The sequence below is a fragment of the Talpa europaea genome (genome assembly GCF_964194135.1).
Source record: "Talpa europaea genome assembly, chromosome: 6".
Taxonomy (NCBI): Eukaryota; Metazoa; Chordata; class Mammalia; order Eulipotyphla; family Talpidae; genus Talpa; species Talpa europaea.
The window spans coordinates 94,260,294-94,332,382 of record NC_140072.1 but is presented as its reverse complement, the minus strand read 5'-3'; the positions used below and the strand labels follow the sequence as shown (position 1 = coordinate 94,332,382).

The 72,089-nt window shown below is 39.9% G+C and overlaps 1 protein-coding gene across 1 annotated transcript; it reads right to left on the bottom strand.

The window, feature by feature from the left end:
* Positions 1-53,180: 53,180 nt before the first annotated feature.
* SHISA2 (shisa family member 2) lies at positions 53,181-58,264 on the bottom strand. Its single transcript, XM_084235585.1, has 2 exons — positions 57,723-58,264; positions 53,181-54,529 (listed from the first exon to the last, which is right to left on the bottom strand). The coding sequence occupies exons 1-2, from the start codon at positions 58,054-58,056 to the stop codon at positions 53,976-53,978; spliced, it is 888 nt and encodes a 295-aa protein (XP_084091711.1). The 5' UTR covers positions 58,057-58,264; the 3' UTR covers positions 53,181-53,975.
* Between the last annotated feature and the right edge of the window lie 13,825 nt (positions 58,265-72,089).

Here is a 72,089-nt window from a genome sequence, read left to right as displayed (position 1 = left end):
GCACATGTCTGCCCAGGTACCAGGCCTGGTCTTTATTCTGCGATGCAGTAGCTCTGTCTCCATAGATGGCATTTGGAAAGCTAGTTTAGTCCCACTTAGTCACAGGTGAATAAGACATCAACAACGTTGTGATTGAGAGAACTCAGAGAATGTGCGAAAGTTGCCATGCAAAGATGGTCATTATAACAGGAATCTACATTTAGCAATAGATTTATTGAATTTTGGAGAGATTTCTCTATTGATAAAAATGGGGATGGGGTGGAAAAAAAGATGTATCCCATGCTGGTCCACCTAAGTGTGCATGTTTCTGCAGACCAGGACACAGAAATGACTGCTTATTGTAGAACTTCGGGTGTTAGCTGGTCAGTGAGCCCAGTTCATCTTCCTTTCCAACAAAGCAGTGATAATATGGTTATTAATGTTTATGCTTCTCCAGCAATTAAGATTGACTTAAAGTACCTAAGGTGGTACAGAATCAATGTCAGGCCTAATGTGAGACAGGTCATTTATTCATCTATGCAACATACATTTATTGAAAACTGAGGCCATGCCAGGCCAGAGTGAGGCATAGAAGGAGAGAGGCCGGTTCCTACTGTATTAGAGCTTATATTCCAGTGAGAGTAACAGACAATGAGTAAACAAGTGGATAAACAAATGGATAAACACAATCTGTGAGAACTGTTATGAGGGAAATGAAACAGAGGTGTGTAATGGAGAGTGAATGGTTGGGTTTGAATAGTTAGGAAATCCTCTCAGGGTGACACTTAAACTGCGATCTACGTAAAACACTCAGACAACCAAACCAGGATCTAAAAAGGAGTTTAGTCAGCTTGTTGGCATGAAGACCAGAGGGGGAAACATGCTTGGTGTGGCTGGTGCCTACAAAGTCTGTGGCAAAGTCATCTAAGGGAACCCAGGCCAAAATGACTCCAGGGTTTGTGGGCAAGATAGGGGATCAGAGTCATAGGAGTCATGGAGTGTTTAAGCAAGAGCAATGAATTGCTCAGTTTTCTAGAATATGTGATTACCATGCCATTTTAAAGTCATAGAATCCCATTCTCAAAATTAAAAGTAAAATCCCAGTATATAAAATACAAAGTACTTATTATATGAATGTATTGTAAAAGTCCAGGTTAATACATGTATTTGTTTTAAAGGCAGTTGATGGTGAGATGACTTTCAAATGACAAAATTTTGAAATCATTGTTGTGGAGGACAGATGTCTTATATCACCTCTATATCCATTTTTTTTCCTCTCTTTTCTTTTGGCTGTACTGAGAAAAGCCCTAATGTACAAAGATTAGTTGCCAATTTTAGCCGTGTTTCACAGTTCCCCTTATCACCTCAGACTGTAACTCTTTTGTGATCTTGATTATGTTTAATATATATAGATTTGCTTAAATTATCAAATGTTTATGTGTACTACACATTAGTTATGTAATGATTTTATGTGTCATTAAATAATATATAAACATTACTATAAATCATTTCTATCAATAAATATGCTTAAATTTCTTCATTCATATATGTTATATAAAGAAATGATCAATTATGCAAGTCAGCACTAAAACTCTAAAATAGCAGCATGTGATAAATTGATTATTCTCTTATTACTCACTGCCTTATGCAGACAGGAGTATGGGTCAAGCAATGCACTTGAGCAGAAAAGGCTAGTTGCCAGTATTACTTTATGTGAATGGCTACCTAAGAATGCTTTTTAAAAATAGCAACATATAACTTTTCTAATAATTGAACTATTTGTAAGGTCAAATACACGAACCTATTATCTGAGATCTGTACAGAAGCAGGTTAACTTGAAAATGTCTATGGTTTTTACTATATTAAGATTATATATGTTTTATATGGAATATTTATTTCAGCTAAATATTTTTAAAATATTTAATGTAGATCGAATGAAATATAGTTACTAGAGATTGATAGAATAGTAAACAGTGCTATAAATTTAAAAGCATATATTACCCTCATATTACCATTTAGTCAAAAATTCAGATGCATGTATTCTTCAAAAATTTGAAGCCTTTGATAAGATTGTACACTTTAGAGAGAGCAAAACACAATTACGTTAATATTGTTTTATAGATCTAATTTGGAAATATAAAATGAATAACTTAAAACTTTGGTACTTAAACAGTATAATTTAAGCAAGCGTTTTACATGTATTCATTGAATTTACTCATAAATACAACTTTCATTACTAATAGAATAAAAAAAATTTAATTCTCCCATATATTTCTTTTTGCCAGTTCGTCAGAAATAGACAACATTTCAGATGGAAGAAGTTATAAATATGCAAGGTATTTCTAGAATGATAGCTGGTCTGTTTTCTAAAGTGTTGGTATGTTACCCAGACCTTTTATCCTCCTGGCTAAGTCCTACTATTCAGAAAGCGTTTGTTTTTTTAGACAACTGAGGACAGGAACTTGTTGAATACACTTTTGTCATGAGCACTTTGGGTTCATTGTCCAAGCTATCATCTTTTTGCCATCCCCACAAATCTATTGAAAACTGAAGAACTGTCCAAGATGCCACAGGCTGGAGACAAAGCCCTTTGCATGCTCCCAATTCCTGCAGTGCCTTTCACACAGTGCAGAAGATGAAAGAACACCTCTCAAAAGCAGAGAGGCTGCGGGCTGGGCTGTGCAAACCATGTTGTGCTTAGTGGCTGGACAAATTGGTTGTATTCTTTGAGCACACATCTACAGAGGTTCTGTATTTTAGAGTATTTGAGATACAAGTACTTTTCAAGGTAAAATGCAAGTGATCTTTTTATTTGATAATCTAGGGAAATGCAGCAGCTACACACTTCTGCTTCATTTTGGCCTCTGCTTCTTGCATCCATAAGTCATGCAATCCCAATATGACTGGCTGAAGACCACATTTCTGCTATTCCTTAAAGTTTTCCACTGTAGTTCCTTTAACATTTAGAAATGAAGATACACATATATTCTCAAAAACAATTGATTTGTATCTGTGCTGTTTTATAAGAATGTCTTTGGGCAAAGTGCACTGTCTGATTCCAGATAAAAAATTTTCGTGAGGATCTTGAGGGGATTGTTCTATTAGGCCCAGCAGACAGATCATTTATGTGCCTTAGATCCTCAACTCTTATTGTTCCTTGTAGAATTTTTTTTCCCATTTGTATGTAATATTCTCAAAGGATATAACCAGATCATTCCATCAAGTTGACTTCATAGTTGTGTCATCACTGTATCCCTTGCCTTATATTGCTCTCGAGCACAGAAGCTTATACCAAGCATAGGTTTCATGTTCTCTGACTGTTGTTCTTTTATAACTCGACTGGAGTATGTCCAAGTTATGAAATCATTAGGAATGTCACGTAGTTTCTGAGATGCACCTTCTGCTTATCCATTGATTTTCTATGGTACCTTCATGTTAGTATCAGCAGCAAATATTTTCACACTTCTAACAATTGATTAACATTTACATAATGCACATTTACATAATGAATACCCTTTCTTATCTATTTCCACCATCTATGGGCATAAAAGAATATGAAATGACAACAAATGAAAAACCGAACCATGGAATTTTGGTGGAGTTAATAATTTGTGTCCACCCATCTGTGAGCATTGTAGGACATAATGCTTCCTTCATTTTTTTCTATAAGTCATTAACTGTTTAACATCCAAACTTTTACAAACCTTTGCATAAAACAGCTCTACAGATGTGGCGTTATGCAGGCACAAATGAAAAGTTCAGTGTGATGAGCCACGAGTGTGGAGTAGCAGTGAGAAGTTAGGTTGGTAAGAAGGTATGGGTCAAATCATATGACCTGTGATGATATTGAGGGTTTATTATAAAAGCCACAGGGAGCCATCGAAAGCCTCACTTATAAGAAATAATTCTAGAATGAGATCTTATGAGTGTAGAATATTAAAAAGAGACACTTGGCCTTCCTAATCAAGGTCTTGGCAGGTTTTCCATGAAAAATAAAGCATATATGTTCCCAGGATTCCTCTCCCACGCAGGGTTGTATTTGGATGTGGGTATTTCATCTGAGAATCTTTGAAAGTCACCCCCCTTACCCCCACGCCAGGACAATTTACATTGTGGAAAGGTTTTCTTACAGTGACTTCATATGCTCTTTGAGGAAAAAAAGAAAAACATAGGTTAGTAACTGTCTTTCAAGTAAGCCCTAAACAATCAAATGTGCAGATGTAGAATGATTCCCTCTTGGACTGACAAAAAGTACCCTTTACCCCTGGAGAATTCATGGCTCTACTAATGTGGGGAATGTTATTTCCAATACAAGACCTAACAAGTAGCTATTCATTTACTAGTGATAATGTCTGCTGGTTATAAGAATGAATAAGGTAAGAACTAGATTACTATTATGAACTACATCTAAAAATTGTACTTTCAAAAATAATTGCTAAGTGTACCTCAAGGTCACAAGGCCAGGAATAAATAGCCAAGTTCTCTGTCTTCTCTATATACCTTCATTCACTCTCCCTGCTCACCCTCCCCATCACATACTCTTTGTTCCTTGAGTCTATCATTGAGCCAATGGTTCTTATTTTGGAAAAGGATTATATCAGTAGAGGATGCTTACAGTGCAAATTACAGAGGCCCCAATTTAAACTGCCCTCAGGATGCCTGAAGCCGCCAGCTTGTGTAATTTAAAAGCCCTGCTGCAGCACAGTCATGGATGATGGACTAGACAGGAATGTCATCAAGGACCCAGTTTCCTGCCATCTTTTCAGTTTGCTCCCAATACTCAAAACTAAGTCTGCTCCCCACCTGTCATGATCACAAGGAAATCATCCCACATGCACCCTTGATCCCAGCCCATGCAAGAGGGATACTTTGCCTCTGATGACCAATTAACAGATGCATTTTTGCTTCATGGGGACATCCCAAGGCAATCCCTACTGTCAGGGGAATGCCACAGTGGATTGGTTTAGGCTTGGATTACCAGGACCCATCCGTGAAGGAAGGCTGGGGTATCCTTCTGAGGGACCCTCAGCAGGGGAGAGAAAGAAAAGAATGTTGCTAGGAGCATTAACATACCTGCTTCCAGTGTCTCATGAAAGCCATGCCTCACCTCCCTCCCTACATGTTAATTTTACTTAAGGTTTTTAGGGCATATACTAATGTCCTGAAAACTTTCGTTCTTTATCTTAGAAATATTGCTCCCAGAGACAGAACTTCATGATTTGGTGTTCTGTACTTTTAGATTTGGTGTTCTGAAAGGAAGTACAGTGGTCAGATTGTGCTGGAGATAAGTTGAGGTTTTGAGGATCCTATTTCATAATTTTTGTGGATGACCAGAGAAAAGTCAAGCAATAATATAGGAACAACTAATTTCAGCCATTCAATTCATTCTTTAAAATCCTTATAATCCATAGTGTTTTTTCCCCCACTGGGCAAGGAAAGGGAAATGTGTTTTCCTCTCTCATGCCCTGTGAATTTTCTTTTTTTACCATGTCTTTCACAACACTATCCCAACATCAGTTGCAATGAATCTTTCCACAGACAGCTAAGTACTAAGAGTACTGGACTAGACCTGTCAGAACAGCCTCACATTGTGGGATCCAGGTGAGTCTTCAATGTGAGCTCTTCTCCAAACTGGAAAATATGAGCAAGCAGTGATATGGACAATCATCTTATTTTGATATTTTCAAAGTAGTGATTTGCCAGAAATACTGGGTATGTTTAGCAGCTGTTTTACCTGGAAGAAGACAAGGACCTAACCTCCAAAGAGCCCTTCCTATCCATGTGCTTATCAGTTTTCAGTAAACCCTGCTTTAAAAGTATTGAAAGAAGACCCTGGCAAAGTCTATGTGGTGTTGCTTCCCTCCCCATCTCCACCCTGAAGACACTTCTTTGAAGACAGAGAATTTGATACACTGCCAAGACCACCCATGGCCACCAGCCAAATAGATGGGGTGATATTTCTTAGCCCATTGCAACCTGGACTGCAGATCTAGTTCTTCAATTGGGCAGTCTTCAAATAGCACCAGGTAGCCAATTATTCCCTTTCCATACACCGTAACTCTCAACAGTCAACACAAAAATTAAAAAGGCATCTGTGATGTGCTTATTTCACATAGAACATTTCTACTGGTGTGACCTCACTTGAAAAATTACTGCACACTTATTCTCATCACATTGCTAATTTGAAAACCCACTGGTTAGTCATCTTCTAAAGAGCATGTGTTAGTTTTTTGGATGATGCAGACATACTTCAAGAGACTTTTCAGAGAGTTAACCTAATTACTTGGCCACTGCTGATCAGTGGACATCTCACAGGTTAGTGACTGAGGACGACCCAGCTGCACATCTAGCTCTGGATAAGATCAGGTGTCAGCCTCAGCTGGAGGCCTGTTCTGGCAGTATCACATGACTTGGTTGTCATATCTGCTCTGAGAGTAAAGACACCCAGCTCCAACACCTGTGTGCAAAGGGGAATACCTTAACTCTGAAGTGATAAGGTTGGCAACCACATACTTTCTAATCATTCAGCTCAGTCTCCCGTTTGCAGTTACTATATTTATGACATGGAAGAATGTGTAGGCCCTATACTACATCCTGGTTAGCACACATTCATTGGAATAGGGAGGCACTTCAAGTGCACACAAATTACAGTAAGTTCTCACTGAATATCTGTGATAGCTCCTTGGAAACTGTGACTTTAGGTTAAATGATGTATAAGGAAACCAGGTCCTCAAATAATGTCATTTAGTTCAATGTGAGCTAAGATTTTTTTTTCTCATCAATGTTATAAGGAAACAATGGTGAATGAAGGATGTTATTCAAGGACCTAGAACTTAATTGCTAATATTACGTTCTTCCACGTGGGATGAAGTGGAAGAAGAATATGGGGAAAATACTTCCACACTTGATCTTAGCCAAAAATGATGGAAAATACTTCCAAATGTAGTGATGGCACAGTTACACTCCTGAGTCCTCAGGATCACCAGTTCGTTCTCCTGCTATGATTTTTTAACACATAACCTGACTTGTTCCAGAAAGGATTCTAAACAACTCAAGAACATGAAGAGAGCATTGCAGTTTGAAAAACAATTTATTGAAGTCTTCTGGCTCTCTCCATGACTGGGCTGAACTTTGTGTAGCTTACCCATAGTCTAAAGTCTTGCAAACAAATCAGCACCCTAGGTTTTCTGCAAAATTTCCTCCATATAATTCAGGAGAGTTTATTGTATTCCCCACCAACTGGGTGGTGCATTTCCCAGAGAGAGACACGAATAAGGCACCTGCATCCACTTTATCCTTTTCCTCTCCGTGAGTCCTGTCCCAGCCCTCAGCCAGCTGGTGAATCCAGGAAAACACAGAGGTCAGTCTGTGCCAAGAACCTTGATCCCTCATTATCTTTAATTAGTGTTTAGGAGATTAATTGGTAGTGAGGCTCATCTTTCTTTAATTACTTCAACAATTGAGTCAGGGGCACCTTGTGGCTGCCTTTGAATTATTCTGTTTGTTTGGATGCTTATTTGAATTTGTGAAGTCAGATGTTTATTACCCAGTCCTCACCATGTATTGGAGGGGATACTAGGGAAAGAAGAGAGATGGTACAAGGAAAGTTATTTTATTGTAATAAATTTGGGCCCATTTAGTGGGTCTACTAGAAAGTTTGCTATTTTCAAAGAAAATAATTATCATGAAAGCTATACTCCACAGATAAATTTGTTTTATTGTGTAAGGGCAAGTTCACATTCAAAGAATGTAATTGATTAAAAATTACTCTCAAGTCATTACTCCATGTCTTTACCATCCCATATTAGATGCTTTGTCAAGTCACATTTAATTTTCAATTTTTTACCCAACGAAGCTACTAACTGTACTTTTGGGAAATTATATTTTAGCCCAATAGGCTTCATTGTTTAAAAACTGTCCTTAGCACTTTACTTAAACTTTCCTTTACTTCTTTCTGTTGCTAGCACCCTGTGCTGTTTCTCTGTTCCAGTTATTTGTGAAGGTCACTTTTAAAATCACCTTTGCCTTCCTACCCTCTGAGTTATTTTCTTCCCATCTTTATCACATTTACATGTGTCCCTTGTTAAAAGATAACTCAGGCATATTGATTAGAATCTGAGAGTGCCAAACCAGAAGTGGGTAGGGACACTCCAATGACAGGAGCTTGGGGAGAGACTTTTATAGAGAAAAGGATGCAAACTAAGAAAATGATTGATTGGCTGTAGTTTAAAGCTAGTTGGTTGGTTGTGACTGGTTGTTTTAGGTTTCAGTTTTGTAACCCTGACATATTTACAGGTTTGTTAGATTTCAGTTTGCTCTCATTGTCTATCACAGCATTAGAGTCACCTTAAGACTAACAGCATCCTCATTTAATTAATGCCATTAAAGAAGGCCATGTTTTCAAGCTTCACATGTAAGTGAACTTTGGACCTGGGCTGAAACCTGCAAGGTTTCCATTGTATAAGAAAGTATCTCTTAAAGGCTAGAATATGTGTCTGTCCAAGAAGTAAACACTCTTCTTTGGCAAGATTAAAATGTTGACTTGGTAGTTCTGTAGCCTGGAAATTTGCTTGTTCTTTTTGTTCCTTCAATCCTTTGACAAAGTTCTTGAGTATTTATTATGCACTAGGCGCTGGGTTTTTTTTTTTTGTTTTGTTTTGTTTTTTGTTTTTTGCTGAGCACATAACTATAAATGAAGAAAGCTCAATTTTCATAGAACTTACATTCCAGTGCAGAGCACAGATAATAAACACAAACTATGTGGTGAAAGAGTGATAATGAAAAGTAAAGCAAACCACATGTGTAGAGTGAGGTGGAGAGGGGGGTGTACATAGTAAGCTGGTCTAAAGAGGTAGCTCTGAGTGAACTGAGGAGAGGCCCAGAATGGCAAGAACCTGGAGGTAAAGAGAAAGCAAGTGCAAAGGCCCAGCAGTGGGAAACTATTTCAGTGTCTCAGTAATGGCTTGAAAGGTCATGCTGCTGAAGCAGAGGGAGGATGGGAAGCTTAGGAAACTGGGTTTGAGAGGGTCTTTGAATGTAGTATCTGATCTTGAGCAAGTAAATGGCATAGTCCAATGGGTGGAAACAGAACTTGAGAGATCTTTGTGCTTGTAAAGCTGCATCTTCCTGACTGGCTAGGTATTATTTTGTCATGCCCTTTCCCCTGTGAGGAAATGCAGAGCCCAGACCATTCCTCACTTGCTCCATTACACCTGAGGCTTTTCAACCCACCACACAGCATTTCACGGAGGCCTTTCTGGGTCAGCCGGGTGCCCTGCTAATTTATCTGTTCCTATCAGCCCCGTGACTGCAACCTGACCTTTTCATAGGCCCACTGACTGGCCCATGGGGCTCAGCCTTGTTTAAGAAGAGCCTCACTACCTCATTGCAAGGCCTGGAATGAGGTAATGGTTTCCATGTGTGCCGGTGCTGTCATTCAAATTTGGCTGTGCCTGCTGCACTAATGAGGTCAGATGGCTCTGCCTGTGGTGGACAGAGCTCCCTGGAGTAGTGTGCCTGCAGGAGATGGATGAGGGTCTCCCCCTCCCCCCTTAAATGCAGCTTGACTTAGAAGGGGATAATTGCGGATAAATGAAAAATAAAAGGAAATACATCAAACCAAGAGGGATTTTTTAATTTAAACTTTTACTTTGAGATCATTGTAGCTTCTTTGCAATTGTGATGAGTATGGAGAGATTCTATGTACTTTTTACTCAGTTTCCCCCATAACATCTTGCAAAACTGTATGTAGTACAGTATCACAAGCAGGAAATTGGCATGGATGCAGTCAAGATACAGAACATTTCCATCCCCACAGGATTCCTAATGTTATCTTTGTAGCTACTTCTACCCTCTCCTTCACTCCTGGCAACCATTAATCTGTTCTCTATTTCTATAATTGTGTCATTTCAAGAATGGTATATAAATGAATCATACAGTGTGTAACCTTATGGTGGTGACCTTTTTGCCTCAGTTTAATTCTCTGGAGATTAGTCCTAGAGACTCGTCCAGGTTGTTTCGTGTATCAATGGTTTCTTTTTCTTTGTTGCCAAGTGGTCACTTATGGTATGAATGTACCACACACTTGTTACGCTACACAACCTGTTGAAGGATACCTGGGTTTCCAATTTAGGGCTGTTGTGAATGAAGCTCTTATAAGTATTTGTGTACAGGTTTTGTGTGAACATGAGTCTTCATTGCTATGGGATAAATGTCCAGGAACATAAATGTGTTAGTTGCATATTTACTTAGATGAGTTTTTTCCTTAAAATAATACCTAATAATTAAAGTCATGATTTTGTAAGTTGGCAATTTGCATTTCACATTAGCTCAGGTTTATCTGATTTTGGGATGGGGGAAATATAGTACAACTACATAAACTTCACTATTTTAACGAGTGTAAGGGAATGGTTTTTTGTATATTCACAAAGTTGTACTATGGTTGGTTTTATAAGAAACTATCAAACTGTCAGACACACCATTTTCCATTACCTCCAGCAAACTGAGTTGTGAGTGACCCATTTTTTCTACATCCCAGCCAGGATTTGGTGTTCTCACTTTTTTTTGTTGTTGTTAGCCCATTGTGGTTTCAATCTGCATGTCTCTACTGGCTAATGATATTTTACATCTTTACATGTGCTCATTTTCCATTTCCTCTCTCATGAAAGTTCTCTTCATGCTTTTTGTCCGTTTTCTAATTGGATTCCTTATGGGGTTTTATGTTGGGTTTCAAGAATTCTTCATGTATTCCAGACATTACTCTTGTCAAATATGTGGTTTACAATATTTTCTCCCACATAGTTTATCCTATCAGTCTCAAAAGTCTCAGAAAAAAATTTTCATTTTGATGAAATCCAAATTAAACAATTTTTCTTTATAGAGTATGCTTTTGGTATCAAGTCTAAGCACTCTGCTTATTCCTACATCCCACAGATATTGTTCTTCCTCCCTAAAAAAGTTGTATAATTTTGTTTTACATTTTTTAATGAAAGTTTATTGATTTAGCATACTGTATTTTTTCAGGAATACAACATTATGTGTATATGCTTCACCAGCCCCTCAACCAAAGCTCCAGGGCCACCACACTATCAAACTGACACTTTCTACCCAGTCCACCCCCTCTTCCCATGCCCTTCTAGTAGCTACTGTATTTTTCACAAAAAAGTCTAAGAATTATTTTTATTGTATTTTACCAGTTTATTTTATTTATTTTGGTTATTTATATTCCACATATGAGTAAAACCATTTGGTACCTAGCTTTCATTTCCTGACTTATTTTACTTACCATAATCAACTCAGATTCTATGCATGCTATCAAAAAAGGCAAGATTTCATCTTTTTCAAGAGCTCAGTAGTCTATTGATGGTGCACGACAACTTCTTTATCCAGGCATCTGTTGCTGGGCATTTAGGTTGAATCCATGTTTTGGCTATTATGAAAAATGCTGCTAAGAAAATAGCAGCATTGAATTAATACCTAGGAGTCGTATTGCTGGATCATATGGTATTTCTTTCTTTATTTTTTTTAATTGAGGTAGTACTGATTTACAATACTGTATATGATTTCAGGTATCAGTTCATACTTCTTCAGATGTATGTTATCACATCATGCCCAGCACCAAAACACCAGTTTATTTTCTTTACTTATATTCCACAAATGAATAAAAAATCCAGTAAATTTCTTTTACTTTCTGATATTTTACTCACCATGTTATTGCAAAGGCACAACTTCATCTTTTGGAATAGCTGAGTAGTATTCCATTGAGTATATATACCACATTTCTTTATCCAGTCATCTGTTAATAATCATTTAGGTTGATTCCATGTCTTGGCCATTTTGAATAATGCACCTAAACATTGGGGTGCATAAATCTTTTCATAATAGTGTATTCATATTCTTAGGATAATTACATTGGAGTGGTATTGCTGGATTATGCTATACTTCTATTTTTCATTTTTTAAGTAAGCTTTATATCATTTTATACAAATTTACATTCCTACCAACAGTGTAGTGTACATGGTTCCTTTTTTTTTTTTTTAAGATTTATTTATGTATGCAAGAGCTGGGATACAGGCCAGAGGCGTGGGGGGTGAGAGGATTCACCAGAGACAGAGTGGGGAACAGAACAGGCAGATTGACTGAAGTTCTCTGCTGAGGGGAGCAGCGGGCGAGTCAGGAGAGGTCTGCTGCGCCATGTGGATTGCTCCCTGGCCAGCTGAGAATCAAACCTGTGCTGCAGTGGCTGCGGATTGCCCCATAGGTTGAGTCCTAATCCTTGCACCACCAGGGAGACCCCATGGTTCCTTTTTTGCCATACCCTGGAAACACTTGTTTCCTGTCCTTCTGATATAGGCCAGTCTCACTGGTGTGAACTAATATCTCATCATGTTTGCATTTCCCCAATATTAAGTGATGTTGAACATTTCTTTCATTTGTCTGTGGTTCATCTTATATCTTCTTGGAGAAATGTATATTCAGATCTTCTTCCCATTATTGAGTTTATTTTGTTGTTGTTGAGTTCTATGAATTCTTTGTATATTTTAGATATTAAACCCTTGTTGAATGTATGATGTCCAAATACCTTCTCCTAATTAGTAGCTTGCCTTTTTGTTTACATGCTTTCATTTTCTTAATGTACAAAAGCATTTTAGTTCCATTTCTTTATTTTTATTTCCCTTGCCGCTGGAGTTGAGCTCCTAAATACATCTCTGAGGTCAATGTCCATGTATTTTACAATTTCACGTGTTACATTAAAGTATTTAATCTGTTTTAAATTAATTTTTGTATGTGGTGATAAACAATTACCTAGTTTCTTGTTTTTCTTTCTTCTTCTTCTTCTTTTTTTTTTTTTTTTTTTTTTTTTGTGTAAGCCTGTCTATGTTTCCCAACACCACTTGTTGAAGAGGCTTTCCTTTCTCCATTGCAAGGGGTTGGCTCCTTTGTCATCAGTTGTCCAGATAATTAGGTAGGTAGGTACGTGGGTAGGTAGGTAGGTAGATAGGTAGATCACAGATAGGTTTACTTCTGAACTCTATTTGCTTGATCTGTATGTCTATTTTGGTTACTATTGTTTTGTAGTATAGTTTGAAGTTAGGGATTATGACACCTCAATTTTAAAAGAATAAAACAAACACAAAAATGAAAAGATAGTCCATGTTGAAGGGTTGGAAGAATATGCTTTGTTAAAATGGCCATATTACATAAAGCAATTTATAGATTCAATGAATACCTATCAAAACCTCAATGGCATTTTTCAAAGAAATACAATAAATCTAAAATTGGTATAGAAACACAAAAGACCCCAAATAGCCACAATAGAAACACAAAAGACCCCATATAACCATAATAATCCTGAGAGAAAAGTAGAAAAACCAAGGTATTTTATTTTACTATTAAGTCTGTAATCCACATTGATTTAATCTTTGTATAAGGTGTGAGACTTAGGGCTATGTTTCCCTTTTTTTGCATATGTATACATAGTTGCTTCAGTGCTGTTTGTTGAAAGTCTCTTTCTCCCATTGAATTCCTTTCCACCTTTGACAAAAATTGGTTGGGCATGTTTATGTGGGTTTATTTCTGGATTCTCAATTCTAGCCTATTCCTTTAGTTTATATGTGTCTCCCTCAACCAATGTACATTGTCTTTATTACTTTATTATAGGTATTGAAATCAGGTAGGCTAATTTCCTCTTGACTTTCTGGGAGAGATAATGTAGACTTGGTGTTGTCTTTAATAAAATATATTTGGTAGGGCTCTCCAATGAAGCCATCTGGGACATCACATTTATTTGGGGGACATTTTCTAATTTTGCTTAATAGTTTGGGGGATATTAAAATTATTTCAAATTGTGAGTTTAGATAGTTGTGTCAAGGAGTTGGTACATTTCTACTTTGTTGTCAAATTTATGTCCATAGAGTTGTTTGTTATATCTCTTTTTATTGCCTGTGGGGCATGTAGTGCTATGCTATATCATTCCTAATGTTGGTAATTTATGTCTTCCCTTTTCTCTTTGTTAATCTTGCTGGAGATTAATTTTATTCTTTTCAAAGAACAACCTCCTTGTTTCATTGGTTTTCTCTATTTTTTTTGTTTTCAATTCACTGATTTCTACTCTTATCTTTTTAATTTCCTTCTGTTTGCTTTGGGTTTTTCTTCCCCCTTTCTCTTTTCTAATTTCTTCAGGTGATAACTTTAAATTAGAGACTTGAGACTTTCATTTTTTCTAATATATGCATTTAGTGGAATAAATTTCCCTCTTGGCACTGCTTTTACTGGGTGCCACAAATACTGAAGTTTCCTTTTCATTTTGTTAAATTTTTAAAAAATTTCTCTTGAGAACTTCTCTTCGACCCATGGATTATTAGAGGTGTTTTGTTTAATTCCCAAATGTTCGAAGATTTCCTTATTACTTTTCTTTTATTGATTCCTGCTTGGATTTGGTCGTGTTGGAGAATGTGTCTACATGGCAAGATCATCTCAGAAGCCATGAGCTTGGCAAGGACAGACTGTCTTAAGGCAACTTTGTTTCTAGCACTGGGTCTCTCTCAATGGCAGTAGATGCAGCATAAATGTTGAGGGAGTGAGAAGCCAACTTTTAAAAATGGGATGTATGTGGATTGCAGAAGAAAAAAGAATAATTTATTATAATCGAATAGAATAGAGTTTATTATGCAGGACTCCTACCTCATAGTATAATTCCTATCTCATTGAAATCTGAGGATAGAAGCCCTTTTTTGTTGTTTCTTTTATTCTTGTTATTTTACCTCATTACATAGTGTATTTAACTAAGGTAAGGATTTTGATCCCTCAAAGGTAGGTCTGGAATACACTTGAGTCCAAGAGATTCTCATTTCCTATTGTTCAGATTATAACAAGTGAAATAAGTTACCACCTGAGGCTTTGAATTCTGGTACAGAGTGGTAGATTTTGGGCCTTAACTGAAGCAAAGGGAACTTTGGCCTACCTTTTTTTCTTTAGGAACCTGTCAGATTTACATATTGAAGATGGTCCAGAGTAATTTAAAAATAATTTTATAAAAATACTTGTTTTTGACTTTGTTGTGGTGTCAGCTACAGTTCCTACCCAGCCGGAACTGACAAGACCTAAAAATCAGATTTATAATTATTTGCTATATTCTCCAAGTTCCTGCTGTTTGGTAGTTACACATGTATCAGTTTTGCAGGAATAGCTTCTTAACAGAAATATGGATATTTATATTTTCCAACATAAGAGTCCTCAGATCTCAGCTTCTTCCTGACACTGCTCATTTTTTGAGACAGGAGCACACCACCTTCTCAAGGACACGTCCACCTCTAAACAAAGCCTACTGAGGACTTGTATGAAAGCAGGTTTCATCACCATTACTGGGGAAGCACCAGGAGTGCATGTATCTCTGATGAATTTGTGTTCACATAACGCCTTCCATATTGGTAGATCCTAATCAGCATATTCCACTTAAGCTAGGATAGAAATAAATCAAAGGAAGCACTTAACTTCAACCCCTCATTGAAGTACTAAACTGTGAAAGTGGCATCATTACCTCGAGTTCAGGTGATGGGAGGAAATTTACCTCAATTCCGGATTCATTCCCATTCCTTTAGGTTTTCTAATTGAATTTTCAAATTTTTTGAATGTGGTGAAATTCACATATTGCAAAATTTACCATTTCAAAGTATACTTTCACAGTGTTGTGCACCCATCACCACTGTCTACTTCCAGAACATTTTTGTTCCCCCAAAGGAAACCACTTGTGCTTTAAGCAATAGCTTCACAGTCCCCTCCCTAAGCTTCCCACCCTACTACCACTACTGCTCTTTCTGTCTCCATATATTTGCCTATTCTAGATGCTTCATATAAATGGAATCATTCCATATATGGTCTTTGATGTCTTTCTCTTACCATGTTTTCAAGTTTAACCATATTTTACCATAAGTACTGATAAATCAGTACTTTATCCCTTTTTATACACAGATAATATTCATTTGTATGGACAGACCACATTTTGTTTATTCATCAGTTGATAGACATTTGGATTGTTCTATCATTTGGCTATTGTGATGCCATTGTAGATATTGTTGTAGAAGTATCTGTTTTAGACTATTTTCAGTTCTTTTGTATATATATTTAGAAGCAGAATTTCTGGGTGAGTAATCATTCTATGTTTAACTGAAGAACTGTGACTGTAGCATCTTACAGTTCTCCCAGTGACATATTAGGATTCCAATTTCTCTATATCTTCCCCAACATTTATTTTATGGTTTTTGTTTATTATAGCCACCCCAGTAAGTGTTAAGTGCAATTCTTTGTGGTTTTGATTTACATTTCCCTAATAACTCATGAGGCTGAGCATCTTAACATGTGCTAATTGGCTATTGATTTTCTTCTTTGGATAAATGTCTCTTTAAGTTCTTTACCTACTATTAAATTGCTATTTGACAACTTTTGCTGTTGAGTTGTTTGGATTATTGATATATTCTGAATACTAGACCCTAATGATTTGTTTGCTCCTTGAGTATTGAGTTTTTATTATTTTGTTTTATATTTAAAGACATATTTCAATTTGTATAGTCTATAATTCAGAAAGTACATAATTTTATTTTTATATGTGGAAATGTACATGTGCACATAAAATTTACATCTTCATTATTTTTAAAATCTTTATTGGGGAAGCATTGGCATACAACACTGTATATGAATGTTACCACACCACACCACCACCAGGGAACCAATAGTCTTCCCATCATAGCCCATTGGGACCCCTCCCTACCTTACTCTCTGCCTTCCCCATCCCACTCTGGTATTCCCAATTTTTACGGGTTTCTAGGGTTTCTTTTTGGTTAGGTTTTGTCTGACCCTTTGTTTCTCTACATTCCACATATAAGTGAAACAATCCAGTACTTGTCTTTCTCCTTCTGACTTATTTCACTTATCAAAATCCACTCCAGCTCCATCCATATTGCCACAAATAGCAAGGGTCCATCTTTTTATATGTATGCATAATATTCCATTGTGTATATATACCACATCTTCTTAATCCATCCATCTGTTGTTGGGTACTTAGGTTGGTTCCTTAACTTGTCTATTGCAAATAGTGCTGATGAACATAGGAATGCATGTATCCCTTTGAAATAGTGTTTTGGCATTCTTTGGGTAGACACCTAGGAGTAGATATCTCCTAGTAGTGGAAGTCCTGGATGGTATGGTAGATTTGGGTCTGGGTCAGTCTACATTCCCACCAACAGTATAAGAGGTTTCCTTTTTCTCTATGCCCTTGCCTACACTCATTGTTTCTGGTCTTTTTGATATGGACCATTCATTCTCATATGTATGAGATTATTAGATATGTGATTTGTAAATGCTTTCTCTCATTTTGTGGTTTGTTTTTAACTTTTTTGATTATGTCCTCTGATGCAGAAATTCTTTTTAATTTTGATGGAGTTCAATTTATCAATGGTTTATTTTATTGTATGCCTGTGCTTTGGTTGATATACCCAAGAAACATTGCCAAAACCAAGGTCATAAAGATATACTCCTGTTTTCTTCTAAGATATGTATGACTTTAATGCTTATATTTAGGTCTTTGATTCATTTTGAGTTAAATTTTTTTATATTGTAAGGGCCCATCTTCATTTTTTTGGAATTGGAAATCCAGTTGTTCCTGCACTTGCTGAACAGACTATTCTTCCCTCATGTAATGGTCTTGGTACCATAGCCAAGGATTAATTGGCCATAGACATATGGTTGTATTACTGGGCTATCAATTATTTTCCATGTACTTATATATATTTTTTCTTATGCCAATAGCACACTGTTTCTATTTATATCATTTTACATTAAGCTTTAAAGCTAGAAAATGTGAATTCCATAACTTTCTTCTTTTTTTGCCAAAATTGTTTTAGCTGTTTGGGGTCACTTGCAATTTCTATAAATCTCAGGATAAGTTTTTCCATTTCTGCAGAATAGTCTGTTGTGATTTTTCCTAATTGATTTGGTCAGAACTTTCAGTAAGTTTATTAAATTGAAGTGGTGAAAGCAGGTATCTTTGTTTTGTTCCTGATTATAGAGAGATACCTTTCAATCTTTCACTATTGTGCATGATAGTAGCTGTGGGTATTGTATAAATGCCTTTATTGTGTTATGTAATTTTCCTCCTGTTCTTAGTTTGCTGAGTAATTTTCATGAAAAGGTGTTGAATTTTGTCAATGCTTTTTCTGAGAAAAATGAGAGGACTGTGTGATATTTTTCCTTCATTTGACTATTGTGGTTTTATATTGATTGACTTTTGTGTGTTGATCCATACCATACATACCATACATACCCAAAATAAATTCTAGTTGGTCAGAGTGTATAATCCTTTTATAATACTGTTGAATTTGGTTTGCTCCTGTTTTGTTGAGGATTCTCTCTTTTAAAGAAAAAACAAAATTTAATGTATCTACTCTCCTCTCTTCTTTATTCCTTTCTTTTCTTCTCACTATTGAGAGCCAAAGCAAATATTTGTGTTTTCTTCACCATTTTCCCAATGTCTTTGTAAATAAATAGTGTCCAAACCACCTATAGATGTCAGAAAACTGTAAATGGTATATGGTATTCTTATCAAACTATTTCTGTGTTGGGCTTGCCAACAATTTTGTCCATGAGAAAATTTAATAATGTTCATTCACAATAGTCTTTTCTTCCCCAAAGAATAAAAGAAATTGGGAAAATAATGTTCATTGGTATTTCAGTGTTCAACATGGGCAAATCAGAGCCTCAGACACCCCAGTAGAGTGTTTTTATAGACACTAGTACCCTTTTCATCACCTGAAACCTTTTAAAACTCATTCCTATTTTAAAAATTTCCAGAGAAGGTTTTTTTCTATGGATAGCAAGACTTGGGAAATAATAGTTCTGTGGTCTTATTCTGTAGCCATAATGTCTTCCAGTAATTGGGTCAGGGGAATATAAATTATTCATGGAAACCAGATAGAGTCAGTATGGCAGACTCAGAGAGAAACTGACGACTCAGATAGAACTTTTCCAAATGCATAGAAATGCTAGGTGAAATATGAACAAAGAAAGCCTTTCAATACAAATTACCTTCAAAAGAAAGACAAGGAAACCTAGGTACCAGAAATGCAGAGACATCAAAGCCAGCAGGATAAGAAAGAGCTGAAGCCAAGAAGGCTGCATAGGGGTATCAGACACCATGAAAGGTTCATGGGTTGAAGGCTCAAGGATTAATGTAGGGAGAGGAGGTAAAACCGAAATCCCTTGTGAGAAAGAACAGAACCCTATACATAAAGCTGCAAATTTTGTAGGACTGTAATTTTAATGAAACAGAAACTAGAAAAATTGTACTCACTAGATTGACAAAGCAGAAATAAGTCATACTATGCACCCAGGGAAATGGTTAGAATTATCCGCTAGAAACTGAAAACCCATATTTACAGGTAAGGTCCAATTTAAGAGTATTCCCAGTGCTACGGAAACTAAGCTAACATAATAATATAAAAGTGAGCCCTAACTCAGGACCCTGGGGAAAAAAAATCGAAGAATGATGCTATAACTGAAGCGCACAGAGTAAATGAATCACAATGAGAGAGAGTCATTGAATATTACAGATTCTTTTTTAGCCCCCAAGAATTGAAGGTGCAAAGAGTGTCTGAAAGGGTCTGGTAGAGTGACAAAAGAGGAAAAGAACAAAGTAGGGTTGTATATAAGAAGAGGTAGATCTGGAAGAAAAATAAAATTTATAGACATAAGGGGTAGTAATTTAAACTTTAAAATGTTGATCAGTTTAAAAAGAATTTAGATAAAGCCAAGGGGTGAGAGGAAATAGAAAATGTGGAGGAGATTTAAAGATATGGAAGATAGAATCATATATGTATGTATAGAGATGCATACATATAAATGAACTCTTGGACAGAATGGGGGAAAGGCAATATTCAAACTGTTTACCATAAGTAAAAATAAACAAACCCTCAGGTTATTGTAAGTTTCCAGATCTGAGCAGCAAAACAAGATAGAAAAACAAAATCACACTTAGTCATACTAAGCATTATAATGAAACTGCAGAGCATCAAAGACAAAGGGAGTCATTGTGAAAACAGCCAGAAAAATAAGACAGATTACCCACAAAGAACTAGCCTTCTAAATGGGTAGACAGTACAGAAGACAGGAAGAAAAGAAGCTACAAAGAAAACATGATAAACTGGAGGCATAAAATAAATGATATCATTTAGACATATTTTAAAACATGCTTATATAGTAATTGTGAATGCATACAATGTAAAGAACACAAGTCCAAAAATATGGACAGATTATTTCTGTTGGTATAGTAGAAAATAGAGGAGTGGGATTAAAGAAGAATATAAAAGAACTTTATATTTGTGATTTTATTATTTTGTTAAAATCTGCAGTCATTCTCACAAGCAGGCCCACTCCTGACATTTGTAGGACTTGGTGCAGGAATGCAAATGGAGACATGTGCAATGTCTAAGTATGTGAAAGCTATAAGCCTCAGTAACATATAGCTATATACCTTGATTAACATACCTTCATAAAGTCTGAATGTGTTGTGGTTCCCAGATTCTTTGGAGGTCTGAACCAGAAAGCAGTAACATGGGGAAATTAACCTGTGCACCCTTCCTCCTATCCCGTCCCCTACTCTGCTGCATTGGAAGGGTATTTGCATTCATGTGAGTGGACATCCCAGTCCACAAACTCCATGGAAAAAAACATGCCTTTATCATACCCACAGATCTAAAAGTGAGGACGTTGGCTATATGGTCTATTTCTAGGAAGACAGATTTAGCCAGGAAGTCACGAGGACCTTGGATGCCAACTTGTAGGTCACTGAGTAGAAATTTCTAGGCTCCCAAATACCTGGGATGGTTGACAGAATTGTACTCTGGATGGACATATATCTTTGGCCCCATGGACCCCTCACCACATGTGGTGAGGGGAACAGACTGGGTCCCTTTGAAGCCTGGGATCAAAGGGTGGAACTTACCATTTGCTAAAGTCGAGCATGTTGATGGGCAGTCACTGTACTGGTTTCTGACTATCTCTATGTATTTGGAATATTTCATTTTTTTTTTAAAGGAGAACAGCATACACCATTCTAAAGGGTATTAGGGACATCTGCCCACAGGCAGGGGCAGGAGCTCTGTTAGCAAAACATCCTGTGACCATTTTGATTTGGCATGGCTGAGTCTCTGTTTCCTCACCTGCCCAGTGAAAGATTAAGATGTATGATTTTTGAAGGCCCCTCCCCCTGCTATGGTTCCATGAAGTTCTTACAAATTCCCATTCCCAGGAAGAGCTTCTAGACCTGAAATATTGGAGGAACCAAGACTGGCAAAGGAGGGAGGTTGTGGTGGCAGGAACCAGCCCTGTGTCTGCCCTAGGTTGCTACGGAAATAGTGCCCACATCACCCCACAACTCACTGTATAGGACCCACCTGGCAAAGCTGCCTGGGGGAACTCCCTGGGTCCACATGTCTTAAGCAGAGCCCAGCAGTGACCTCCATGGATGAATCACGGCTGGTGCTGGGTCAGACAAGGAAGACAGGCCCATAGTTACACCTCCATATCCTGAATCCAGCCAGCACAGAGGTCAGCAGGTGGCCAGATGACAGCCTCACGCACGGGATGGAGCGCTAATGGGCTCACTTGCCTGCTGTCCCCATGCTCTAGGCCAGGTGCTCCGCAGGGTCCAGTGAGACTCTGCCCATGGCAGAAAAATCTGTGAGAGGGAAAGGAAAGCTAGTGTGAAGGGATAGAAAAGGTGTTTTTCCTCATCAGCCATCAGCCATTTGCCAAGCTCAGCTAGCTGAGCCTCACCCTTAATTGGTGATGAATTAAACATTGCCCTTTCAACCAAGATAATCATAAAGTGCTCTCTTTGGGAAACCCAAGTATGAAATGAACTTCAGCTCTAGAACTATAGAATACTCAGATTCTCCTGCTCTTTTGGAGGTATTTGTGGGAGCTGTGACATGACTATGGTCAGGCAGGGATCCTCCTCAGTCCTAAGACTCATGGGCAGGGAGTGGGGGCAAGTAAGGGGTGCTTTAGACTGCAAGCAACTGCACCCTCTTAAGCAAGTTCTCTGCCCTCAAGTTTCTACAGTTAGCAGATGGTAGGGGTGTGGGGGAGATAGTCAGTGGTAGGGCTGCCACAGCAAAGTACCACAGACTAGGTTGTTTCAACAACACAAATTTATTTTCTCACATTTCCAGAGGCTAGAAGCCCAAATCAAGGTGTTCACAGGGCTGGTTACTTCAGAAACTTCTTTATGCTGGGTGAATTGGCACCATCTTCTTCCATCACGTGGATTTCCCTCCTGCATGTGCCAATGTCCTAATCCCTTCTTATAAGGACACCAGTCAAATTGGATTAGGTCGACATACTGATAGTAAGAAATCAGGGCATCTCTGGTGGCGCAAGGGGTTAAGCACCACACTAGGAAGCAATCCGCAGCCTCTGCAGCACGAGTTCGATCCCTGACCAGTCAAGGAGCAACCCACACCTCTTGACTTACCCTCTGCTCCCCTCAGCAGTGTGTTTCAGTCAGTCTGCCTGTTCTGTTCCCCACTTTGTCTCTGGTGAATCCTCTCATCCGCCACACCTCTGGCCTGTACCCCAGTTCTTGTATGCATAAATAAATAAATCTTTAAAAAAAAAAGAAATCAAAGCACTTTGGTCCAGTGGGCACTTTTTAAGCCCACCCCTCTGATTTACGGAAATACCAGCTGCCCTCCAGGATAGCTCTCTATTTCTTCAAAGCAATAGTTACCATGGAGGAAATCATTTCAGAAAAAGAATGGAATGGCTCCTAATCCTCATGTTTTAGAAGAAAACTCACCTTGGTTTTCATTGTGATTCAAAATACACATCAAGTTCTACAGAAAGCACCTGACTCTTGCCATGACAGTGCACCTACTGCAGCAAGGGCGCTGCAGGTGGGATCGAGGCTTTTAAGTCATTTACTGTAGAAACAGATGATTCTTTGCAAAAGCACCCTGGGAAGCCAAGGGTTAGCCTGGTATGAAAGGGCACTTGTAGTACACTTCAGTTAAGAGGAATGCAGGGTTCAGAGGCGTTATGTACAGACGGACTGAACACAGAGCCTTTTAGGAGAGAGGGCAATGCACTCAAAGTGTCAAGATAGCATCTACTGTAAATAATGGGGCAGCTTGTGAAACTGGACATTTTTCTGGATGGGGGGAAGCTTTTCTTCCTGTCTGTTTTATTTTACAACCTGAAGTCATTCAGCGAGTACCTTTGAGATGTGTGTGTGTGTGAACTAGAGACTGACTGTTTGATTTGCCCACAGGATGAACGAGCGTGACCGCCTGTTAAAGCGGCTCAGCAGGAAGACGCCCCCCACGCTCTTCCGGGGCAGCTCTTTCCAGCAGAGTGTCCCCCGTAAGTAATCACTGTGCCCAGTGCCCACTGTGGTCAGAGCACCCTGACTCACGCAGGGAGGGCGGGAAGCTTAATTAAAGCACGGGTAGTGCTAATAGGGAAAGAGACAGCTGCCAGGCCGGAGCCCCACATTTGGAAGTGGAATTCATGTATTTGGCCTGAGGCAAGCACAGCTTGAAGGTAGGTAATTCCCTAGGACCCAATCAAATGCCTGAATGACAAAATCCTTAAACTTAAAATCCTGATGTGGTTAAGATCCTCTGTCAGCCTCCCAATAGGTTTTCTAAAGTTGATATGATATTACTTTTAAATTGTTTCCCCCAAAGAAAGAAATACGCACTGTTTTATTTAATGTTAGCATATTAATTAAAACAATGACAATCACTGGGGGGGAAAAAATCCTCTGCTTTTCCAAAGAAGCCCCCACCCCAAATCTAACTTTGGTGTCCCTCCCCTTTGAACACTAGATACCTGGTCTGATTCCTGACAAAGGGACCTGACCCAAGCAGGGGTCTGTGGGGGTGCACAGAACCCAGAGGTACAGAGGTCAAGAGACTATGAAAGGCAGACGGGGTGATGGAGCTCACGGGGAGTTTGTGGGCTTATGTTTTAGCAGTCTAGCCACTTGGATCCCAGCTGAGGAGTGTCGTTAGAATCTAGATTTCCTTTGTTCAGGTCACCTGCCTTCCCCAGAGGTGAGGACTCTTGGCATGAGATCTGCAGGCCCCTAGTTCTGCCTCTCTGAACCCCAGTTCTCTCCAGCATGTACTCCTTCTTTATGCATATACATGCAGTCTCCTCAGCCTTCACTTCTTGCTTTCTTTTCCTGTTTTGAGGGGTTAAGAGGAAACAATTGATAGACCTAAAACAGTCTAGGAAAAGTAAAGAATTATTGTACTGAGGCATCTGTCAGGTGTTAAGAGAGCTATGTTATGTTCACTTGAGCTCTACTTGTAATGGATCTTCACAGGCTTTTCCAATGGAGAGAGGAGGAAAGGGGTGGAGCATTATTGCCTTTCAGTCAGCAGCCCCTCCCTCACTTTTCCGGTGTGGAATGTCAGTGTGCATAGTGGGGCTGGGGCCAACACCAGTTTGGTGTCTTCTGTGCCTCATATCCTTTAAGGCTCCAGCCCCCATGTGGCAAGTGGCGTAGGGGTACTGGTCAGTGCAGTACCCGGCCCAGTGGAGTCTGGATGGCATCTGAGGTCTTTTTGACAGAAAGGTTGAGGCAAGAGGCTTGATGGGGAAGTCCAAGGAGCTAGGTCTGTAGGGCCCTGCCTTTAGAGTTGGGCTGCCTGGAGTCCTTTTTGGTGGCTTTGGTCAAGTTTCTTAAGCCCTCTTTTCTACATCTGTCAAGTGGCAATGATATGAAACTCTGCCTGGGGTTATTGCAAGGATTTAACAAGATCATGTATGCAAGGCGCCAGAATCGTGCTTACCTGTGTGAAATCCAGTAAATGTTAGGTATCAACATTTTATCATCACCTATTTTCTCCTTTAGAAAAATGATAATCTACATCTTTTGCAGTCTTTGTGAGGCTTCATGATATATGCAAACTCCTTCTCTGTGCTGGGCACAGAGAACACTTGCCCATTCCCTAAACTGCAGTGTTCATGTGCGGAGCTACATTGCTGCCCCAGTAAATGTTCCAAATAGTCATAGAAGTAAAATATGTTAAACACACACATACACACAAACACACACACACACACAAAATGAGATAACAGATCAAATGAGAACTTCTCTGGGAGAGTTATAAATGTTTTGAGACAGCTACTAAATGTTTTTTTTTTAACTCAATATTTTGAAGGACAAAAAAAAAATCTATTGAACATGTACAAGAAATCAAAAGCTTCTAAAAATCACAGCATGTTTTAAAAACTCAGTAACTCATAGTAAGAACTTGTAAGCTTGAATGTTCCTGATGTTAACAAATAGAGACATCTGTAAGCAGACATTCTGCAATGCTTATCCCAGCCTCTGCATATTCCTCCTTAAGCCTCCCTTCAACTATCTTGGGCCTCAGTCTTCTGAAAAAGCTAGAAAGAAAAACCTGAATCTAATCTTGGTACTACTTTTGGTTCCTTCTGGGCCACCAACATACAGCATTTGTAACTGAGATCAGTGTTTCCTACAGAGTGTAATCCCCTTTGTCCCTATGGTCTTTCCCATTTCTCTTCCTATTTAGGGATCTTTTTCCAGACAAGAAACTGCTACTTTCATTAGATGTTATCAGAGCTCAGATTTGAAGAAATGCTACTTAAGGGGAGTTTTATTCCCAAATAATGAAAAAAGGGTATAATTTTATGGATTTCGCCAAATGTTCTCCCAGAAAAAGGCAGCGTAACAGAAATTGATCTGCCCTTCCATCTCCTTCTGTATGCCCCATTCTGCCCCCCAGATTCTGGCTGGAATTGAGCATTTAGGAAGCAGCTATATGAGAAAGCCAGCCAGGGAAAGTTTTAAGTTTGGTCCATTGAAATATGCTTTCTTCAGGCCCTATCATTACATTCTGACTGTCAGGACTTCCTAAAAGATTAATGAACGTGGGCATGCAAAGAGCTGGAAGCTTCCTCTGAGCTCCCCATTTGGGTACAAATGGCGGTTAAATGTTCATTAGGAAAAGCTGGTAAGCTGATCATGCGTCTTTGTCAGGCTGAAGGGTACAAGCAGGTGTTTAATGGGAGTGATTATGGTCCTTCATGTTCCACTAAAACTTTTTCCGTCATGGCTGTAACTCCCATCAGACATAGATTCTGAAAGGAAGATATTTTATCTGAACCAGGGAGACACCCTTGCCCCCAAGAGAGAACCCAACCAGACCATCTCCTTTTGATTTTCAACTGTGAAGTCCTCTTCAAGTCTCAGCTGAGGTTAAGAAAATATGAGTGCACAAAAGTTTGGAAACATGATGTTAGACGCCTCCAGTGGGGAATGCTGAAACACCCTTTGGTAGCGACCTCTGGGTGCCCTGCTTACCCTGGGAAAGAGATTTGCTTATTGGACTAGAAGTTCTCTCTGCCTTCTCTTCTTATGCACACCTTGAAATCCTTCCCAGACTGAGTCACTGAGTAGTCCCACAGTAAGGCCTTTATGCCAGCGAGGCAAATATAAGCTGAGGCAAATGCAGCTACAAGCTGAAGAAATAGTTGTAGTTGGCCTCCCAGTAGGCACAGGCAGGATATGAATAAAAAACAGTAAATAAAAGGTAAGGCTTTTGCTCCTTTCGTTTGAACAGGGAGTAGACAATTCCAAATGCTAAGGTATCTTTCCCAAAAGGACATACCCAAACAATGTTTATTTTCACTTCTCAGCAAGTCTCCTTCCCTCCACCAGTCCCTTCACCTCTCTCCTCAAAAAACAAAACATTGGTAGCAGTTGTTCTATTTGGACTGATTGTCGAGACAGACTTCCTTCTTTTCTGGCATCAAGGCAGACATCTCACCTGTTGGTGCCAAGGAGGAGATAGCTCTGAACAAGGACAGGGTCTGTGCCTGGGGTATGGTTAGCCAAGGAAAAGCCCCGGAGCCCATATGGAGGATTGGAGCTATGAGAACCTGGACCCCACCTGGCCCAGGCTGTTTAGTTTACACAAAAGTGAACTAAGAAGACCCAGAACTCATCGTCCCTTGGCCAAGCCATTCCTTCTTGCCCCTAGAGCCTCAGGCCCTTGGCCCAAGACCAAGAAGAAAGCAGAGAAAAAGAGAAAAAAGCCTGCAAAGCAGGCAGGGAAGGTTCTCTTCAGGATGGATGGCTCAGTAGTCATCTCCTGCCACCAGAATTCATGAGGAGCTCTTACAAGGTGGCCCTGTTATGGAGTCAGAGCCATTTCTGTCCATTGGGGTGGCACAGGCACAGCAGGACCCCAGAGTCAGGCAGGACTCCCATTCCAGTAGCAAATTGGATCCAAAATCAACTGCTGTGTGCACCCCCAGGAAAACATCAGATGGTCACAGGAAACAATCCTTTTAAGAGGTGGGAGAATGAAGATTGTCCAAGCTGACCACAGTACACAACCTCATTACTGAAGGAGACAGTGTTATTTTCTAGACTTTGCTTTGAAATATCTCAAGGAAAGGTGTCTGCTCTAGGAAGGCAATAAAAACAGCACAAAGAGCACCCTGTGCCCAGTGAGTGGTGGCTGTGAGGCAGGGAGCCAGGGCACCAACAACAGAGGATTCCTCCTCCCTGTTCATCTCCGATCAGGCATCACAGTGAAAAATCTAAAAGCTCTCCGGGGAGCAAAAGTGAGGGGAGGTGTTTACTCTTCAGATTCCAGGAAGCCTCTAAAGCCATGAGACTCAAAGCAAAGCCTCTGTGTGTGGAGTGAAGAAGTTCAAGTGCGCTGGATCCAACCCAAACTAGAACCAGCCAACAGCAAGCCCTTGGTACCCTTGGAGGCTCCCTCACCAGATGTATTCCTGTGATCCTGCTCAGGGTCACCATCCACGCTGTACCCAGCTGGATGGGCCCTATACTGGCCTGAGGGCTGCCACAGGGTATGGCTTTTTGGCTTGTGGGTTTGATTTTGTTAGAAATGGAGGTGAGTTAGTTGACAAAAGTCCCCAGGTATGATACCTTTCTGCTTTTCTCTTCAGGCCCACTCTTTTCTCCGGTGGCTTCACTGCCATGCTCTCCTATTGCTGCCCAGACCAGGTTCGCAGTGGGCTCTGCTGCAGACAGGCCTCATCTCGCAGGTGCCCTTCTCGCACCCCTGCTTCTCTCAGGCAGTGGTTGGAAGGCCTGCTCTCTGGAAGAGCTGGGAAGCCAACCCCAGAGATAGAGAAGTCACCCTTGAGCATCTTCTCTAGAAGTCTCTTCCTTTCTCCATCCTCATGAAGACTCTTTTCTGCATTGCATGCCTTTCTATTCCAGAAACTCTCCTTTTAACATCAAAGGTCTTAGTAAAATAACTAACCATCAAGAGTTGAACATGGCACATTTCTGCTTGCTTTTTCTTGTTGTAAAGCCTATGACAATGAATGAACAGCTCCTTTGAAAAGTCACCAATATGTATGGATGGGAGTCAAAATTGTTAGGCTTTTTACTGTGTTGTCTTTGGGTCAGAATGTCTAACCAAAGCTGTGGGACTTTTTTATATTCCCAGCCCAGAAGGTTAACTGACAGAGAAGGAGGCTCATGAATGTTCCTTCTGTGGGAAGGAAAGAAAGCCCCACTTTGGGCTCATGAATGCGAAAGCTCTCTCTGAACTTGAGATGCAGGAGAGCCTGGGCTGAGCAGCCACACTGCCTAGTTAGGCTGCCAGCTCTGCCTCTCACTAGGTCTGTGGCCCTGGGTAAATCATGAAATCACCCTGTGCCTCAGTTTCCCCATACATGAATTGCGAAGAATGCTATCATCTACATCATAGGGTTGTTGGGAAGAATAAATGTACCATTTTTGTAGAGTACATAGAACAGCGCCTGATATGCATAGCCTTTAACAAATGTCGGCTGCTATTATTACTGTCACGCCGTCATTTTTTATTATAACAGACTAAAACAATAAGCCTTCCTGTGGCCATAAGACCAATCACTAAATTCCTCTTGATTTTATCTTGTCGTTTTATTTACACAAAAGTAAACCCACTCAGTTTCTTACTAGCAGTCCAAATCAGTCTATTTGAGTAACAGGAGCCCTCCAAACATCACTTGCACCTTGCCAGCTTTCACTATTAGCATTGCGTGTGTGTGTTTCCTGGCATGTTTACTGCATCATAAATTACCCAGCCAGTCTGCAGCTTCAGGCAGATTGGGACACTTCTGGAGCAGAATAGCTCACCTTTCCTCTGATTGGTGGTGGAAATGGGTTGGTGTGGACCAGTGACCCAGTGTTTATGCTTGGTCGACCGAGCTCAGATGCAGCCCTCCAAAGTAGGAGCATCAGCTTCAGCAGCCAAAACCTCTGGAGGTTGTCCAGTCAGGCTGCATCCTGGCACTACACCCACACTTTGCCCACTTGCCTCTGAGGGGCCTGGAGTCAGGCCTCCACCACTCTAGGGCAGATGAGGCCACAGTGTCATCACTTGGCACTGTCGACCAAAAAAGCAGCTTCTTGTAAACCTACTATGCTCCTGGTTCTCCTCCTGACCAGTTCCTCCTGTTCTTTCTCTTTCAGATGGATATGCCTTCTCTCAAGAAGAACATGGAGCTGTTACTCAGGAAGAAATAGTTCGTGCTTATGACACTACCAAAAAGAAGTCGAGGAAGAAATAAGACATGAGTTACCCTGATTGATTCTAGGAAAGATGTGGTTTGTTGCACCCAGTGTTAACACAGCTTAGAAGAGACTGGTGTCAGCAGCCAAAACACTGGAAAACACATTTCTGTGGCCTTAGCCAACCAGTTTGTTAGTTATATATTCACTCCCAAACCTGGAGTATATACTGCAGGGGAAGCCATTTTTTTCCCCTTCCAATTTGTCTGCAGTGCTTGGCCTAATTTTTGTTTATGTTGTTACGAAGCATTCAACTGTGCTCTGTGAGGTGTGAAATTCAAAACATTATGTTCCACCAATATTTAAACATCAATACTAGTTGTTCTGGGAGAAAAGTAAAAGGGTTTTATGTTGCGTGAGAAACCCATCTTGTGGAATTGCAGTGGGGACGCACTGACTTCCTGTTTTGTTAACACAGATTAAGTCCACTGGGCAGCATGTAAACTTCACTTTAGGCAGGTTGCCGCCTTGCTTTGATTCCTATTTTGTTTGTATGAGGTTGGCATAAACTTCTTGATTGCAATGAAATCACAAAAAAATACGTATCTGATGGTAAACGTGAGGACGTTTATTTGGACCTGCTAGCCACATTACCAGCAGGGCAAACCAGTTGGTGTTCCAAGAGTCCGCTGCCCCTCCCCAGGAGCACTCCGGCCCCCTTCCTTAGACCTTCTGCATGGCTGGCCACTGTGCCCAGTGCATGGCGACTGGTGGGCAACCGACCCAAATCTGCACTCACCCCTGCTCCAGATATGGATGCGAGAAATCCCTTCTTCCACCACTCTTTTCCTTCTATAACTACAGAGAAGAAACATAACTCTTCTGCATATATTATAAATATTTATCTCCCTCTTTCTGATGACGGGGAAGTCTTCAGGTCAGAGTGGGAACAGAACCATCTGGGCACCCCTGCCCTGGTCTGCTCCGCAGTGCTTATTTCCCCATGTCCCAACCACTGGACCTTTGGCCTCCGCTTAAATTAGAACCCACGCTTGTGTTCTTGGCATTTCAGAACATATTTTGGATTTTCATTGTTGGAAATGTATGAATGTAAAGCCTGTCTTCTCAATGAAGAATCGCACCTGTCACTGGAGCTCTAGAATCAGGGAGGAGAAGTACACGCAGGTGGTGACTAAGGGACCTCAAGGGTCCAGGGGGCAGATGACCTTTGCGGTAGAAAGCAAGAAGCAGGGGCACAGAGACTGGGAGGGGGACACAGAGGACATTTTCCACCAGATCTCCTCAGTAGAAACTCTGAAAGCAAGCCCTAAAGTCCTGACCGTTGCCATGATCAGCCTAATGTATCCAGGAAGTTAAACATGATGTTGACATCCAGTTTTAGTTGAAAAGAATTCCAAACATTTCCCAAAAAATGTCCTCTTTTTGTATTGAAAAGGTTTCCTTTCTTTATCTAGTCAGTGTTAGATATAGGTACCTCTAAATCTGAAATGTCCTGAGTCTAAGAAAAAGAAGGGAAATGCTGAGTCACCGACTGGAAGATGGAGTCCCACATTCTAAATTTGGACAGAACCGGGATGCCTTGAGGCATGATGTGAGCACCTGGAGCCCTTAATAAACCACCAGCCCGGAGGCTCTTTCTCTCCTCTCTGCTTTGGTTGCCAAATCAGATTTTGGGAGGGCTTAACATAAATACTTCTGGGCAGCTGTTAGTGGTTAAAATGGCGCAGTCCCTCTAGGAATGGCTGTGCTAAATTAGGAACTAAAACAATAGTGCACTTGGCTTTCAAGGCCTTTGTTTTCAGAGTATCCCCATCTTATTGGGCATTGAAATAATTTAGAGTATGATGCATTAACTGCAAAAACTAATCCTTCACTTACGAGATGACTATGAAACAGAGGGCTTGAGGGGAAGCAAAGCAATGCAATTAACAGGTGAGACTCAGAAAATTGTCCTTCCTTCCTCCCCAAGGTGATAAAACATTTTAAATACCAGAGAACCCATCAAGATGAATCATTGAATGACTGTCATGGAAGAATTACAATCCCCACCCCCACCCCCACCCCGCAAAAAACTGACTATAATTAACAAAGCAAGGTATGTATCTTTATTGCACACCTAGAAAGATGGCCTAAATACAGAGAAAAAGTTAGAGCCGAATGTGTATTTGGCATCCTGACTATTTGATTTCATTTGGGAACTAAGCCTATTTGTAAAGAGGGAACTCAAACTCATTTTTGTCAAACTCATTTTGACTCATTTAGCTCTTTCTTGGGCTTGAAACCTTCTGAATTAGATTTGTTAATTACAATGTGTGTATTCTCTGGGCCCTTTAAATTTTTTTTTTTTTTACATTAAAATACAGTTCAAATTTTCTGGGATTTAATTATATTTTCAATTTTTTTTTTTTTGAGAAGTAGACTAAACAGTCTTTACAATAACATGCACAAAACAGAAGGCATTAGAAGGAATGCCTTTCTATTTATTCTCTCATGCAATTAAGCTATCTTGTAGCCCAATGACTAAATTGGGTTTCTAGGAGGAGCAGCTGTCACCACGTGTGATGAATAATATTTAGCCAGGTCCGACTCCAGGGCTGTGTCATTTGTCCTGTCTTTAAATTGAGGTCAGTGTCACACACACACCCTCCCCAGGGAGGAGGGTAGACTGGACTATGTTGCATGCTCTGGCTGTCATTTCAGTGAAAATGCCGCATGGGACTTGTCACTATGCCATACAGTAAGTGACACACAAGCTGGCAGGTCATACTCGGTCAGCACTACATGGCCTGACTCTGGACTAAAGAGGCAGAATCCACTTCGGCACAGTCCTGGTCTAGTATTGCACACTCAGTGCCAACTCTGGCTTGAGTTTCCCATTCCAGCTGACGCTGCAGAAGGAAAAGACCAGCTATTCCGTGTGTTTGGTCTGAATTCAGCTACTTGCTGGCCCGCGTCAGCAAGGGTGGCTGTGGAAAATGCACATTGAGAAGGAAGGGTGGGAGAGTAGAATAAACCATTTCTGCTTGGCTGTCTGGATTAGCACTTCACTGCTGATCAGAATGGACTTTGAAATAAATTTGGGGTGTAGCTGATGAATCTATTCTGTCTCTAGGCAAAATATTCCAGGCATCGTGACCTGTGTCAAAGTCTCCCATATCCCAACACAGATGCAAACGTGATGACCTTTTCCAGGTAGTATAGCATACAAAACCTGTGCTAGAGAAAGCAGATGCTGTTTCTTTAACACTCACAGAGTAATAGCCTAAGTCATGAACCCAGCTTCAGCAGAGCATGGCTAAGAACTCTGTTGACGTTTTCTTTCCCTTGACAAGGCTTCAGGTCTTGCTGTAGGGAACTGGCAGTGAAAATCAGTAATAACTTGTCAAGAAACAGTGAATAATGGGGGAAAAAAGTGAGTATAGGTAACTAATGCCTGAAAATGCATATGCACATATATATTACAGGATTTAAGGTTGAATTTTTAGAAAGGAAAGCTATAGTCTATAATCTCCATTTGTTATAACAATGACTCTTTATCTTATTTTTTTTTGAACCATGAGCAAGAGAAATTTCTATCATATTCCTGTTCCTAGGGATTTATGTCTTAAACCATAAGTTGAATAGAGTGTTTGCAAAACTGTGCTATAGGATAAGGTAGTCTTTGGTTTTGAACATGTGAAAGAGCTGCACACATTTCAGCCAGGGTTTGAATTACTGCCCAGGGTCATTGTCCCAAAGTAATTCAAGGAGTGATTTAGCTTCAGCATTTGAAATGTAGCCTTCATCTCCTGGGATCCATAAAAAATGTGAACAGGGAAACTGTGGTTAAGCAGAGCCTGAATAATAACTTGGCAGAGAAATGAGTTTTATCAGGTTAAGTCAGAAGATAGTATACCTCATCATAGCCCTTAAATGCTCTATCCATGCAAATGTTTAAATTAGCAAATATAATAATGATGGAGATTGTGAAAACAAAGCTTCTCACCCCAAAACCCCGTGAAAAAGGAAAGCAGGAATCAGTTGGCTTTGTGATTGGTTCCTCATTGGCTCAAGGCAGTTGTTTGACTCAGCATAGCCTTGGGGGAGATAATTTAGCCTCCTACTAGCCTGTTTTTCCTTCTTGAAGGGCATGGAGGATGGAAGGGTTTTCAGTGAATCATAGAGGTGAGATCCATAATGACATTAAAAGTAGTCCCACAAGGAATACACCTGGAATACTCAACTTGATGTACTGTATTCTTCATTTATTTCTTCTCAGCATCTCAGATTGCCCAACAGTACACACTTCCCTTCCCCTTCCCCTTAAAAGAGCTTGATTTGATGTCAAACCTCCAAGTAATATTCTGTTTAAAGTGCTTTCTTAGTTCTCTGGGTATGAGTGATCTGTGAATCAGGGATGCAGTCTTCGGAGGAAAGAAAAGGCTTCTGAACCAACATAAATCTAAGTGGTCAGAAGCTACAAAACAAATGGGAAGCAAGAAAGAGGGGGAGCTCACCCTTCACCCCACCCCGAGCACAATGCAGAGCTGTTAACTCTTGACAAACACCTCTGCTCCCTGACTGGGGGAAGACAAAAGAGTGATTCTTTCTATACCCAGGCTGGCTCATTTTCAAATGACAATCTCTTGCCCTAGCTGCCTTAGCGATATCTACTCTGCTCTTTCTCCCAGGCATTAGACCAAGAAAAACATGCTCACAAGATTAGCCCATAGGCATTTCTTCTGACCTGGCTAAAGAAAGAAAGGAGACCTGTTTGTTTTAAACATCAGGAACAAAGTGTCAGGTGGCTTTGATTTATGACAGAAATAGGAAGAAAGTTGAGGTAACAGCGCTATCCAAATAACCCCACCCAGGAAACTTGGGGGTCAAGAGAGCTTATCAAGAATCTTATACACAAGCTCTTCAGTGTGGAAGAAAAAGGTCAGAAAGAGAGAAAGCCTCTTTGAGCCCACTTTCCAATGGGGTTGGATTCAGATGCAGTCCTAAATACAGGTTGGTGTGCAGCTACAGGTGGACTAGTCAACACCAAAAAATTTTTTTTTTCATTTAAAAAGATAGTTTTTCCCTTTCCAACAAGTTCCCTGCCCAAGTAAATACTTTTCTGGTTTTTCAAACATGCCTGTTCTACCGCCCCTCTCCCATGTTGCCAGTGGTGACAGAATTCAGAAAGGCACTGTGCTGCTTGCTTCTAAGCTTCCCTCTGAAGGGCAATGTTAGTGGCCAAGTTGGGCCAGCCAGGGTGAGCAGAGGCCTTGGCCTCTGTGGCCAGCGTTCCTGCAGCTCCCGGGATTGCTGTTTGAATGTGCTATCTTTGTGGTGTCTTTCTCATGCAAGCAAAGCCATGTGCTCTCCTGTCCGCTGTCACATCTGTGCTCAGATTGCTTAAATATTGTTTGCGACGGGGAGGTTTTAATCTGGTTATGCAGAGAGAAGCAGGGCTGTGGGGGCACGTTTAATTGGCTCCCAGCAGAGCAGTGAGCGCTTCTATGGAGTGTGGGGTTTTTTTCTTCCCTCCCTCTAGAAGTGTTACCGTTTTCACGTCCTATTAATGTCCTCTGGTTGTTAAATTACAGAAGCACATTATAGTGGAGCTGGGTTCCCTCCTGGAGTGAATACAAATGAAGGGCATTTACTTGTATTTTTAGAGGTTTTGGGAAATGTAGTGATTTGTGGCTTTGATCAATCCTGTTGACTGGTGTATGTCTGCACAAACCTGTTTCAAATAAATCTTTTGTTGAAGTAAATGATTGCACTGTGTTTTATTTTGGAATTTTCTTTTCCACTAATAAGCAGTCATTGCCATAGGGACTTCGGACTATACCACAGAGGTTTTGTCAGCAGGTACAGACTACATATATGCTCTGCCCAGAGCGCTGATGTCCCCAAATGCTGTTAAATGATAGGAGTGCAGGGAAATCTGAATTGCAGATGAACTTGATCTCCATGTACACCAAGGCGAGGCCTCCTTTATGAGCAGAAGGTCCAGAGGCCATACTGAGTTTGGATTGATCACACAAGCAGAGGATTGTACATAGAAGACCATCTCTCCTTTATTACTTTACTGCCTTTGATTCTGTTCAGTTTCCCTACAAACTGAGATATGGAGGTGGGGCCGGGGGCTGGTTTCAAATTCTATTGTCAAGCATGAAATCATGGCATTGTTATTGAAGGGCCTCAGAACATGCCACCTCAAGTATGCAGCCTTGCCATATTGATTATACAGAGGTACAGACATTTGAGAAACAACAGACATAGGAATCATAGGAATGACTCTCTGCCCTCCCTCTTCTGCCCAAAAGCAAGTCATAAAATTTCCCACTAGAAAGGTGCCCTCCCTGGACCAGAAAGAGAAGAACATCATTATCACTAGACTGGGAACTGATGCCGGAATGGGCCTGGACAAACACCTACTAAAATAACCCTGATCTTCCATTCATTCCCTCATATATTTCATCATCCCACAATTTACTACCTTTAGCCCAAGCCGCTCTGCCTCAAAAACATTCTCAAAATTTACTTTTCTTTGTGTAAAAAGATATATAAGCTTCTGAACCTAACAGTTTTGGGGGTATCTTTCTTTTCCTTCTGAAGACTCCTTTGTACATGTAAAAATATTAAATAAATTGTATGTTTTTCTTCTGATAATTTGTCTTAGGTCTATTAAATTCTTAGGCCAGCCACAGAACCTTAGAGGGCAGAAAGTTTTCCCTCCCCTACATTATTTTAAAGCGTGTAAAGACATCTCTGCCCACTCTCTGTAGGCATAATGAGTCACATGCAGATGAGCATCCACACTGTCTTGGGGTTCCCAGAGGCACAGTTCACACTGCAGAGGCCACATTGAACCCACTGAGGTGGGAACTGAGGGTCCCAGACAACAGCATTAGAAGCTTGGAGGCGGGGCTTCCTCCCTGGAAACCAAGCTCAACTTTAGTTTACTGCCTGTTTAGGTGACTTTGTTTGAGTGACTCTGCACTTGACCAGCCTGCAGTGAGGATAAAAGATAGGGGAGGAGGACAGAAAGGGAAGAAATCCTGCGAGACACGATTCCCTGCCCAGGCTTGTGTCAAAAATCCAAAAACCCGCCTAATTGCCTGCTTCTAATTTACAGCAATGTCTCATGGCTGACTCTGATTCTTCCCAGATAATCTGAGCCCCACTAGAAATGAATTTGGCTAGTTCAGGGAGGTCATGCCTTGGTGTCCCTGTCCCTGTAAACATGGGCAGGGATAGGAGGCCAGGGCCCACTTCAGAGCAGAGTTTGGAACAGGGAAGGACTTCCCTGCTTTTCATAGGCTGGCATTTTAAAAAATCATGCAAAACTGAAAATGATTTAGTACAATCAACAGTGAAATGTTATATTCCAACCTTTGCCACATTTTTGGTTGCATCTACAAAATCTGCCTTTGCTGTTGCAGTGATTTTTTTTTTCTTTTTTGAAATGTCATCCTTCACTTGTGCTCACCAGAATAAACTTAAGCCATTGAAAGGCCATTAGCAGCTGAAGACAGTGTGCAGACCCTACATTTCTGCCTACAGCAATGTTCTTTAGAATAGTTTTCTCTGAAAAGGACTCAGAATACTTTGAAAAAGCATTCAGATTCTGCTATTTATTTCCCAAATGTTTATGCAAGATACATATATAATGGCAGGAATTGAAATTTATATCAAAGCAATAGGGCACATGCCAGGAGCCTGCTTCAGCCTCTAATATCTTCTGCCTACATTCTGTTTCACATCTGAGTCTTTCAAGGGAACTCTCCAGTAGTTGTTGAAGTCAAGCAGTTGTCATAATAGGCTATAGTTCGAAGTCTGAGACTTTCTGTTCTCCCAAAGCTAGGATCACCAAACACCCACAGTCCAGCTCACAAGCATAAGGCATTCCTTAATTTAAAGTTGGCCACACACATAAATAAGATGACTTCAAATTCCTGAGTGTTGGCTCAAAGCTCGGTCTTTAGCTGCCTGTCTTTTTTGCAATGAACTGTCCTTGACTAGATTCCAGAGTGATGGATGCTTAAAGACAGGGTGACAGGGCTATCCTTAGAATGACAGCCTCGGCCTGAGGTCTGGAATTAGAATGGTCTTCCCTGGAGTTTCAATATAATTGTTATTAGAGTTGTTTACAATGTTTAATGCTATCTGTACTCTTCCCCGACTCTAAGGAAAATGTGTTTGACTTAAAATACTGTCAGATTTTCCCAGCTTTAAAAATAATGGTCGGGCGTATACTAAGTTCTGCTTGATTTAAAGCTTTTCCACTGACCTGACATATCTGGCCCAGGGCTGGGGAGATCCGCGGTTGTCTCCCTTGCTTTCCAAATGGCCTTGAATGGAGTAGCTGTTGTGCGTGGAAACAGAACAAATGAAACTGTTCACTTATTTCCTTCCCAGTATTCTTAAGAGAAGCTGCCTACAAATTATTTATAAAGACGGTTGTAGGAAAATCCCTTGAATTTGTTTCACTCTCCACTTAAAATTGGATGGGGTTGGATGGAGTCTGGCTGAGGAAAACCCTTACTTGCAGGGAAAATGAAGTAACCAAGGCTTTTTTCCACCTCCAGCGACTAGCTTCTACAGCTACCACATTTGGTTTTGCTTTCCTTCCAGGTTTTGTTGCCCACACATGATAATGTGTTGCAAAAAGCGCTTGCAAGCGTAAGCACAGGCATGCATACCCATTGTAAAGGCAGGAATGGCCACTGAGCAGGTTTTCTGATCCCATGCCAACCGGGTAAAGGAGGAGTCAGAGTCCTCAGTGGTTTTTTGCAGGTCTTTTATTGGGGTTCACCAGCCCCCCAGCAAGTCTTTACTCTATCTGGGCTCTCTGGCATTCGTTCTGCTGCTTCTCGGCTTCTCTTTCGGCTTCGGCTTCGGCTTCTGCTGCTGCTGCTGGCGCCCCCGTGACGCCGCCCTTAAAAGCCCAGTCTTAGCCCAGGTGAATCACATCTACCTAAGCCCACACCCTATTCCAGGTGCCCGCCATCAGGCATGCATTCAGGAGAAGGATCCATCATCTCTCCTGATGGCGGGAGGGCAGAAAAGCCTGACATTTTCTTTACCCTACACCCATGATTAGGGACACCCGGGTCAAGACACCGGAGAGGAGTGGCACACATCCCTGTAAGTGTCGATGCCCAGCTGAAGATCATTATGAGATGGAGATTACCGGAGTGAAAACAGAAGAAAAGCCAGAGACAAGCCAGGCTGGAGAGAGGAGATCACCTGCCTCCCCGCCGGTCTCTTCCTGCTTGCTGGTCTGCCAGTATCTGGCCCCTGTTTCCGCATTAAAGGTATGTCAGCTCTACCAAGAGCTCCAAAATTCTCATTTCCATTTCCCCAAATCAACAATGAACCTGCCAATCCTGGCCTGGGCTGCCCCCTACACTTGTCTATTAAAGAAACCATCTCTATGCAAATTTATTTCATACTTTAGCTGGGAAATATTTTAACAGAACCCCACTTTCCAATTTGTTGAGTGCAAAGCCCAGTGGACATGCCACTGACAGAACAAGCTGCAGAGCTGGGTCCTGAGGGGCATGTCACAGTGCACCTCTCATAGGGCACCAGGGAGACTCATTCAGATGTGCAGGATGCTTTTGAAATTGCATGTGCACTTATAATGATTCTGTGGGAGAAAATTAAGTACACACAAATGTACATGAAGGCAAAAGAAAAAAGTCCTTCTTACCCTTGAGAATTCTGCCAAGGACCTCCTATGCCTATGATGCCCTGGAAGTTTACATAAGGGTTTAACCCATTTCTTATTTTGGAGATCACAGAAAGCCCACTTATGGCAACTATGTGTTTAAATGGAAAATGCTTTTCAGGGTCTTGTCAGTCCCAGCTACCAGACAGCCAAAAGTTTGCTCCCAACGAAAGGCCTCACTTGGTAGGTACAGGCGGGCATAGGCCTTGCAATTCAAGTGCCGTCAGGCAACACCTGCTAATGATCTTGAACAATGCCCATCATAGGGAGTTTGAACTTAGAGGACTCTCAGAACCCCTTCCTCCCTGCTCTCTGCAAATATGAGCTGGCTCAACTGCCTCCTAGCACCCCTGCCCCCTGCTTGTTGGTCTGCCCGTTTCTGGAGATGCAGCGATCACCTAAGTCCCAGGGAACTAATATTCCACCGGGAGAAACAGACAACAAACATAAGAATATGTAATTAGACGTAATTACATCTTAGCTTAGGCCGCTGTAACAAAAGTACCACAGACTGGGTGCTGATAAGCAACACACATTTACTTCTCACTGTTCTGGAGACTGGAAGTATGAGATCAGGGTGCCCAAATAGGCAGTGTCTGATAAGACAGTGTCTTTTCCTAATTTATAAATAGCAACCTCACAGGGCAGAAGGAAATAGACAGCCCTCTCAGGCCTCTTATAAAACACTACTCCCATTCATGGGGGCTGCATTATCATAACCTAGTCACTTCCCAAAGGCCCTGCCCCCCTCATGCCATTACATTGGGGGTTAGGGTTTTGACATATGGATTTGGGGGAGACACAAACATTTAGTCTATGGCAGATAGTAACTGTCCTTAGTTTCAGGCTTCATAGACGGATCCCACAGCTAAATCACATGACTTCTTAGTGGATGGTTTAGTCTTACCCAGTGAATGTCCTTGTCCTTTTGTTCAACAACCTCTTAAAATTTCTCTGTGCTCTTGACTTGTTGACCACTCAAATAAGTGCTGGAGAAAGGACAATAGTGTCCTCCTTCCCACTTGGTGGTGGTCTCTCTTCTCCCCAGAGAGAATCTCTACCACAGCCAGACCCCGATGTCTATTAACATCACAGGCTGACCGCCACTCATCTCTGCTGCTCACACTCCCTTCACCTGAGAACTTAAATCCTCTCCTCAGAGGCTTGGTTCTAGTCAACCTCCTCCAGAAACATTCTCAAACAATGCACCTGCAGCATCTGGGCACTCCAGGTCTGCACTTTCTTATAGGACACATTTTATACTTGTAAGCCATAGTTCACCAAGATGATTAAAAATTTTCCACAAGACCCATATACTTACACATACAAGTGCAGCTTGTTTAATGACATGAACATGAAGTCTGAATCAAAGCAGTTAGTATAAGTGTTTAATTGGCAGGATTAACTTTATAACCTTGCAGAAGTCATTTAACTTCTCTTCACCTCATGTTTTTCACCTGTGGAGCTGGGAATCTATTTTCCCTACCCCCTTATGGGTGATGGTAAACAGGACTGACACGGCACATTCATACTGACACAGCTCCACTACTTGTTGAAATAGTAAAATACTCCCATATCAGTTTATAAATGCCACTTCCTTGTGAGTGAGAAGCAGCTGGATGCCCATATCTCCCCCACTGCCATCACCACCAACACTTTCCACAATTCAGCAACTAAGAAGAAGCATGGGGGTGAAGGATTGTAACCCTACAACACACTTCTACATTATGACTGGTTTTACCTAGTAGCATTCAGACTGACAAATACTTTTTAAATTACATCTGCTTGATTTATGGTCAACTAATCTTTGACAAAGGAGCAAAGACTATGCATTGGAGCAAAGAAAGTTTGTTCAATAAATGGTGCTGGGAAAACTGGGTCGCTACATGCAAAAGAATGAAGCTTGACCACTACCTCACACCATACACAAAAATCAACTCAAAATGGATTAAAGAACTAGACATAAGACCTGAAACCATAAAATACATAGAAGGAAATATAGGCGAAACACTACGTGATTTGCACATCAAAGACATCTGTACAGACACATCACCCAAAGCAGTGATAGTGAAGGCAAAGATAAACAGCTGGGACTACATCAAATTAAAGAGCTTCTGCACAGCGAAAGAGACAACAAAAACAAAGAGAAACCCCACCAACTGGGAGAACATTTTTGCACCCAACACTAATGATAAAGGACTGATCACAAAAATCTGTAAAGAGCTGATGAGACTCAACAACAACAAAGAAAATAATCCAGTCAAAAAATGGGCAGAAGAGCTAAAAAGAAACTTCTCTGAAGAGGAAATGCAAATGGCCAACAGGCATATGAAAAAATGTTCAACATCACTTGTAATCAGGGAAATGCAAATCAAAACTACCATGAGATACCATCTCACACCAGTGAGAATGGCACATATTAAAAAAACTAGCAACAACAAATGTTGCCGAGGGTGTGGAGAAAAAGGAACTCTTCTGCACTGTTGGTGGGAGTGCAAACTGGTCCAACCACTGTGGAGAGCTGTGTGGAGATTTCTGGACCTACTAACCATAGAGCTTCCATATGATCCAGCAATTCCACTCCTAGGTATTTACCCAAAGGACACAGAAACATCAATTCCAAAGAACACCTGCACCCCTATGTTTATAGCAGCACTGTTTACAATAGCTAAGCTTTGGAAACAACCCAAATGCCCAAAAATAGATGACTGGATCAAGAAGATGTGGTACATATGCACCATGGAATATTACTCAGCATTCAAAAAAGATAAACACATGCAATTTGCAGCAACATGGATGGCGCTGGAAGGGATCATGCTCAGTGAAATAAGCCAAAAAGAAAATGAAAAATACCGGATGGTCTCACTCATAGCAGGAATCTAGAAAACTTAAATAAGGGACCAGGAAAATGAATAACTATAAGAAAGTGAAAATCAAAATCAACAAAAAACTATGAACCAGAGACACTTTTAGGGGGGCGGGGGAGGGAGGGGAGGGATTGGGTCAGAATGGGGGGGGGCTGCAATTGTATGGGGAATATAAAAATAAAATTTATTATTTAAAAAAAAAAAGAAAAGTAAAATTTAAAAAAAAAATAAATAAATAAATTACATCTGCTTGTGAGCATCTCCTTCAGACTCATCACATAACTGTTCCAGGTGCTCTATTAAGTGCTAATGATACAAAAGAAAAAAAACAAGGCCTTCAAAGGCAGCCCATTCAAATAGATGAATATGTAAATAAAATGCAGCTGATCAATGTTTTGGTTATCTACTATTATGAAACAAACTACCTCAAACTTTAGTGGCATAAAGGAATAATAAGTTCTTCAAAAATTTAAACTGAGACATGTCATATAATCCAGCAATTCCACTTCTGAATACATAGCAAAAAAAGTGAAAGCTGGACTTGAACTGATATTCACATATCTTTGTTCATACCAGCATTATTCACAATAGTCAGAATATATGAACAACAAAACTGTCCATAAAGAGACATCATAGAAATGAATCTATAAACAAAATGCAGTCTATGGATAAAAGGAATATTATTCAACCTTAAAGAAGGAAATTCTGACAAATGCTACAACATGGATGAACCTCAAAAACATTATGCTAAGTGAAATAACTTTTCTATATAAAAAAGGATAAATATTGCATGATTTATTTCTATGATGTACCTAGAATAGGCAGTTTCATAAAGGAAGAAAGTACAATGGCAAATGAGTGCCAGGGACTAGATGAAGGGGATGTAGGGAGTTAGTATTTAAAGAGTACAGAGGGAAAATGAAAAAATTGTAGAAACAGATGGTGATGATGGTTTACAGCAATGCTACTTCAGTGGTTAAAATAATAAATTTAGTAATGTATATTGTACCACAATTAAGAAAAAAATTATTTCTTTTGTTCATAAATTTACAATTGAGCAAGCCTCAACAGGATGATCAATCCCTACTCTGTGAAGTCTGGGATGGCAGGGAAAACCTGAGTAACCCCATCCATTCATCGGACCATCCTGGGGCCTCTCCATGTATTCTCTTTCACCATGGAGGCCTCAGGTAGTCAGAGCACAGCATCACTTCCCAAATCTATTTGTACAGAAGTCTCAGAACCCACCCAGATGCAAGGGGTAAGGGTGTGGGGGAACTGACACCCACACTTCTTCATGGAAGGAGTTTCAAAAATGTCTTGGCCTTTTTTATTGTACCATAATGTGACAAGGGAAGTATGTACACAGTACTGAAGTCATGTGACAAGATGACAATCTGGAGATTCAGGGAGATTTTTAGGGAAAAGGAGAAGGTGGCATTCATGATAGGATAATTACCTCACACCATACACAAAAATCAACTCAAAATGGATTAAAGAACTAGACATAAGACCTGAAACCATAAAATACATAGAAGGAAATATAGGCAAAACACTACGTGATTTGCACATCAAAGACATCTGTACAGACACATCACCCAAAGCAGTGATAGTGAAGGCAAAGATAAACAGCTGGGACTACATCAAATTAAAGAGCTTCTGCACAGCAAAAGAGACAATAACAAAAACAAAGAGAAACCCCACCAACTGGGAGAACATTTTTGCACCCAACACTAATGATAAAGGACTGATCACAAAAATCTGCAAAGAGCTGATGAGACTCAGCAACAACAAAGAAAATAATCCAGTCAAAAAATGGGCAGAAGAGCTAAAAAGAAACTTCTCTGAAGAGGAAATGCAAATGGCCAACAGGCATATGAAAAAATGTTCAACATCACTTGTAATCAGGGAAATGCAAATCAAAACTACCATGAGATACCATCTCACACCAGTGAGAATGGCACATATTAAAAAAACTAGCAACAACAAATGTTGCCGAGGGTGTGGAGAAAAAGGAACTCTTCTGCACTGTTGGTGGGAGTGCAAACTGGTCCAACCACTGTGGAGAGCTGTGTGGAGATTTCTGGACCTACTAACCATAGAGCTTCCATATGATCCAGCAATTCCACTCCTAGGTATTTACCCAAAGGACACAGAAACATCAATTCCAAAGAGCACCTGCACCCCTATGTTTATAGCAGCACTGTTTACAATAGCTAAGCTTTGGAAACAACCCAAATGCCCAAAAATAGATGACTGGATCAAGAAGATGTGGTACATATATACCATGGAATATTACTCAGCATTCAAAAAAGATAAACACATGCAATTTGCAGCAACATGGATGGCGCTGGAAGGGATCATGCTCAGCGAAATAAGCCAAAAAGAAAAAGAAAAATACCGGATGGTCTCACTCATAGCAGGAATCTAGAAAACTTAAATAAGGGACCAGGAAAATGAATAACTATAAGAAAGTGAAAATCAAAATCAACAAAAAACTATGAACCAGAGACACTTTTTGGGGGGTGGGGGGCGGGAGGGGAAGGATTGGGGTCAGAATGGGGCATTTGCAATTGTATGGGGGAATATAAAAATAAAATTTATTATTTAAAAAAAAATAATAAAATCTAAAATGTTCCATCTACACATTATCAACAATGGTGACAATAATGAATTAAGACAAAGTTTTGTAACTGCTTCCCAGTTGATAATGTATGCAGACTTGACTCTCACCCTATCAAATTTCTTAAAGGACTCTGGGCTACTAACCTGGAAGTCCTCTCTGTGTAGTGAGATGTATATGCATTTCAGGAACCAAGGACCCTGCACATGTTGTCTAAATGGGGTGCCTTACTTCATGTGATACTCTATAGCAAATTAAGAACCAGCAAGCATTGTATGACACTGTATGCAAGGCACTCCTCAGTGAATCATCATCATTATGTTCTAACACAACCAATTCATTTTATGCTAATCAGAGCTAAGTGAGTACTCAAACCATTTGGCAAATTTTTTTTTTCATAATCACAGTGCAAAAAATAAAGAAGTCACTGAATCAAATGAGGTTCTGATGGCTCTCAATAAATGGTTGTTTTATATATATTGACCCTTAGTTATCTTACGAGAAGTCTTTGTTGCCATCTACCTTCATTAGATATAAAATTCATTAAAACTAAAACTAATGTAGAAAGACTATACTGGTTTAAAAAGGAAGAAAATGAAAGCATCAATATAAAAGCTAAAAAAAATCCTTTCCACCTCACTTTTAGCCATCCAACTTATTTTTAGGAGGAACTGTTTTAAGATGGTTCTGGCAATTTCAAACTTTGGCGTTCTCACTTAGTTCTGTTGGACAAAATATTGAAGTCAGACATTGACTAAAACCTGGACAGAGCAGTAAATATTTTCACAAAGGTCACCCATAAAAAGGGTCCAAGAATAAAGAAAATAGGACTAAAGTCCTATTCTCTCTTAAGCTTGGTTAACTAAATGATCATTGAAATCAATGAAATTTTTGTAATCAAAGAAAAATCTGACTCCTAGTCCACGTGTCTAGTTATACTGGATGCTATTTTTGAGTGAATATGATATTATACTGTCGTAAGGATACATCTTGTTAAATTCCTTTTGAAATACTTGGAATCTTTATGTCCAAATATTTTCTCTACTTCCACAGATATTAGCTACATCAATATTATGTGCAGATATTGTCCTAGGTGCTGAAGAGTCATTTATGGACAAAGAAGTCTTGGTTTCTATCCTGAAGGAACTTCCACTTAAAGGGTTATAGACATAATTAAGGTTAGTACTGGCAGAACAATGTAAGTGTACAAGCAGGCCTTGTGGCAACAGTGAACAAAAAAGAATTCTAATACATCAAGTGTGTGTGAAAAAAGCAAAAATCATCTTTACTCCTTCTAGTTTCTGTTGCCCAATTTCTAAGGATTATTGGATAGCATGAAAACAGAGCAACAATAAAAGGATCCCAGTAGAATGTGGCTAGGTGAGGTTTCAGACATGGTTTAAACTTTAACCAAAACTATCACCAGAGCCCCTGGAAAGTAGCCGACAGAAGCAATAGGGTTTTAGGAGAAAGCTATGGTGGCGGGTACTGTCATTTCACTGCACTTAATTAGCACAACTGCCCCTTCAGTAGAGGTGACCATGAGTCCCATTTTAACCAATTAAAGCTCAAAGTGGTCTCCAGAATTGCCACACACTTGTCAGGGACCAAAGAGGGACTGGAGACTCTTACCTCCTCCAAAGTTTATGCTTTACCTCAAGGGAATGTGTAAAAGTGGGCTTCTAAAGATACCTGCAGAGTCCCCACCAATGCAATTGCTGAAGGAATGCTAGTAAACCCAACTCAGATGAAGCATTTAATTTTTATTTTTGCATTAAAATGGGACATACGAACTGTTACGCATTCCATCACTGACTTTATACACATATGTAAGTAGAATAGTGTATTTGCAACACACAGATCAGAAAGCCAGGAAAACCATACCAGCCATTCCAATCATGAAGGATGCCAGTTATAGACTTATCCGCCACCTTCCATCTTGGTTGTGTGGCTCTGGTGGGGACCTGCAAAACCCCTTTGTCTATTGGTCCTACTTAGGGCTCTGCCAATAGGAGGAACTAAAGACATCCTGCAAGACAGGAGGAACAAAAAGGCAAAGTCTTGTCTTCTGTCCAATGCCTAATTGGTGTCCATAATCACAGTCTTCACTCCGGCAGCTGTTGGCACCATTTTGCTGCTTTTTTTCCCATTGGCTCTCCTGGAACCAGCCACTTGTATCTCCCTGGAGCCCCAGTCAGCAGCTTCTCCTTTTCTGAGCTTGACAGGGCCTTTCTCTAGATTCTCCTTTTTTTTTTTTTTTTAAGATTTATTTATTTATTTATACAAGCACTGGGTACAGTCAGAAGCACGGGAGGGTGAGAGAATTCACCTGAGCCAGAGCTGGGAACAGAACAGGCAGACTGTCGAAATACACTGCTGAGGAGAGCAGCAGGCAAGATAGGAGAGGTCTGTCGCACCATGTGGGACCCTCGCCGGCAGCTGGGGATCGAACCAGCACTGCAGAGGCTGCGGGCAGCTTTGCAGCCCAGCTCTCAACCACTGCACCACCAGGGAAGTCCCCCCTCAAGCTTCTAGATTCTAACACCCCTAATTTCTTCCCTTTGTTCCTCTGACTATTGGGATAGTAATGGCTTTGTAATGACTTTCTCTGTTACCTCAGTGTCCCCTTTTGCTGTTTCTGTTCTCTAATATTTGTTTAACCAATGCCTTATACAAACTCTCTCTCTTGAAAATAACTGGTCATTTCTACTAAGGGAAATAAACACACATTCTATGACAAATTCTACTCCTGAAATTCCAGGCAAGAGAACTGAGTGCATGTTTTTAAAATGTTACTAACAACATTATTCCTAATAGCCCCAAACTGAATATAACCCAAATACCCATCAAGATAGATCGGGTAGTTATTATATACATATCCCATATAGTGGAATATTACACAGGAACAAAAGGGGAAAATCCCTGCTTCATTCAACATTAGTTAAAACATTAGGTACAAGAAGCCAGATACAAAAAATATATATACTGTGTGATTCCATTTATATGACCTTCAAAACCAGGCAACACTGATGTAACAGACATCAGAAGAGCACTTATTTTGAGCAGCTATCAATTGGATTTTTTCTATCTCTTGATCTGGGTGATGGTTTATCCAGCTGTACATTTAAGATGTGTATGCTTTACTGTGTGTAAGTTCTAATTCAGTAGAAGATAAATATAAAATGATTCAGTGTAAATGGTTGTTGACTAAACCCTGATTGGTTCAGAGAGATGCTAACTGGCAGATCAGAAGGCAGGGTGTGAATAGTCAAACCTAGTAGAAAGAGAGCAGTGAAAAAAATCCTGCTAATTCACAAAGCAAGGTGCAGAGAATTAAGACAAGTCACTTAGGCATTACCAAGAGTAGTTCTGAGGGTGTTGATTCACGGGTCATACAAAGCCAATTCTGTGCAAGTCTCCTAAGCAACCTGAAAGTACATGAAATTAAGACTAACCCATGTAAAGCTGATTGCTTATTGAAACAAAAATAAGAAAAGTCTCCTAAACTAGATGTCAAAGATCTCAACATATTTGACATATTTTGTCAATATACACTATGTATTTCTCTATATTGGTTAAAAATATCTAAACAGAATTCTGTGCATCTCATGAAAGCCTGTTGAATACTACTAACACTATTTTATGTTATCCTTTGTCCCTATACCAGCCCTAGGAGGTGTGTATTATTAATCCCCTTTGAGTATACTCAGCTTCAGAAAATTAAAGCTCACACTGAAGGTCACACCCTAAATGGTAGAGATGGGTCATGTGATTCCAGAAGAAGCTAGATGGAACCAGTTATAACTGAGACAAGTAAAGCTGAGCCCTGCAAACAAACTCTAGTTTTTAAAAAAAATCATCAAAAATTGAGAGCAGAATCTTGGATGAGATAACCTCATATAATAAGTAATTTCTGTTTCAAATTTTCCTGTGATCATTCTGTACACATACGTATCCACACATGTGGTAATTTTATATACATGTTACAGATGGCAATCAGTCTTCTACAGCTGTTATGTCTACTGAGTAAATAATGTCTTGTGTAACCTATGATTTTTCTAAATGGAAAGACCTACATTTCAAGATGCTTGAAATTGAGATGCAAGTTTTATGTATTAAAATCAATCTTAGGCTGCCACCATAAACTTTTTACCCCTTTTATCATCTCTTATTTAAAATGTATTTTAAGCATTAATTTTAAATTTCTTATTCTTTGAGTATAACTTCTTCAATTATGGATATAAATGTTGAAGGCATGCTCAGATTTAACTTGTGAAAAGCAAAATGATCCTCACAGCCAACTCTTTACATAAAACTTTGTAATTTTATCTCAGAGTTACTCTGTCACAGTGCTGTGAAATTATAGTTAATATTCAAAATTACCTAACATCTTAGACAGTAATTACTGTTTTTCAAGGGTTTTATTTTTCCATTTTTTCACTGATAAATGATTATATCCAGAATATCAGGAGGATAAAGGAAAATAAATGCAAATCAAAGTATAAAAACATATTTACTTAGCACATTGTTATAATATTCAGAAGTTAATAATTTCTAGTATTTTTGTCAGCTTTCACTTACTCAAACTTAAACTCATTTGAATCACAACATTCATATTTTGAATTAAGAAAAAATTTTCAAGAGCAAAGACGTTTTCTGTATAAGTGCTTTGGAATAAATGGGCTGAATAAATAGCTGATCTCCAGTTCTTAAAAAAAGGTAGAAAGTAAGAGAGGATGGCAGGATGGACACGTCCTCAAGTTTCTACCACCTCATTGAGAAGAAATTAAGATTGAGAGATGAGTAATAGTGCTTCATTTGCTCACATGATTTATTCCTCTTTGAAATATTTTGGCTGCCCCTTTTAAACATGAAAGGGGCTCTAACACTTGAGCATAAAGTCTTTGCTGTCCCCTGTGGTTAGCTCCAGACCCACATCCCAGGCTCCCAGACCCTTTTTTGGGCAGGCTCCCGGGGAGTCTGCACAATTCCCAGGTTTTTTAAAACTACTGCCACTCTGTGCCTGGAGAGGCCTCCACTCAAGATCAGGCGACTTCCTTGGTGGCTTTGATTTTCCTCTTGCTCAAGTGACCAAGAGAAAGAGCAAAATAGGGAAGTGATCACATTTGTTTAAATCTTATAAAGTTCATTTAACTATAATAATTATTTTTTTAAAGATTTATTTTTATTTATTAATTTTATTTATTTATACAAGCACTGGGTACAGTCAGAAGCGCGGGAGGGTGAGAGAATTCACCAGAGCCAGAGCAGGGAGCAAAGCAGGCAGAAGGACCGAAGTACACTGCTGAGGGGAGCAGCGGGCCGCAGGAGAGGTCTGCGCCATGTGGGACCCTCCTCCGGTGGCCGGGGAGCAGCCGAGGACTGAACCAGCGCTGCAGAGGCTGCGGGCAGCTTTGCAACCCAGCGCTCAATCGCTGCGCCACCGGGGAGGCCCTAACTATAATTATTGATATAGTATTTACTTAGAAGTATCAGCAGATCCAATAAGGCTGGTAGGTGTCAGGATGCCCCCTTCAACCCTAATGAGTAATAGTGTCAGTTTGATTTTTCTGCCCATTGTAATCCCTCTCCTCAAATTCCAACAAGCTCTCCCAAGCACATACTTTGAGAAATCTGCACTGGATCACATTATACATTTTAGTACTGCAATTCTTGACTTGAGAAAGAACAGGCTAAGTTCATAAGAAGTCTCAATTCTAAAGTCCATTAAAAAGAACAAAACTTATTCCTTTTAAGCATTTAGAAAGTATAATGTGCTTGCTTAATCTAAATGCCTTTAATTAGGAATTTGCAGAATCAAAGTCTCTGAGAGAAAAAAGGAACTAAGTGTCAGTGCTATACCAGTGGTCAAACTGAGCTAAGGGTGGATTATTCCAAACTCTAATCCCAATTTTTAGTTCCATGTATATTTTTCTCACCTATGACCAGTCCATTTATGGACATCTGCCTTGATTTTCCTCACCAATTTCATTCTAAAACATTGATGGAAATGCTCAGGAAACACTTCTGAAGGAAACTCAACTCCCAATTAGTAACATAACAAGGAAAAAAAATATGGTTCACAGACTTCATGAAATAAAACTGTGCAATCTTGAAAAAATGAACTCCAGGTAAATTTCATAGATGAAATATTTTATTAGTCAAGCATCTGGGAAGGTAATCAGTGGAAATTAGCTTGAAGGTGAGCATTGCAGAGTAAAATATGCTGAATCAAAATGCATTTGTCTTAATGATATTCTTCCCCTTTGGATGTTGATATCTTTGTAAAATTTTAACTTTTCTGGTCGAAGAAGCAAAGATAGAAAATGCAGTTTTGGACCTCTCAAATGGATGTGAAAAGCTGGTTGATTTCTTCTTCCTTGAAGTCAAAGGTCACACATTCCTATACACAGGGATACAGAATTCCCCTAGAACCATTATGAGCCAACACTAAGATTTAGACACAGAAGAAAGTATGCAACAGTCAACTCTTTCCCTATCTGTAAGTGCTCCTTCTCCCCTGCAACAGACTAAAATATTTCAGCCACAAAAGTTTACTTAAATAATGTATTGGAACTTTACTTTGTGAACTAAATTTCTTCACTTTTCATAACAATTGAAAGGGTATAATGTTGCATTAGGTGATACTATATTTTTGAAAGACCAGTAGCATTCACTAAATGAACAACTTATTTCATTTATTAAAGTGCACTTTTACCTTAATCATATTTAATTACCACCTAGAAAAGAAGAAAAAAATAGAGTGATTCTTATATAAATCATCATTCTCCATCCTTCTATATTTAAAAAAAGGCTGTCATAGGTGTAGCACAGGAAGTCCTGCACTGGGAAAGGATGATCTTGATTAGGGATTTTCAAGTTATGACCCAATGGCCAAATCTGCCCTCTGGCTCTCTGCCTGTATTTGTTTTTGTTTTCTAAAGCGTAGAATGATTTTTTCATTTTGAAATGCTAGTGGGGGAGAGGGAGAGAGGAAATAAAAAATAGAATATTTTGTGGCAGGTGAAAATGAAATGAAATTCGTATTTCAGCATCCATTGCTAAGGTTTTGATGAAACACATCCATGCTCATTTATTCATGTATTTTTTTTTAGCTGTTTTGTGCTACAATAGCAGGGTGGCAGCAGGGCTGAATAGACCCTAGAAAATACATAGCCTGCAAAGCCTAAAAGATTTACTTTCTGGCTTTTCACTGAAAAAATGTTGGCCAGTCCCTAGAGTGTGTGATCTCTAAGGTCCCTTTCACCTCAAAGCTTCTGGGAATTTTATTTCTTCAAATAAGCCAGAATCCTCCATCAAAGATAATGTATGGACTACATATACTAATAATAGAACGACCACAAAAGAATTCTCTTTTGTGTTGTCAACATTTCTCATGGAATATGTAAAATAACTCACTTTAGACATAAACTTCTCAATTGTTAAATAGTACTTTAAAAGGTGGGCTCTTGGTTCTTAGAAACAATATTTGATTTTTAGTAATTCTATTAACAGGTTTAATAGACCATCTGAAAAATTACCGAATAGAATGCAAATGAAAAAAACCCAACTCTCCTAGGAATTCATACCATAAAATATTTATTAATGAGTAAAATGATTTTTCCCTGCCTTTGGTTATTTAAGAAAATTGAGTATCTTTTCTGATACCAATTACCAACAATGGTTTTACATTATTCAGCCAAAAGCTAGATATAAAGATGATAGACAGATAGATAGTAGAGATGACTGATAGAGAGGAGAACTGTGTGTATATGTGTGTGTAAAAGATGAATACTTTACAATAGTTTGTTTAATTACAAATCTTGGTTTGTTAGTAGGTGGAAATTTACTTGCATATTCTTAAATTATTTCTTATAACAGTACACAAATAAATTCATTTGAATATCATAATTCAGAACATTGTGATGAATGCAGTGCTTGTTTAGGATTCCAAGAAAAGGAAAATAAAAACTAACTTATTGGGGGAGGAAAGGTAATATCTCTCTGAAAAGCTTATCTTTTGACTTAATAATTCATAAAGTCTAAAAAATGAGCCTTTTTGATAATGAGATTATAAAAAGCCTGGTGTTTTGCAACGTAAACCATATTAGTGGCTTAAATCTCATCTCCAGTCTCAGATTATGGCTGAAGAGCTATACTAAGTCTCATTATAAATCATTTCTTTGAATTTTTATAGGTAAAACAAGAAGAAGTTTTGTCACATCTAGACAGAAATGCTGATCTTCATTATAATAATAATTACTTGCACTTAGTATTATATAGATATGGGGGTAGAAAACCAGACAGAACAAAATACCAAGTCATACCACACGGTAAATTAAAAGTAATTTGGAGAAAAAGCAGGTGAGAGTTTATGATTTCAGCATAAAAAACACTGAATTACTTCTCAGATGTCACTGAAAAGTCAGAAAATTAGAAGCCATAGTAAAAGAGATGAATGGTTTTATTACTACACCACCCACTACTTCAAGATTAAAATAATCCCAGAGTTCTGAAATGTCACTTGTTAGTGATACAATCTGTTTCTTTTTAATGTAGAAAATCACTTTGTAATAAGATCTCTACACAGAGTAAAAAAGCACAAAATAGACCAAAAAAAACCACACAAAAATAGACAAAAAATATATATCTTTTTACAATGAAATTAAGATGTGCCTGTGAAATACTGAGATCAATGATTAATCTCAGAGTTAAAATCAGATTTCCATTTATAATAACTGTGTTCCTTTTGTTTTTCCCTAAACTTTGGATGCTTATTTAAAAAACAAAAACAAAAACAACTGTCCCAGGTAAAGAGAGGGAACAGGAATTCTGATCTTGTACAGTAAAAAAAACAAAAAGAAATAATAACAATAAAAATCCTTAATCTATCAGTTTACAAAATTCCTTTGACAGTCATACCTCAAGGGCACTTAAGGGCTCAAGCATTTGCCACACAACCATCAGCAATACAAGTGATGCTCTTTTCCCATCATCAGTCATGCACTAGGATGAAACAGATCCAGAAATGCTAATTTGGAGAGACATTTCATACAGTTTGGGGGAAAATGAAGTCATCCAAAAGAATCGTGCTGTAAACACCATCAACATGCTCACACTTGCACTTGGAATGTCCTTCCCAAGTCCATAGCTTCCCTCTTTCCTTGTGTCCTCTATAGGATCCCCCACTCCCCTAAGCACCTTATGTTACACGGTCACAGCTGGGTACATCTTCTGTTCACTGTTAGTGTGAGGGAAGGGAGCCTGGATCTGCCTGTAGCCCGTTTGCAGGCTGTCCATGAACGGGGGCACAGGAGTCATGGGCACCGAGTCATGCTGCACCGTGTACCCCACATATGGAGGATGCAGGTATTGTCCTTGATGGGGCACAATTTGAGTGGCCTGCTGACAGTTCAGCACAGAGAAATTTGTGGGCATGTTGACATATACATTGTTCATGGTCCCCTCGGGCAAACAGCAGTTGGTCTGTGACCTTGTTGGGGGTGCCCGGGCCCCTGAGTTGGCACTGGAGCTGGAGCTGGCGGCTGTGCTGGACTGGCGGGAAGATGACCCTCGTGAAGTGCTGGCGCTGGGGATCATGGGGATGGTCTCCATCAAGCGGTTTCCTCCTGGGGCCCGGCTCTGCTGGGGCTCCTGCTTAGGTCGGAGACATCTACAGCAACATGCTGCCACAAGTGACCCCAAGATGATGAAGGCAACAAACACGGACCCAACGATGAGGAATGGCACATAGATGGGGACTGAAGAAAAGGACAGAAGCATAACATTATGACTTACTGTAAGAATGCAGTAAAAGTCAGTGACTAGCAGTAGACATGTATTAATGAGTGACATTGATCCCCATAATTGAAGGACCTAGATGGAGTCAATTTGTTCGTTCATTTGCAGCCCATAGGAAACACTAGTCTTTATCAAGTGCTTTGGGATAGATGTTAGGGCTCTAGCATGGTCGATCAACCCCTAAAGCAACTGTTAATATTTATAGCTAGACTCAGCAACTGCAATACTGCCTGAGATAAATATCCCATTTAGCAAATATAAGATTTAATGTTTTAAGGCTGTTAGAATTCTAAAATTCTTATAATAACTGAAATGCCCAAACTTAAGTCTGCCCTAATAGATAGTTGTAGCAGTCTGCATAGAAATGAGTTTAAATTACTTATGTCTTTTTTCTTCCAGAAAGATATTCATTATTTTTTAACAGGTTTCTCTTTCATTAGCAAATAAATCATAACTTTAGGTCAAACTCTAGCCACAACCATTTCCAAAAAGAGTCTGTAAGGCACAAAGGGAAAAACAAAGGGAATCCTTATCCTTGCTCCTCTGCCCTCCCTATCCCCCTCCCCACAAGTAAAGGCTGACTTTGGGTGGTAGGTTTAGTTTGGGGATTTGGATGATAGAAAGCTATGGTGACTTGTGTGGAAGGAAGTCATTCTAGGCAGTAGGTCAGCATGAAACAATGTACAGAGGATAACATTCTGAAGTAACAAGACATTTGTTCCAGGAAGAAGGTGCCCACAGTGAGCCAAGACAACTCTCCGGCAGGACCAGGCTATCTGAGGTAGAGTGGACACACCTCGAGTGATGACACTGGTCCTGTGTGAAAAACTATCAGCAAAGTCTGCAGAACATTAAGCAACAGGCATCATATTTAACACGTGAGTTTTATTCTGAAAAAAAAAAAAAAAGCTATGAAAGATAAAAGGAAAAACTTCATTAACATGGGTAATGAGCTCTAATTTTAAGTTATTTTACTAAAAAAAAATTCTTCTGGGAGTCATGCAGATAGCAATACTGAGCTTTCAGAGGCTAGACACACTGGCCAAGCCGACAGCAGTGGAATGCCTCTGAACCACTTCTGGGGAATTCCACCCTGCATTACCAAGAACCCATGTTTTCTGACGTGTTCCAGTCCATGTCCTTGACTATCTGGAAAACACACGAGGGCAGGGATGGGGCTTCCTGGTCTTAGCAAAGCACAGTGCCAGCTCAGGGCAGCACTTTTAGAAGGAGCCCAATTCTCCTGGATCTGAGGGTAGATACATGATACCCTTTGTCCACTAGAGTCAAGCCTTTCCAATCATGCTCCTGTATCTGCCCTAGTGTTCGGGAGTCTGTGATTATAGAATATAGCACCACAGCAATTCTTGGAGGAAAAAAAAGCCTAAAAAAGTAAAAGGCACTTTATAAGTATTTAAACAAAGGCTGATAACTGAAGATCGCCTTAGCCTTCAATGTGAACAGAGCAAGTATCATATATATAGCACCCCTTCAGCAGGGAGAAACACTATGGAGTTCGCAGCACAGCTGGTTTCTGACAGTAGCACTGTTCTAATTACACTATGACTTCAGGCGAACTACAGCTTAGTAGAGAAGTAGAAGCTGGGCTTTTTCCTATGCACACTATAAATATTTCATTCTCTAAGATACCAGCCCTAAATATGCTATCAAGAAATAAACAAATAATAGTAAACACACACACAAATATCCCAAACATTATAGCAAAAACTAGCTGAAACCAGTCTAAGCCCACATAATGAATATGAGGGAGAAATAACTGTTCTCTTTCCAGGATTTTTAATTGGAAGTGTAAATAACTACACAGGGGTAAAGAATGCAGTACTCCTATAAGCTCTTGGCACTGCTTAATTAGGCATATTGTCCTTCTTGACTGCAGCAGAGAAGTGAAAGGAAAAAAATTTTTAGGAAAAAGAATTTAAAGTAGAATGAAGCAGCACCCTCGGAGGTGACATAGCATCACGAAAAGTCTGCTGCTTACTGATTTCCCCACATTCATGACCACTCTCTGGAGACCATTAACAAGCCCAACTTAACAGACAGAAACATCATGGTAGCAATTCTACTTTTGGCTCATTTCTTAAAGCTTTTTTTCCACGACCACACACCCTGCAAGGCTGAGTTGGCCTTTAAGAAAGGGCCTTTTCTGGAATTATCCTCAGTTCCCCTCTCTTCAGATTCAAGGCAACAGAACAATAGGAGTAGTATGCTAATAAAATGCTTGGCTGCAAAACCAGGCAGCACTGAAAGAAGCTCCCTCTTACAAGGCCTGGGGAGACAGCTCTCTAAGTACAGAAACCACTCACTGCCAACCTCAGGTAGCTCAAACCCAATGCTCAGGGTGCTGTTTAAAAAAATGCTCTCTTTAACATAACTAACCAGCTGCAGTAAAAGGAGAAGCCCCATCTGTGACGTCTGCCATTTGACCTCTACCCTCCGAAACTAAATCCTTCCTTCCTTAGACACACATACTGGGATAGGCACTGAAGGGGGACAATCTGGGAGGTTCTGAAAAGTGGAGGAGTCAGTGTCTTGTTTATTTTTCTATAACTTTAGCAATTGGAAAATATACATAGGGAAAAAATAGTAATAAGGCCACAAAGAGCATGATTAGGCACAGTGCTGACACAATAAAGAGAACTGTCCAGAAGCCAGTGGGGAAGAGATACAACCACTGCGTGTGCGGAAGGATTAAGTCCCCAGGGTTCACAAAACGCATCACCCACGGTAAAGCACTGAAGAGCTGTCTTCCTTAACAGGCACTGCCCCTGCTCTCAGGCACCTCCAAACCTTGTACCCTGACTAGACGTTAGGCCTGTGGAGACAAGACACATAGGAAGGGGCACAGAGGTCCCTGGACAAGAATGTGGATGCGGTGTGCAGCCCACACTGCCTTAGAGGTGTGGCATTCCTCGGAAAAATCCAAGTCAAGCCACTCTTTAGGACTGTGAGCTGGTGCCCCAATCTGTACAAATTAAAGGCTGAGTCAGAAAGAAGGCACCACGTCCAGGTTTAAGGCACTTTTCTGAAATTTCAGCGTTCCTAATTCCTTTCACCTCTCCAGCCTCCCAGCTTCTCGCCCTTATGGCAAAACGATCTGTCTCCCCGTTTGCGCCTGGCCCCTGCCCGCCCTACCTGCGGAGCCGTCTGGGCCGTCTTTGTCCGCGCGGCCAGGTTCGCCGGCGCCCTGCTGGCGGTCGTTGTCGCAGCCGCCCTGGTCCAAGCGCGCCTCGGCGCTGGAGCAGCAGTAGCGCAACGCACAGCTGCCGCAGCAGATGGTGGCGTCCCCGCCGTCGAAGCGCTCGGGGCACTGGAAGCCGATGCGCCAGACGCCCTGCGCGTCCAGCCAGCCGTGGCAGTACTCGCCGCTGGCTCGCGCCCCCGCCGCCAGCAGCGAGGCCAACAGCAGCTGCAAGAGCGAAGCGGCGTTCCGAGAGGAAGCAGCGGACGAGCGCCGTCCGCCCCACATGGCACCACCCTGGGCGCGGGCGGCACGACTCCAGAGGGCACAGAGCGGTCTCCGGGAAGTGGTGGCCCGGGCGACCCCGGTCCCGGTGGTCCTGAGGCCCGGACCTCTTCGCTCAGTGTCTCTGCGGCGCTTTCCGAGCGGGCCAGTGCCCTCTGCCGCGACGTCTGGAAGCCGTCCACACCGGGCTGCTGGACCTGGAGCTCCTAAGGCATCGCCTCCCTCAACTGGGTGGCCAGGTCCCCGGTAGGGACGGCCTTGAGATTGGACACTTGCTGATGGAACTCTCCGGGCAAAGAATCAGAGGGGCCCCCCGCTGCAGTCTCGCAGCCCCTGGACACAGAGCTCTCCCGGAGCATCCCCGAGGGAAAGCTCACTCCGACGGGATGACCGTGCACGAGCCGCGGCCCCTGGAGCCAAGTCACTGGAGCCAAAGAGTTTAAACTTCGAGGTCGCGCGCACGAGTCCAGGTGCGTCCCCTGCTTTATTCCCTCCTAGCGCGGGGAGAAGGAGCCAAAAAGGCGGGCGACGCTCGCGGGGCTCCCCGCAGCAAGTGCAGTGGCTGTCCGCACTCGGGCTCCTTAGGTCCGACCTCGGTCCGCATGGCTCCAGCCGCGCCGCCCTGGCAGCCCTTAGGGCGACAGACCCAGCGCTCTCTTCCACCAACTGATGGTCAATCTTCCCGGCGCACGCGGCGACCCAGGACGCGGGCGAGGGTCCGGCGCGCCCCCGCCGCAGTCCCGGGAGCCTGCCGGGCTGGCGGCGGCCGCGGCTGCTGCTGGGCGCGGGTCCAGGCGCGCGGCTGGCCCCTGGCTCCCCCTTCTCCGCCTCTCCGGCTGCAGGGCGCTCCCACGGGCACTGGGCAGCCTCTGTCTGGCTCCCGCTCTCCTCCCAGACCACTACGCCCCCTGGGAGGTGCGCACCGATGGGAGCCTCCCACGGAAGTTTCAGTCCTCGGGGCTACGGAAGAAGCTGAGCATTGCAGCCGCCCGCACCCGCCGCGCCCGGCACCCAGCCAGCTCCCACTCTGCGGCCGCGGCGCTGCGCGGAGCTCCTATTAGAGGCCCGCGGCTCCTGGCAGGCGCATGCGTGCTGCGCGGGCATCCCCCCCCCCCCGCCCCTGGAAGCCCCTGACGCCCGAGAGCCCTTCACCTTGGTGGAGCTTGGTGTGGCCTGGGGCGCCGGGCTGGGGCTAGAGTAGACCACCGAGAAAACACACCTTATATAACCTAGGCTTTGCTAACGCTTAACAGTAACGAGAAAGGCAAACTGAACTTGCTTACTGAGGATCTTTGTCACCCACAATTATTATGACTTGCTTCTCAAAACTTCCCAAAGGATTCTGATTTTGCAAACAATGGAGATGAACTCAGATTAAACTCTCTCTCAGCTTCCAGCAGCTAATGTTCTGGCCAAGAAGGTACAGACCCAGGTGAGGAAAAGCTCGGATGTTTGTGGCAGTGTTCCCACGCATGGCAGCTACATGGGAATTGCTGCCTCTGGTGGGATCCAGGCTTCTACAAGGTAGAATAAAGAGAGTTCAGCAAAAACATCTCAAATTCGGCCTCTGCCTGGATGATTTGTGGAGCTTTTTTTTTTTTTTTCTTTCTATATTTGGGCGTGGCAGTTTACTGGATTCAAGCAGAAAGGTGCCTCTGTTCAACAGTTGGCATTTGTGGTGTAGACAGCTGCAGTAAGGAAGAAAACAAGGTTTGGACAGACCAGAAATTCGGCTTTGATGAAGAAGAAATTAATAGCTTCTCTCTTTCGGAAGCTGAAACGACAGGTGCTGATACTATTAAAACAGCAGGGATTATTTTTAAAGAAACTAGTGGCCCTTCTGACGAGGTCTGGGAGTCAGCCAACCTGAAGTCTCCGTCAGTCCTACCAGTAAAGAAATCATTGCCTTTTGCTGACCTCCTTTTTCTCCAATAAACATACTGGACAAGAAAGACAAATAAATGAATAAGTAAAGATAATAGAAGCATGCAAAAACTATAACTGGTCATGTGCAAGGTCAATTTAAGCATGTCACCTGGTGTGGGAAGGAAGGGAGGTAGGAAAAAATCACCAAAAGAACAATGACTCTTAAAATTAAACCAGAAGAAGCTGAAGAAGACTCAGTTTTTCAGGCTGGGTCTCTTTCTTGGAAGATTCTATTAGAGAACATTCAATGAGGGCTTATGCTGTGCCAGGCACTGTGTGAAGAGTTTTACTTTCCTTGTCTCATTTAATCTTCACAACAACCCTATGAAGAATTCACAATTTCTATCCTCATTTTATTGATGAAGATTACCTTTCCAATCTAGAAAGATGGAAAGTGTCAGTTTGCCTAGACTGTACTTAGTTCTAGCCAACTCCCAAGCCTGCCCTCCACACACAGCTAGTCACCACGGTTTCCACTACAGAAAGGCCAGCATTAACTGTGAACTCCATACCAATCACCACATGGTTAGGTATCATTTTATTCTTATGGCACCATGTATTTATTTGAGTAGTGTTCAGAGGTTTACATTTTATTTCTTTCAAAAAAATTAATGCAAGAGAACGATACACTATCCTCTTCTCCAAAACCCCCACAAATTGTCAAAGTTTACGAAAGAAAAAAGTTGAATCTTTTCATATTAGAAATGATTTAATGACCTGGTAGTGCCACAGGTTAAATACAGCAACACTGATGAACTTAGAAGTGCAGAGCTTAAAGCAAATTTATCTTCTTTTCCATTGTTGCGTTCTTTTATTCCTTAAAGCTTAAGGAGAGGCCTGTTTCATAGCTACTTTATGTGGTGGTTGTCATCCTTGTCAGAGATTTTTTATTCTACTGTTCTTCCCTCTCATTTGTTTTCACTTTCCTTTGTGTATCAAGCATGATATTTGAAATTTTACAAAGTAAGTTGTCAAATACTTACTGAGCTTCTCTGTGGAAGGTGCTGCTGGGAAACATTTAGAAAATCTTGTTCTTTCCACAGGAAATAAAAAAGAAATTCCCTCACTGTCTTTAATAGACAGTCTAAAATAGTTTACTAGTCTTTTCTGAGAACTGTCACTGGTAATCATAACATACAGGTAGTAGTAATAATAATTTGTTATAATAAAAACCAAAGGTCAGGCAATCTGTGAACATATATAAATACATGTGAAAGTGACCTCCTTCCTTTTAAAAAGCTTAATTCTATAGACATTAACAGCAAAAGTATATTTTCTGGTTATTTCACCTTTCCTTTTGTGCCTATATACATATATGTATAAAATACAATTGATTCCAAAACAAACTTCTGGCATCTCTTCAGTAGTACAAATAGAAAGTTAGATACCTAAAGGACTAACTACTTGTAACTTTGCTAACTGGAATTGATACAAGTCATATGGATGTAATCATAGTTCATTTAGCTGGCAATTCTAAAAGCTGCAAGATCTAGAGTGTTTTTTTGCAAGATCCAGCAAAAGCAGAAGGTCCTTACCCTGATACACAACAGTCAGTTTTCTGTTAAGGAACAATGGTTTTCACTAGTTTTTTTTCACTTCTTTCCCCTCCTCTTTTATAAAGAGGAATCGTATTGAAAATTCATATTTGGTTTACCAGAAGTTCTCTTAAGCGAAAATATTTGTGTTAACAGACGAGAACTCAAACTCAAACAAATATGTTAATTTATATTTCTTTTCATTTTGTTTTGTGGTTACCTAACTTCATCTGAAAATGAAAATGGTCATAAAAATTGAAAATATCCTTTTTGTTGCTTTTAAATGTTTCATCTTTCATTGTCCTGTTTTTCCTTGCAATTAATACATTGGCTTTTAGAAAAGTAATTTCCACATTTTAAATTGTTTTTCTTCTCATCTACCATTAACTTTAAACATTTACCATAATTCTCTCCTTTCCCCACACTTGTCTCTAATCCCAAAGTTTTACTGAGCTTTTAAACTGTAGATTGTGATGCTTACTGCTGATATATATGTATAATGACACAAATATATAGCTATATATTTATATATTGGAGATATGACATTAAAACTTATCCACCAAATCACATATCTGAGAGGAATCAAATATCCAGAATATATATGCTACTCAACAACAAAAAGACAACCACCCTGTTAAGAAACAAAGGACCAGAATAGACACTTCTGCAAAGAAGATATATAACCTCCAACAAGCACATGAAAAGATAAGCAACACCATTAATCATTAGGGAAATGCAAATGAAAACCATTCTGAACTATCACTTCATAGTTACTAGGACAGCAACAACAACAAACAGAAAATAACAACTATTAGAGAATATGTAGAGAAATCAGAGCCTGTGCACATTTCTGATGGGTATATAAAATGGTGCAATTATTATGCAAAAGAGAGAATTCCTTAAGAAGCTAGATACAGAAATATTATGTGACCCTGCAATTCCACTCCTGGGTATTTACACCAAAAAGAAATGAAAACATATTCAAACAAAAATTTGTACACACGTATTCAAAGCAACATCACAACACTACTCATAAAAAGCCAAAAAGTAGAAGCAAGTCATCACCTAATGAACCAACAAACAGTGTTATATACATACAATTAAAGTAGTCATAAAAAGGAATGAAATACTGATACATATGACAACAGGGTTGAAAAATAACAGAGTTACTCCAACATCATGTAAAGTGAAAGAATCTAGCCTCAGCAAGCAAATATTGAATAATTCCATTTATATGAAATGTCCAGAAAAGATAAATCCATAGAAAGCTAAAAATCATCTGAGCATATCAATAGATGCAGAAAAGCATTTGATAAGATTCAACAGCCACTTTTGATTAAACACACACAAACACAAACACACACACACAGAGAATGGGGATAGAAGGAATATACCTAAATATAATAAAGGTCATGCGACAAAACCACAGCTGACATCATAATAGATAGTAAGAAACTGAAAGTATTTTCTCTAAAATTAGGTGTAAGACAAGGATGTCCACTTTCACTACAACTTTTCAAGAGCATTGGAAGTCCTAGCTAGAGCAATTAAGTAAGAGCAAAATGTAAAATGAATTCAAATTGAAAAAGAAAGAGTATCATTATTTTGTAGATGAAATGACAGCATACATAGAAAACCCTAAAGACTCCATTAAAAAAACTATTGTAAACAATAAATCAGTACAACAAAGTGGTGAGTTACAAAACAAATTTACAACAATCAATTGCATTCCAATATGCAAACAATGAATAGAAAGCAAAGTGCTTAATGGGAGTGGGTTTCCTTTTGTGTTGAAAATATTCTGAAATTGCTAATGGTAATGGTTGTACACTTTTGTGAATATACTAAATATCACTAATACTAAATTTTACGTTCTGCATATTTTGCCAAAATAAAAAAGAAAGTAAAGTTTAAAAAGAAAAGGCTCGTAGCCAGGAAACTAGTCATCTGACCATGGTGTCATGGGGGAGATTCTCAAGCAGATGCATCAGTTTCAAGACACTATTCTCTTAAAAATGATTGGTACTTAAAGATTATCAGTTAAGTTCTGTGACAGAGCCAGAAACTTCTGGCCCATATTCTATGCACCTAAGTTAAATGTGGCAATTCTTTGATGTCACCCAAATTGTCAACCAAATTGACATCACCCAAATTGATGTCACTCAAATTGTCACCCAAACACCCCAAATATTCACAGGTTGAAGTCCCAGTGTCTAATATCTGGACATAGGGTCGTTGGAAAGAAAATTAAAGTTAAGTGAGCTCATCAAGTTAGCCCCGAACCAATAGAACTCCTGTCCTTCTAAGAAGAGCAAGAGACACTCTGGATGGATATGCACAGAGACAAGATTATGTGAGGACACAGTGCTGGGCATAGAATAGGTTCCATTTACCCATTCACTAAACATTTATTGAGCATTCACTAAACATTTATTTTTGTATACCAGATACAAAAATACTTAATATTAAAAAGTTAATTTCAGAGAATTTGAAAATAATAAAATACTAAATATTAAATATTAAAGTCATTCTGAGTACAGCAGCCTGGATATAAAAGATCTGGTAAGACTACGGTAAAAAAGCAAAACAAAACAAAAAACTCTCATGCTTGGAAAGAAATCCTTGGACAGAGGGTTCAACGGGTAGGGAATTCCTGGTCAGTTTCCTATGGCTTCGCTGCAATAGACTTCTATTTGAGACTTCAGAGCAGAAGGATTTGCAAAGAAAGAAGTGAAAAAGAAACAAACTGTTTGCTGGATATCGCCATGTGAATGGAAAGGCAGGGCAGCCACAGGACTAGCGCACGGGCTTTCACTGGTGGCAGGAATAGATCTTTTGTGTTGTCACCAGTGGTCTTGATTTTGCCTTTGTGGTTGATGTCAGCCAGTATTGGCATTGCCAGTGCCTTCCACAGGCACTAGCATTATCACTTAGGCTTCTGCCCTCGGCATGTGAGGTGGTAGGACTGAAAGTTGCTGCTGGCACAAGAACCTGTGCCATCTCTGTGATCAGCAGACACATGAGTTTGAGAAGCACAGGGAGCCACAGTGTGGGGATTCCCACAATGGAGAGGATCTCTGGGAGGGGTGTGACTGGTCCCTGCAAAGCAAGAAAAGATAGAAAAATGTCTTATATTGTTACATAAAATGTCCTCATGTTGCTTGACACACAGGTTAAGAAACTAGATTCCTTGAATATTATTATTTCTTCTTGAATATTATTTCTTTTTTATTATTAAAATAAGAAGGCATTTTGGATCATAGTTTCCTTGGAATTTCCCATTGTTAAGATCATTATTTTTATATGACCTGGTCATAGAAAAAAATAATCTCACTTATCCTGGGTGTTTAGATTCAAGATAAATAAGAATTTCCTTCGTCAAAGCTGCCTCACTAGTCTCCCTGTAAAAACACAAGATAAAAGAACCAATGTGCTGCTTATTTTAGCAGAAATGGAATGATAGAATTCACAGGCTGCCTCAAAGTCATAATTAGCCTTGTCCAAATTCTTTAACTTTTCTAAAACTAGAACTCCCCCGTTTTATGGTTTCAACCTTTTTTATACCTTTTGGATTAGTAAGAGATTTTCTTTGGCTTTTGCAAGAAGTCAATCTCTCAGGAAACAATTGAATTAAACTTCACATTTGTTTAAAAGTCCTTGGATAGCACCCCACATCTGCGTTTTCTCAAAATGTCCCTATTGAAAGAATAAAGGGAGCGTGTACAGCATTGTGCAGTATTCAAATAAGCAGAAAAAAATGTTTAATGAATTCCATATCCTGAAAATGTTAGCATCCAAGCAACACCTTAAGACTTGCTAAGTAGTTCAGACCACTTCAAGTTTTACAGCATTCAGGGCAAGTCTTGCTTGATATGTAAGTTCTTACATACTGTCAGAGTTATCTGGTGATTAAACTTTTTAACTTAATTAGAATAAATTTCTTTTGTTTTTGTTAGAAAATACACTTGAGCAGCTATAATGAAGCTCATTTAGTTAATAACTACTATTTATTGAGCAGCTGGTATGTGCCAGGCATTGTGCTAAATTCTTTGATGTCATTATTGTGTCTCTTCTAATAAACATGTCATTAAACTAAAGCTTAAATTCATCCTCCTTTCTGAAATTTCCTAATAAGTTAGAAAGAAATTTCCAGCAGAATGTCATTCAATTAATTTTAATAGAAACATAATTAGTATTCCTTCCCCAGTTTTAATTTTCAACCAACTGGCTTCTAATGTCACATAAATGAGATGAGATATCTTAAAGAAAATATACAAATCACTGGCATTCTTAATTTCTATTACCAATTTCCTTTTTGGTACACAGTGGTTTGATTTTACAAGGTGCACATATTTTTAGTTATTTTATTTCTGGAAGTGTACCAATTTACTTTGGAGATACATGGACTGAAAGAAAATGTTAGAAAAGTGGAAAGCATAAAATTATAGAAAGGCTTAAGGTGATGAGGTATTAGGCATAAAGAAAGTTCGGGGAGGGAGGTTATTTTTATAATGTGAAGCATTGTTTTAGGAGAGTCCTTAGCTCTTCTATACAGAGAAGACTAAGGGACATAGAATTAAATTACAGAAAGTGATAGGAAAAGAGCACCTTTTAACCCATGCTGATGAAGAAGCAATGAAACCTCCCAACTTTTAAGTTCCTTAAGAACTTGTTAAATAAACTCTAGCCTTGGATGGACAAGAAGTGTCTTAGGATAACTGTGCCAGCAGTTATCCTAAGGGCCAAGACTAGTTAAATTCTTGAGATTCCTTACCAGTATTTCTTGAATTTGATTAGGCAATGTAAAAGTTTTTGGCTTAAAATAAAGAAAATAGCAATTACAGTTCATATTGGTTATTTTGACATTGGTCAAACTTCCTGACTTCCTCTAGCAAATAAAATATTTTGAAACAAGACAAGAGGTTGCCACTTCTATTAATGTAGTTGGTATCCCATTCCAACAATATCTTAACTACTGCTTCAGAATAATCTGCATGTTCAGCACTTTTAAGAGCAGGAGGAAAAGGAGAGGGAGGGAGTGACTTTGAGGCTTGGGGGCTACCCTGGGCGCTGATCTGGTCTGTAGAAGTCATACTGTTTCAAATCCTGCACACTCAAAAGCCATCCAGAGTAAATTTCAGACGTAGGCAATTTACATTTATAGACTGGGTCAAGCAAATTGGACAGTTTAAGTGAGCACTGAATGAATGGGAACATAAATATGTTGGGGCCAATAAATGGTCATATTTATAGGGTGCAGTAAAACCCATATCTCTCCACTTGAAGAAATCTTGCCAACTGGATTCAATGCAGTGGTCATGATATTGAGTGCTGAAACCACAGGAGAGGCAAACTCAGCTCTTTAAATTGAACTTCCAACTTCTGTAGTACTCTTTCATAGGCACTTGGATATTCAATATCCTCATGGTAGAAAATGGTTAATAAATGCTAAGAAATGAAACAAACAAAAACACAACAAAATAAGCAAAAGCAATAAACAAACAAACAAACAAAAAACCAACCCACCACTTCCTTTTGAATTCATTCATACATTTCCAAAATCTGCGTGGGGCTGCCAAACAGTCTAATTTTTGAGAAAATAGACTCCATATGTTGCTTGATAGGAAGAAAAGGATTAAGCCAGACTCCAAGTAATAAAAAAAAAAACAGGTAACTGGCTCCAAGGCACAGCCCTCACTGCTGTTTTCTTCATTAGATGGGTGCTGTTTTGGTAGTCCTGGAGGTGAAGCTGAAGATTAAGTCTTGGTTTACTTGAAAGTCCTAGCATTGGAATGGACTTAGCCTCCCCTATATAGAAAGCATAGCCCTCCAGTTGTTTCAGAGCAGATCACTCTGACACAAGCTGGTATTATAGTGGCTGAGTCATGAATAGGGAGCCAGCTTGCTAAGCTGCAGGATTCTTTTTAGAACAACAGAGAAGTCCAAGAATAATCTCCTCATCTTCTCCATGTGTTGCAGAAAGTGAACACTGCTTCTCTTTGGAAGTATGTTGAGACTATTTGCCATGTCTCTAGCTCACTAGAATTCCAAGATTTCTAGGATAATGAAAATCTGAGATTCTGACAGCTGACACATCTCAAATCTTCAAACTTTAAAAAAAAATATTTATTCATCTATGCATACAAGAACTGGGGTGTAAGCCCGAGGAGTGAGGTGTGGGGTGGGGGGAGCATGGGGTGAGAGGATTTACCAAAGACAGAGTGGGAAGCAGAACAGGCAGATCTACCGAAATATACTGCTGAGGGGAGCAGCTGGCAAGACAGGAGAGGCCTGCTGTGCCATATGGGCTGCTCCCTGGGATCGAACTCGTGCTGCTGTGGCTGTCTTTAATACCTGCGCCACCAGGGAGGCCCCAAATCTTCAAACTTTTAATTTCACTCTTGAATATAGATTTTAGCAACTCTATTATTGAAACGTTTTCATCATAAGAAGTAGGTAAAAGGCAATGCAAGTGCTGTAGCTTTTAACCAAATGATAAAATCGTGTCATGTCTGATTGACTAATAAAATAGGAAATCTGGGGGGTTTTGTTTTTACATTTTTGTTGTTGTTATTAAGGTAACTTTGGTTTACACTGTGCTTGTGTTTTAGAAGTATAGAATCTCCCTCTTCAGGTTTTGTTACCAATCACACACCCACTGCCAAAACACCCCTATTCCACCACTGTAGTCACACTTTGTTCTCACTCCTTTTCTCCCCTCTCTCCCCCTCCGTCTGGTCACCTCAGTTTTATACTCAGCTTTCTAGGACACGTTCTTAATATGACATTATCTGACATTTTGTTTGGTTTCACTATATTCCACATGTAGGGACACCATCTCGTATTTGTCTTTCTCCTTCTGACTTAGAGTAGTACAATTCCCCTCCCCCCAGCTCTATTCATATTGCTACAAATGGCAAAAGTTTATCGTTTTTCATTGCTGAATAATATCCCTCCGTGTATATATACCACATCTACTTCCTCCACTCATCTGTATTTGGGTGTTCAGGTTTGTTGTACTTTTGACTTGCAAATAATTTCAAATTTGGAGAAAGAGGTACAAGAATAAGACTGGGACCAAAAATTCCTATATACCCCTTTATCACAATTACCAGTTGTTAACATTTGGACCATCTGTTTTATGTTCAAATGGTGATATAAAAAACTGTTCTTTATGATTTGAGACTGTCTGTCTTATAGACATGTAGACAAAAGCACTAAAATTACTAAGTGTATATTACTTGTTAGAACAGAGCCAAAAATCCACTCTCTGATGCAGTCATTGATTTATATTTCTTTCCTGTTGTCAACAAATTATTAAATCTAAGTCAGATGCTTGTTAAAACACATTATTTGGGTAGCCCACTCCTAACAGCTCGGATAATTTTAAACATATTATGATAGTGAACTTTGGGCTCTATGTGCTAAATTGAAGAATATAATTTCAGGCCTTTTAATACAGAGAAAACATAGGAAAGCCATAAACTTTCCAAGATTTGCTGTATTTGGCTCTTGTGCTCCATCTTCTGGTTAAAAGCTAGCCATGAAATGATTATAATACAGATCCTCTAGGGCATTAGATTTAAAAGAGAGGCATTGACATTTTATCAGAGAAAATGGATTAAGCCCACAGGAAAAAAGAAATACACAAGGTCAGAAGGAAGATGACTGCAAAGCTGAAACATCCACTGTTCATCTGGAACATCAATCTGAGAAGACTGTTTTAGGTGATTTCATGGCTTCAAGATGGAGGCAGGGGAGAATAATATAGGTAGGTAGGCAAGCATGGGGAGCAATGGTTTGATGCTTGTGATTTTACTTTCAGTCTTAGGTTATCTTTCTCCATGTCACTGCTTCTAAATCTAAGTTCCTTGAAGGCAGGTATTGTGTCCACTTTACCTTTATATCATCCATAAGCAATATACTTTCTTGTTGAATGTGTGAGGAAAACAAGAGAAACTATTTGCTTTTGTTTAACAGATGCACACATGCTGTTCAACTTTGAAATCCAAATATCAAAGTAATAAATCATTATAGTACACAATAGCATATCTAGGAAATTTCTAGTAGCCAAAAATTTACACATCTTTTTAAATATGTTCCTGAAGTATGCTCTATTTACAGAAATACATTATCTACTTAGAATTCTAATATTCTAGACTTGGAATGGGCCATAATATCTAATTGCTTTACATACAACATCAGTAATGATCTGTTTGGTTCAAAAAACCATCATAATTAATTCTATAGACTCCATCTATACATTCCATGTACTTTGAGTGTCTTTTCTGGATTTAATCATCTTTGCAATACATCCTTAAAATAGATGAAAGAAAAGAATTATCAGGATGTTGTGGTACTGAGTCACAACATAGTGAATAAAGCAAAGTGAGGAAATATGACATAGAGATGGATTTTGATCCAACATTAAATTTTTAATCTCCAAGGGACTGGAGCTATTTAGCACAGTTATTCTCTGTCCTTAATTTCCTGAATGTTTTGACTCAAGAAGTCTTGCTGCCATATGACCCTGTATTTTCACTCTTTGACATCTACCCCCAAAATTCAAAAACACTAATTCAAAAGAAGACTTACACTCCCGTGTGTTTATTGCAACAATATTTACAATAGCCAAATTATGGGGGAAAAAATTGAGTGCCCCAAAACTGAAGAGTGAATCAAGAACACACACACACACATGCACACATACATACATATGTGTGTATGTATAATGAGGGAAATGCAAATCAAAACCACAATAAGATACCTCCTCATACCATTGAGAGTGGCTCATATTAAAAATAAATTGGTAACAACAAATGCTGGTGAGGATATTGAGAAAAAGGAACACTCTTACATTGCTGGTGGGAATACAAACGGGTCCACAAACTATGAAAAGCTGTATGGAGGTTCCTCAAATTACTGAAAATGGATCTAGCATATGACCCAGAGATTCCATTCTTAGGAATCTACCCAAAGGACACAAAAACATCAGTTCAAAAGGAAACTTACACTCCTGTGTTTATTGCAGCACTATTTACAATAGCTAAGATAGGGAAACAACATATATGCTAAAAAAAAAAAGATGACCAGATCAAGAGTTTTTCATCAAAAATGATAAACTCACGTTATTTGCAGCAACATGGATGGAGCCAGTGAAATGCTCACTAGTGGGGATTACACCTGAATGGAGAAATCAAATATTGTACAAAAATAAACAACATTGTAAGAATATAAAAAAGTTTAATCAAAATAAATTGGAAAAATAATATCAAATATTTTAGTATTGGGAAAAAATATGTGGTATATCCATATAGAATAAAGTTACTTGCTGATCAAAAATGATAAACTTATGCCATTTGTGGCAACATAGATGGAACAGGACAGGATAATGCTAAGTGAAAAAAACCAGAAGGAGAAATACAAATACTGGAATATTGAAAAACCAAACTAAGGGTCAGATAAAGACAAGCTTGAAAACTAACCCCTGAAAACTGACTAGAGAAATGAAGCATCCAGAGGAGGAGGGTGTGGGAGAAGGGTGAGTACAAACAGAAAAGGAAGAAAATGGACTCTGATGGTGGACCATGGTTATTTGATGGCAGGTGCACTACAGTGATGATACCTGCGAAGGGATCCTATACTTCCAAAATACCAGCAACACTGTAAGTCAACACTATATCAATAACGACAAAAATCTTCTAAAACCCAGTTGGGAGCATAGTCATATTCACATTTCAGTTTTGGCCTCAGTGTTCAGCTGAGATTGTCCATTTACCTTTGCCCTTAGCTTTGGAAGCCTGCTTCCACATAGTTCTGGCATCCCTGAACTTATGTATGATTTTTGCTCATCTACTTGGATAGGTTACCATCACATCTAGTCATTATAAGAACATCTTAAATACACAATGGTGTAGCATTTGGATTTATGATTAACATTGAAATACAGCATTTGCTTTCAAATTGAGGTAAGCATTTCTTTTTTTTTTTTTTTGAAGTTATTCATTTTTTTTTATTTTTTTTATTTATTTTTTATTTTTTATTTTTTTTAATAAATTTTATTGTTATATTCCCCATACAATTGCAGCCCCCCATTCTGACCCCAATCCCTCCCCTCCCGCCCCCGCCCCCCTAAAAGTGTCTCTGGTTCATAGTTTTTTGTTGATTTTGATTTTCACTTTCTTATAGTTATTCATTTTCCTGGTCCCTTATTTAAGTTTTCTAGATTCCTGCTATGAGTGAGACCATCCGGTGTTTTTCTTTTTCTTTTTGGCTTATTTCGCTGAGCATGATCTCTTCCAGCGCCATCCATGTTGCAGCAAATTGCATGTGTTTATCTTTTCTGAATGCTGAGTAATATTCCATGGTATATATGTACCACATCTTCTTGATCCAGTCATCTATTTTTGGGCATTTGGGTTGTTTCCAAAGCTTAGCTATTGTAAACAGTGCTGCTATAAACATAGGGGTGCAGGTGCTCTTTGGAATTGATGTTTCTGTGTCCTTTGGGTAAATACCTAGGAGTGGAATTGCTGGGTCATATGGAAGCTCTATGTTTAGTAGGTCCAGAAATCT

Excerpts from the sequence above, each read along its gene's own strand:
- SHISA2 (XM_084235585.1), bottom strand. The coding sequence starts at position 58,056 with ATGTGGGGCGGACGGCGCTCGTCCGCTGCTTCCTCTCGGAACGCCGCT. Across the intron at positions 54,530-57,722 it reads CGGCCCAGACGGCTCCGCAG|TCCCCATCTATGTGCCATTC; the intron begins GTAGGGCGGGCA and ends CCTTTTCTTCAG.